Source organism: Punica granatum, chromosome 2, assembly GCF_007655135.1.
Source record: "Punica granatum isolate Tunisia-2019 chromosome 2, ASM765513v2, whole genome shotgun sequence".
Lineage (NCBI taxonomy): Eukaryota > Viridiplantae > Streptophyta > Magnoliopsida > Myrtales > Lythraceae > Punica > Punica granatum.
Genome location: NC_045128.1, coordinates 22,182,415 through 22,254,503, shown reverse-complemented (window position 1 = coordinate 22,254,503; position 72,089 = coordinate 22,182,415). Strand labels below are relative to the sequence as shown.

At 37.9% G+C, this 72,089-nt stretch overlaps 3 protein-coding genes and 1 long non-coding RNA gene across 6 annotated transcripts; 2 read left to right on the top strand and 2 right to left on the bottom strand.

Annotated features, from left to right (window-relative positions):
- Positions 1 to 6,847: 6,847 nt before the first annotated feature.
- On the bottom strand, positions 6,848 to 12,794 carry LOC116194692 (probable magnesium transporter NIPA2). Its single transcript, XM_031523569.1, has 9 exons — positions 12,599 to 12,794; positions 12,165 to 12,398; positions 11,607 to 11,663; positions 10,231 to 10,321; positions 9,970 to 10,130; positions 8,650 to 8,777; positions 8,424 to 8,561; positions 7,838 to 7,930; positions 6,848 to 7,409 (listed from the first exon to the last, which is right to left on the bottom strand). Exons 2-9 carry the CDS (start codon positions 12,289 to 12,291, stop codon positions 7,221 to 7,223), a joined length of 984 nt encoding a protein of 327 aa, XP_031379429.1. The 5' UTR covers positions 12,292 to 12,398; positions 12,599 to 12,794; the 3' UTR covers positions 6,848 to 7,220.
- Positions 12,795 to 20,512: 7,718 nt separating this feature from the next.
- LOC116194691 lies at positions 20,513 to 27,047 on the bottom strand. The gene is made up of 2 exons (XR_004154501.1): positions 26,671 to 27,047; positions 20,513 to 21,724 (listed from the first exon to the last, which is right to left on the bottom strand). It is a non-coding gene; the product is annotated as an uncharacterized LOC116194691 (long non-coding RNA).
- Positions 22,323 to 24,821, top strand: LOC116194688 (glycine-rich RNA-binding protein 2, mitochondrial-like). The gene is made up of 5 exons (XM_031523568.1): positions 22,323 to 22,487; positions 23,368 to 23,511; positions 23,611 to 23,679; positions 24,276 to 24,382; positions 24,503 to 24,821. The coding sequence occupies exons 2-5, from the start codon at positions 23,394 to 23,396 to the stop codon at positions 24,629 to 24,631; spliced, it is 423 nt and encodes a 140-aa protein (XP_031379428.1). The 5' UTR covers positions 22,323 to 22,487; positions 23,368 to 23,393; the 3' UTR covers positions 24,632 to 24,821.
- A 26,274-nt stretch (positions 27,048 to 53,321) lies between the features above and the next one.
- LOC116194687 (DNA repair protein RAD50) lies at positions 53,322 to 70,239 on the top strand. Of its 3 annotated transcripts, XM_031523565.1 has the most exons (27): positions 53,323 to 53,620; positions 54,035 to 54,121; positions 54,613 to 54,780; positions 55,771 to 55,946; positions 58,469 to 58,583; positions 59,080 to 59,308; positions 59,403 to 59,581; positions 59,684 to 59,854; positions 60,050 to 60,154; positions 60,241 to 60,348; positions 60,712 to 60,923; positions 61,095 to 61,187; positions 61,476 to 61,603; positions 62,336 to 62,450; positions 62,560 to 62,689; positions 63,537 to 63,746; positions 64,520 to 64,728; positions 65,268 to 65,469; positions 65,851 to 66,020; positions 66,102 to 66,426; positions 67,356 to 67,481; positions 67,570 to 67,622; positions 68,641 to 68,791; positions 68,874 to 68,936; positions 69,209 to 69,342; positions 69,605 to 69,733; positions 69,819 to 70,239. In XM_031523565.1, the coding sequence occupies exons 1-27, from the start codon at positions 53,498 to 53,500 to the stop codon at positions 69,856 to 69,858; spliced, it is 3,951 nt and encodes a 1,316-aa protein (XP_031379425.1). In that variant the 5' UTR covers positions 53,323 to 53,497; the 3' UTR covers positions 69,859 to 70,239. The 3 variants fall into 3 exon arrangements, with proteins under 3 accessions (XP_031379427.1, XP_031379425.1, XP_031379426.1); XM_031523566.1 differs by lacking the exon at positions 54,035 to 54,121; XM_031523567.1 differs by lacking the exons at positions 68,874 to 68,936; positions 69,209 to 69,342; positions 69,605 to 69,733; positions 69,819 to 70,239 and having other exon boundaries at positions 53,322 to 53,620; positions 68,621 to 68,678.
- Positions 70,240 to 72,089: the final 1,850 nt, after the last annotated feature.

Sequence of the window (72,089 nt, the reverse complement as noted above, 5' to 3'; positions counted from 1 at the left end):
TTACCTCCTTCCTCTCATTTGGCAAGTCAAATTTGACTTTCGACCTATGTAGTGAGGCTCCTTATACCCGCGTTTTTCTTTCCTTTAGGTGTGAAGACTATCTATTTTTCTTCTCACCTACTTCATTATTTTTGCCCTTGTTGGATCCAACATTCTTAAATATAGCGAAATATCAATTAATCAGATTTTAGACAGACTACCTACTTTCTTTCAGCCATTTCAGCGAACACATTATAAGCATAATTGGGAATTCATGTTATTACTCCAAGGAGAGATTGCTGATATTGCCAAAAAATTCAATCAAAGTTGAAAAATGCTAACTCAAATCCAAACAAAATTCAAGGAGGATCCAAGCAAACATGAATAGAAACAAATAAACATATACACAATAGACAAATTGGGAGATGATTTGAAGAGCAATTGGACATTAAACAGACCACCAAGCTTCTTTTAGACGTTTTAACAAACACATTATCAATATAACAAGGATTTCATGATACTACAAGGAGGATAACTGATATTGCCAGAAAAGCTTATCAATGTTTAAATATATTCACTCAAATCCAAATAAATTCAAGGAGGATCCGACCAAAGATGAAAACAAACAAACAAATACACAATAGACAAATTGGGAATGATGTGAAGATCAATTACCTGGCTGACTGCTTTGAAGAATGCAGAACTAAGAGAGAATATGAGAGCAGGGTGAAACTTTTTCACGCATGAGAACGTCAAAGAAAAGGGGTCATACAAACAATGAGAAACTGCTAAGGCTATGGCAGATGACAAGACGTTAGTCTAGAAGCCGTCATGCCGACGATAATTGTGCGGCCAGTGGCCGTCCAACAAATCGTTAGCGCCACCTTGTCCAACGATGGTTGGTCGGATTGTGTATTGAGTTCTAAATACGTAAATCGTCTGACTACTAAAACCAATTGGATCCCTAAACCAGATGATGCGAACCTCGACGAGCGTACCGTGAGACTCAGCAGCAATAGAATGAGGTCAAACCCGAGATCGTCCAATGAAGGTTTCAAAGATAGGGAATATTGACCCGATAACTATAAAGAGCCACAAACCAATATTATAAAAATGGAATATTGACCCGCTAGCTATAAAGAGCTATAAACCAATATTATAAATGTCAGGAATCAAAAGTCATCACACTTGCGATATCCGCGAAGTTGCTGAAGAACAGCTAAGAGAAAATCTCTCTCACAAAGTTGAATGAAAACTGATATATCTTTTTCTATGGAGGCCACATGCCTATTTATAAAGAGATACTAGCTGATAACCTAATGAACTAATGGACTTGGCCAAAATATATCCTAAGGGTAATGAGCCCAAAATGAAATAGGTCCAACTTATTGAAAGCAACTAATTAACTCTTAGAACAAATAACCAAAATTCAGCCATTTGAACTTGGATCATCTTCTAGATAGACTTCTAAAATATTAATGGTCATGACTTCTTGTTCTACATGCAGCTCGCCCAAGAGCTCGACTTCTTCTCCATGGACATGCAATAACAGCCTTTGCTTGACTTGTTGGATTCGCTTGGCTCGTGCTCTTGTACTTGGTCCAGCTGGCACACGCTTGTCCCAAAGCTCGCCTTCATGTTTGACCCTATCATTGTGGGTTACTTCCTCATGTCCATGCGAAGGGTCTTCTAGCGGGATCATATCATTCTCCCTCTCTTCAAGGATTCGTCCTCGAATATGCACCAACATCAAAAGGAGAAAGATTAGAAACGTTAAAAGCCAAACTCACTTGGTACTCACCTATGACAACCGACTTGATTAGTGACTGTTTTGGGGACATTTGCTCGAGAAAGACATTCTTGAATTCCTGCAAGAGAGATGTTGTAATATGGGGCAACGAAGAATCAAGATCAGTAGTAAAAAGATAGGCCTCTTTGTTAAAGAACAAGATCATTGGCATATTTTCCTTAAATGCACTCCTAATCTCTCTTTCTTTTGCATAGAAACTAATTTTTTTTCTCTTTTCTTTCAACTAATTCTTTCCTCTCATCTAAGACTGAGCTCTCTTTCTTTTCACTCTCCCAATTTTCTTAGTTTCTCTTCTTGCCATTTTCTTCTCTCATTTGCTCTCTCTCACTTTTTCTTTGTAACTCAGCATCTACCTCACTTTTCTCGCCAATGGACCGCTTGATTTGAAATTGCTCTTCATCCATTTGATTAGGTGGAAGCGGCACTAGTGTTGCGTTCCGACCATCGATGTCTAGGAATTGAGAAGCAATATGACCCGTCTCTTTGCCATTGGGTTGAAAGTTGGTTGTGCGTTTCTATTTTTTTTGCTTCAAGGCTATTTTCTCTTCCTTCTTCGACGAAGAACCCCACTTCAATTTATAAGAGGATGAACCAGAAGTTTCGTCATAGCCATCTAGCAATTGTTCAATCCGTTTATCTCGCATTTCCAACCAATCGTAAATCTCATCAAACATCACATTCATGCGCTCAAATTGTTGCTGCATGTCTCAGATCATCATGTTGTAATCAATTTCTCCATTATTCTGATCATTTCCACTGCTTTCTTGTGGCATGATGAAATTTGCAAGTGAAACTTTAGAAAATAGAAATGGACCTCACAACCACTCGCTCACGTGTTTGTCCTCAAATTAATATCACTCAACACTCGTGTTTCACTTAATTTTAGTCTTTTACCCTCTGATATACTCACCCACGCTTGCCTTTTTCCTCTCTAGATTTTCTCCTCAAAGTTCCTAAGAAACTAAGCAATTCAATCGCAAGAGTAAAATCACTTAAAGCACTTATAATCATTGATTTCATAAATTGAGTCAAACTTAGGATCCAAACCTAAAGAGAAATGAAATAATGTGGTAAATGAAGTTAATAAAACAAATCAGATGTACAGGGAAGATTTCTGGGAATAAGAAAATAAGAGATTTATGGAAAGTATCGAAATAGAAGGAATGGACGATTCTAAGATATAGGAAAGGAATGTGATAGGAAAATATTCAAATGAAAGGAGATAATATTATATTTCCCAATTGCACTTTATATGCTAATGGTCCACCAAAGTAAACAATACTATATAAAGGAAGGTAATTCAAGCATAATGGCAGATATGGAAGGAAACGAAAGGAAACTTTTGGAATCTCCAACTTTGCTTAAATAGCAATGATATCTAAGGAAGTTTCTTCCTCCCCAAAAGTCAAGATTTCGCTAACAATTGCTCTTTCATTTCTTTCTCTTTCTTTCTTTCCTTTTTTTTCTGTCCAAATCTTTTTTCCTTCTCTTTTCCTTTTTTTCTCTGTGTTTTTTTGAACGAATTTTTTTTTCAGACCTTTCCGAAGCAACAAGAAGTCGTTCAACGATTTGTTGAACCCTAGAACAAGAACAATAATAAGAACGAAATAGGATAGGTGAAACCTGGATTGGAGCCAAAGCTCTGATACTAAATGATGCGAACCTCGACGAACCTGCCACGAGACCCAACAACAATAGAAGGAGATCAAACCTGAGAACGTCCAATGAAGGTTTCAAGGATAAGGAATAACCCGATGACTATAAAGAGCCACAAACCAATATTATAAAATAGAATATTGACCCACTAGCTATAAGGAGCTTGAAACCAATATTATAAATGTCGAGAATCACAAGTCATCACACTTGCAATATCCGCGAAGTTGTTGAAGAACAGCTCAGAGAAAATCTTTCTCACAAAGTTGAATGAAAACTGATATATCTTTTTCTATGGAAGCCACATACCTATTTATAGAAAGATACTAACTGATAACCTAATGGGCTAATGGACTTGGCTAAAATATATCATAAGGGTAATGAACCCGAAATGAAATAGGCCCAACTTATTGAAAGCAACTAATTAACTCTTAGAACAAATAATCAAAATTCGGCCCTTTGAACTTGGATCATCTTCTAAATAGACTTTTAGAATATTAACGGTTGTGGTTTCTTATTCCACATGCAGCTCGCCCAAGAGCTCGACTTCTCCTCCATGAACATGCAATAACATCCTTTACATGGCTTGTTGGATTCGCTTGGCTCATACTCTTGTACTTGGTCCAGCTAGCACATGCTTGTCCCAAAGCTCGCCTTCATGCTCAACCATGTCCTTGTGGGTTCCTTCCTCATGCCCATGCGAAGGGTTCTCTAGCTGGATCATATCACAAGGACAGTAAAAAACCGTTGGGAGGACTAACGCGTGCCGTAATATAAATGGTCCACATAATCAAACCGAATTTCGGATGAAATCATAAATTGATGAAAAGTTTTTGGGGGCTAAAATCTAATTTTGAAAAAGGAAGGAACCCAAAATAAAATAATGTATGGTACAACCCAAATGGGGTGTTGCGCCACAGAATTTGCCACCACCCATTTAACCATTTCCGACTTACCTTCCCTTACTTCTCTATCCACCTCTCCTCTCTCCGTCCTTGTCATCCCACGTTCTCTCATTCTCTCTTTTCTCTCCATTATTTTTATTTTTATTTTTATTTAATTATATTATAAAAATTAAAAAGATAATTACATCGTATTGAGAATTTTCAACAAAAAGAAATTATGACAAACCGTGCATGGCACGACATGGTCTTGTTTGTATATACTACTATATAACCTGGTAGTTATTTTAGTATTGATTTTACTAAATTACCCTCAATAATTCTATTTATGTTAAAAAGATGAAAAATGATATAATAAATACTGGAATAAAAATGTAACTTCTCACAACTTTTTCTTTTCTCCACTCCTTGCGTCAAGTGTCCCACTTTCCCTTTTCCTCTCATATTCTCTTCCATTACCTCCCATTGTATTTATTTTTTTTTGGTTTCATTTTAATATAACTTTCTTATTTTCCCTGAAAGATTGTGATGTAATTTTGATTAATGTATCAGCCGCACGCAACTCTAGTGCAAACTCTAGTAACATATTTAAAACTTATACAAAACTCTTAACCGTGCCATGTAAAATGCAGGAGGCCTTATATTGAGTGACCATTCATATTTTAGCTACTTGATTAATAACTTAATATGACAATAATGACACATCGCAGTTCAGTAAACACATTAAAGTATATACTATGAAATTAGTCATAAGGTCTAAGCAATATTATAGGGACGACCTTTCAAATTTTTCTATTTACATAAACATTAACCGCATAAAATTTGTAATGAATATTTGAATTAAAATGTATATACGATATACAAAAATTTTAAAGAAATTTGAATAAAAATATATAAGAAGTATCTAATTATTATCTTCTTTTGTGTATAATTTTATCTCTATATATATATTACTCTCTCAAAAGAAGAAGAAATGATAAACAAGGAAGGAAAAAATCGAAATTAAATATTAACAAGCATTTATACCCCGGAGGAAATTCTTGGGATTTTGAAATCCTTTATATACATATAATGATCATTGGATAGGAATCGAGATTAAGTTTTGACTGGACATAATCATCAAGACATTAATCCAATTAAGGGTTGGCTTATCTCAGATTAAAAAAGGTTTTTAACATAATTTACGAAATTTGCCATTGAGATAAAGCATTGGGGAGAGGGCTATGCTTGCTCAACGCCCGACCATTGGCCTGGCGAGGTTGCCAATCGCTTTAGAAGTCATCAACGACCCTTGAGATCACCTATGATCTTGATGGGGGGCGGTGATGGCCAGAGTCAAGCCACCACTACTCCACCCCCTCTCTCTCTCTCTTCGAGGAGAGTGGAAAGATGATCTCAAGGTGGCGGCGGCCTAACACTTTCCACCAACACCAAGTCAAAGTCGTCAACGAACTTGTTGGGTTGGGGTCGCCGGCACCGGGCAGACCACCATCCCTTTCCCTCTTGCCCCGTCTTTGATCTAATTTTGTTTACCTTTTCTTATTTTAAGAAGTTATTGGACACACAAGTCATTCCTCTTATCCCAATCTCAAGCTATGGAATGTACCATACACCGAATTATAATATTGATTATTCATGTGATTTAGAATCCAACATCATCTCATCCCAATCCTTAAACATAGACGTCATAGAGAATCGAAGGATTCAAGCAGCCCAGAGGAGTTGTGCATTAATGTTCTCCCCGTTAGCCCTCTTATTTTTTATTATAATTTATCACTCGTTTTCTTGTTTTTGTGCTAAAGATACTTACAACCCTTATTATTGCTGAAAATGGAAGTTATAAGTAACTAAGCACCATATGGGTATATCACAGGTGTTACATTTCCTTAATATTTTATTGTAAAAAATTATAGAAATTGAAAATTAAAAAGAAAATCAAGGCAATGGTTATTCCAGTATTGGGGTTGGGTATCCTCCTCACTAGCTAACCCCCAATGGTGGGGTCGTCAAGCTCTCGTCTGAATGCTTAATTAAAATCACTCTTGGTGCGGGGGGCCGAGAACCCTCGCTGAGCATTACCTCCTCTGGCGATTGACGTGGTTGGCGGACTCACGGGTGGGGGTGTTTGCTGCGATGGTAGTCATCAAGAGATAGACTGCTTCTTTGGTTTTTTACGTTTTATTTCATTTTAATATATATATATATATATATATATATATATCTTAGTTTTTGGAAAAAATTTAAAAATGAATATGTGGTGCCAAGTAATTTACTACTTCGGTAAGAGTAAGCATACTAATTATCATATTTTAATAGTAGGAGATGTTATTATTCATCTTAGAAATACAAGGGGCGGCAATGGAATTTATCCTATTCATTAATAAAGTTTTTGGAAATATTTAACTGTCCACTTTCAAACCTGTTTGTTCATTCCTTAAGCAGCAACAATACTTCATTTTAAGAGTAAAATGGTAAAGAAGATCTATATACAAATATGTTGATATGCGAATGAAAACCTATTTTGTATGTATCTACTCTTTTATAAAGTCTGCAACAATTAGTCCAAAAAATCTCCTTGATCCAACAAATAACATGAACTTGTGGACACTATTCACAACCTCAAACTAAAAGGTTGTCCTCTTCAAGAAAATAGTGAAACAAATAAGCATGTGGAGTCCCTATTTGCATATTGTGTTCTAAAGCGAATTCCCCAAGATCACCATGCTTCCTAATTTTTGGCAGTGATAGACAAATATCCATCACCTTGTCGAAATAAGACATAAATCTTCTCTAGAAAGACAGGCAGCCCCGTGGTTCTCTTCAGATCATCATGGAACACGATTTTGAAGGGAATGAATCAGCAACTATATTTGGCGTTAGCTATTGGGACTTGGGGTCACTTTTGGGTTTGGACTTGGTGATTTTGAGAAAGAAAATACGCTGGCATCAATGGGTGATTCGTCTCCCATGTCCTTTGTCTTGTGCAGAAGAAATGTTCCCGATAAAATAGTGATGAAACCGCATAACTCGGTCACAATTTGAGAAGCATTTTGCGAATCCCAATCCTACATCCATTTCAAAAGAATAAGAATAAGACACAGTGATTAATGATGAATATAACTTTAACTAAATACTTATATTTAATAAATTACTATAAAAAAACATAATAGATTATACTATAAATTATCATTTAATTACACAAGAATGGATTTGTGACATTTGACATCCTAAGGAAAGGTAGAGCATGTTTCAGGGAAAGGTCCTTTAAGATGACAAATTTTCTTTACCAATACAACGTACATAAACTCATGTAGATTAACTTGAACATGAACGTTCAAGTGATTGATTTATTTGATCTTCTCCTGCTAATGTTATAAATTTCATAAGAATTTTATGCATCATATTTCGAAATGCAATTTGTATACATTCGTGGAACAAGGCATCAACTGGGACACGTCAAACAAAACTAAGTAAAAAATCATAAATTAGTTACCTTAAACATAATCATGCTAGCAAGGATAGTGAACGATGTAAACATCACGTAGTATACTGGAGATATGACAGCAGTATTAAAAGTGTCCAGAGCCTGCGAAAAGACAATAATCATATTTAGAGGAGTTAAATCATTTACTTGTCGAAAAGTTAAGAAAGTTATCAAATATGTTGTTATCTCATATGCACATATTTCCTCTTTTCTTTCCTATCATTAAAAAGAAAGATTGAATGGGATAGATGACATTGGGCTAATATTCTAAATTTTGTTATCTAAATATATATTTCCACATTAAATTATTGAAGATGTAAATTTATTTTGGCATGCTTCCTTTCTATTGATTCACCATTATTGAAAAAGAATTATTGTGATAATATAATAAGAAATGCATAAAAAAATATATTTCTGACAATATACATGATAAGGAACACGTGGTCACAAAATAAATGACATAGATTATACTAAAGTTAAACTTTAAGTATTACATTAACATTTGTGCACTTTCAAATTTAAAAAATAAATTTATAACATAATACTTATATTAATAAAAGAATGGTATCTTAGCAAGTAACGACTCATCGTTTACCTTGTTCAAGTAGTTTACTTGGGTAAGGCTAAATAGGACCACAATAACTGTAAAAATCCATGTTTGGAAATAGATAAATTGGTTCATTCCAGAAAATGTTAGCTTTAGAGCAATTCCCACTGCTTTGACACTCATCACCTGCAACCATATAACAATTGCATTAAAAACTGGGACGGATGTTCAAAACAATCAGTAAATACTAAAATAGATAGTTCATCAAACGAACCGTTAAAGAGCCCATAAGAGAGCAGATTCCAATGTACACCATCATATGACTGTGTCCATAGCGTGGCACATAGCGAAAAATTAGAATAAGAACCACTATAGCTACTACACAAGTGTATACGATGAAACCTGTTATGCCAAACAGAAGTATTAGTGGCAGGAGAATAAAAGAAAATTATTCATGAATTAATGGGTATCAAAGCATGAAATTATAATGATTTCAATTGGTACGATAATTTGATTCCCCAAATTTCTCTTCTTCTTTTTTTCCATATGAACTCTGATATCATGAAGCCTAATTGGGCTCCGACTAATCCAGTCGAGCCGGGTCGACCTACTAAGAGGTAAAACTCTTATAACGTGGATTTTTAACATTCACGAGGACTCGAACCCGAGACATTACTTAAACGAAACGAGCGCCAAACTGTTTGAACCAACTCAGTTGGTCGAAATTTCTCACTTCTACTCTCTTACTTCCTAATTCATTAAAAATGAGACTACTCTAAAAAATGAAGTTCCACTAAAGGAGGGGATTACTTATTTATACCTCATGTAAATTGCTAATTATAGAGCAACCTTTAACCTTTTTAATAAATAACAGACCACTACTTAGTTCTGCAGTCAAATTGCTGTAAGTTTCCTTGTAAAAATAGTTTTGCATTGAAACAACCTAATAATTGTTTATTATTTATAGAAATAAAAAAATGATGTGTCTATAAATAAATATTTTTAGTATAGAAGATAAGTTCTCTGTGATAAAATTACTTTACAATTTCATTACTTAATTCTTTAATATAACGATTAATATAGATTTATCAGTGACAATGGCAATAATAAACTATAACAGTTACAAATTTTCTGTTGAATTTAAATATAGCAATAAGAAATAACTGTAAATCTAACAATCGTTATGTTTTGCAGCCAAACTTAAAGTTACCACATCATTATTCACTAGAATCCACTAATTTGTGTAAAGTAATAATTTCAAGATTATTATATTTTATATGCAATATGATTTGAAATATATTAAAGTTGAATATGTGAAAGATAATACTACACTATACAACCAACTTGAGCTATCATATTAAGTCTTTTTTTATTTATTTTTATAATTATACTCATGTTAATAAGAGTGTGTTACTATACTCTTATACCTTTTTCATATTGATAATTAATTCAAATTTGAAATGAAATTCGGATAGTAAGTGAATACCTTGCTTCGACACCGATTTAATACTAACATTTTGCACCAACTTATTAAAAGTTGATACTTAAATATCAAGAAACCATTGACAAAATGTTATTTAATTTTGACATGCACCTGGTTGTGTAGCTAGGCGCCAAACTTGCTTGACTGATTCAATGTCTTTCTCTTTTGGTGCATGTAAGACAATACTCGTAGATCCCACCACACATAGGACACATCCAAGTGCTCCAAATACATGCAATTTCTCCTCGAGGATAAAATGTGCTAACACTGCACTGCATGGTTACATTGGTTTGATATAAACATGGGGTGAAAATTTTATTGCATTTCATATATGTAATACTTTTCATATATCTATGTACTTATGTTTTGTACCTGAAAATGATGCTAAGTGCTCCCAGAGGAGTTACAAGAATTGCCGGAGCATAGGCATAAGCTGCAAAATTTGCTATCTCCCCGACAATCACTGGAACAACATGGTATTAAACATTAGAAAAGGAACCATGTAAGGAACACTAAAGGTATCAAGATTCTTCGTGCTATCATATGGGACGGGTTCTCAATCATTCCTCGAGATGCAGTTCAGTACTAGCCTCATCTCGGAGACGTACTTCAATTACTTCACCAAATATACATCACATAAAAGTGCACATATTATCTTTGATTAATTATATTTCTTGGTGCTTTCATCCAACACTGACAACACTTAATAAATCGAAAGGCAACAAAGATTTTGTCAGCATGTTTTCTCCAAATTTGAATCAACACGGCAATATATAGCCTAAAAGTTTGTCCGGTGATGGCATAGATTATGATAAGCTTACCAAAACTTATGCACGACGTCTAATACAACAGAGTGTAAGCATGTTCCTCTCATTTTCCCTTCTTTTTTTGTTTTTGGGTTACATTTTGTTTGAATCGAGAGCATACGGAAAGGAAAAGGAAGAGAGGGGAAGTTTTATTTTTGGATCTCTGCCCTACCCTCCCCTCCTACGTATACAAAGTATTACAAAATCACATTTTTGTCATGATGAATTAGTCAGAAGCATAAAAAATAATTAGAACAAAACAAAATAAAGTAAAATCTAGAAACTGCTCAACGAATTGATATGCAATCAGGGACATCTTCAAAAAAGACACTAAATTTTCTTAGGATACAACCCACAAGAGCTAGGCTCAAGAATAATATCACACATAAAAGAACAATTACTAAGCAATTCATTAATTCTCCATATTGAATAGGAAGCGTTATATTAAGATTGATGATCCCATTGACTTTTTTTTTTGTTACAAGGAAGCTCATATACCTAGTATAATGAAATAGAAATCCTAAATATCTAACAAATGACACGGATATTTCCACCTGAATATTGAACCTAAGACCTCTTGGTCACCAGGCGAAGGCGTATACCGCTGCGCTACACCTTCTTTAATATCACATTGACTATTTTGGTTAAATGAAATTCAAAAGAAATAACTTGAAATGGAAATTCCATTGGCAAGTGGGAAAACACTCTGTAAAAAATGCACATGTGTTTACTTTGATCTTATAATTCAAATAATTCCTACTTTTGGGTCGTGTAGATACTATCCAAAAATGGAATTATCTGATTAAGTTTAGAGGATCAAAGTAAACATATCCAGTTAATTAATTATACCCATCTTATATTTAAAAAAAAGTACTGTATCAAGAAATCATACATCTAGCTATATTCAGAAGACCAATAAAAATAATATTAAAAAGGACATACTGGTTGTCATTCCGGCCCACCACCATGGTTCGTACAAATAAGAATACCCTCCTGAACCTGTCCATATATCATTGTAAACAGTAAAAAAAGAGATAAAAATGCATTATATTCTTTAAAAATATTAGGCTGCATGTTGTAACCAGACGGTTTCAACATGAGCCGAGCGTTTTTTTTTTTTTCCATTTCTCCATTTGGAAATTATTATTTTTTTCCCTTACTGGGTTTAAGGCAATATGCTGTTGCCCAGGTCTTCCCAAAAAAAGATGAAAAAGGTCAAAAATAATTTCAATTATATAAAAAAATTATGGTAAATATGCATATTGTAAAATCAGAAAACACGTAATCCAAAAAATAAAGAAAAAATACACAGAAATATCATGTTTGTGGTTGGATGAGGTTCCGTTGTTTGAATGTTGATTAAAGACTATATACATAGTTTTGAGGATTCATTGGCTCCTCGTATTACTAATGGAATAATCGCATGAAATTGACCATTAGAAAGGCATGTAATTATAATGTGTAACAAAAAGTAGATAAATCAAGGATTTGATCAAGAACCTGCTCTAGTTCCGGTTGCACCGGCTTTCTTTAATCCTTTCTTCTTGACAATGAAGCTCGAACCGATGAACACGCTTGAAGAAAGGGCCAAGACAAGTCCATGCACATTATCAGCTGACATACCCATTTGGAACTGGACCAATAAGCTCAAAAAGAACCAAACGTTTTTGTTCTTTTTTTCCTCCTTCCTTCTTTTGCAGGGCCAAGCTCAAGAAAAAATATGATCTGGATTCCCTATGACCATTTCAAATAAAAGTAAAAACAGAAGGAAAAGAACGCATGAAAGGATAATCGATACAGGAAGATTAATTCGACAAATGGGAATACGAGAAACACCAAACCGCAAAACCAGAGTTTGCGCCTCCATCGACAATTAAATGGAAATTCACACATGGAGGATATCATTTGAGCAAAGATCTTGAACATATTCTTACCTTTCCTGGCACACTGCAAATGGGAGGAGAGGATTCTAAACGAAACCCACCTCCATATGATTAAGACAATGATTTTCCCTTTCTTTTTTGTTGTTGGGTTTCGATTGAAAATAAAAGTCGGGGTTTCGCTCGATGGAGGTTTCTTTTTTTTATTCTCTTTTTTTTTTTTGCCCTTTTGTTCAAGTGGAGGGGGGAGAGAGAGAGAACGATGGTCAGCCCGCTACAATAGGAAAGGACGGTACAATCTGGAATATATATATATATATATATATATATATAACAAACAGAAAAAAGTGGCACAATTTAAGATTGCCTTCCAATGATGGGTTGTTCTTTTCTACTTGCCACCCATTAATCTCTCTAGCTAGTCCCTTCGTAATTTTTTTCCTTTTTTTAATGAAAAATTACTCGTTTCTCTTAAAAATGCCAAACAAATATACGATGTATCCCCTAAGTCTTCTTCTATGGTCCATTAAAGGACCCAAGAAGTGTACGAATATCTTTCCGTGTTGATCAAATTTAGAAATTGTTGTTTCTGAATTCTTTCAATTTGAAGCAAATAATCTTGACTTCCAAGCACATGTGCAAGTTTCCCAATCTAATCTTTCCCAAAGAAATACATGAGCGTGTCATGTGGCCAAATCCATTTTTCCGTGGTTAGGTACTCATGGCCAACTAGCGTGTATCTCGACTATATGCCCTCATTGGACAAGTCACATCCACGCTTAATTTAGTGAATTCATAGAGTGAACATTAAGCCTACGTTTTTTGCTTTTTAGATGAATGCCCTTAAGCCTACATTTGGTCATTTGGTTATGGATAGAAATGGTGTGAGATGGGATAAAATTTCAAATGTCAAGGACATAAAATATTATAATCAAGTGTTTGGGATATATACCAAAATTTATGATTACTATATGCAAATTTGCACGTTGCGCGGAAGTATAAAAAAATCAATTTATTAAACATATTCAATTCAACGTGAAAGAGTGTGTGTTTGTTTTTTTTGTTAATACTTTTTAGAAAACTTTTAGCATTGATTCGCGAACAAGTCGTCTTCCAACTTATATATATATATTATGATTGATAATTGATTTATTTGATCAAGATTCTAATGACTGCAAAAATGAATATATAGTATTATACTAACCAAAATATTATGTATAAATGAATATCATGTAATTGTATTACCGGCCTGACCAAGATGTCCCATCAACATGAGTATTCGGATGTGTCTATGTTCTCAAAACTTATCACAAAAGGTAATTGACAATTCCCATTCAATATAATTCATTCTATCAAATTTAAATTGGACTGACAGCCAACAAATTCGCTGCTTAACAAACATAAGGAAACAAAGAAGCACGCAGAGGGATGGAAAGAGGAACCTTGGTCTCACCTATTTGCTTGCTCTGTCGTTCTCTGTTCTCTCTCTAACAAAAAGAATCAAAGCCTTGTAATTAAAATTCTTATAGACAAATATAATCAAAAAAAATTATGTAACCGAAAAAAAAAAGAATCTGATAGACAAAATTATTCCAGAAAAAGAAAATATTTAGGCAACTAACTGAAGTATCATTATCCAATGAAAAAAATTCAGCACTTGAATAAAGCGTCCGTAATTTGCTGCTCCTGTGAGAGATATTATCTCTCACACCACCTTCGAGAAACTCCTTGGCTGCTTCCGCGAGCAGAATCTTGGGATGAGCCGCAGTTAGTGCTACCTCCCTGTCACAGAGCTCGAAAAATGTCATGCAAATTCTCTATGGCTTCTTATTAGTTTTTGAGGATTAACTGCAGAGACATAAAACCCATGCCTGAGGATTCTGGCGAAAAACAATTAAATAAGTGAAAATGATCTTATTTGGATGCATATATTGTCCTATTTGTTTTACGCATGGAAAAATTCAATGTCTTTAAAATTTTGAAGTTTAGCTGTGACTCTTTGGCTAAAGAATAAAAGTATGAATACGTTACAACGATTGTACGATGTATCAATGATGGAAATGCGCAAATCCATGAATTCCCGTGATGTATACATGAAGATGTATAAATGGCGGCTAACCATGAATTGAGGGTTCTGTCCATGTATACATCTCTTATAACTATGAGATGTATACATCGCAAATGCAAAGAAAAAAGAAAGTATGGGTTGCGTAAGAGACAATACATGAATAGATGCACATCTCTCCGACCACAAATTAAATTGACCGAGAAATCCAAAAGATATTTAACCAAGAGCTCAGAGTTCAAAAAAGTGGACCCTTGGGGATTTCTTATAAGTGCCCCCGACTTTTATATATATACTAGGAAAAATGCCCGCGACAATGCTGTAGGTCAAAAAAAGGACAATGGGTGAATTATCAGGTTATGAAAATTCCTATGGCAATGAGTTGGGAAAAAAAACGTTTTTTTATGAGTAGAAAAAAGTCGTTTCAAGAATATAAGAAATGTCAATTTTAATCACTATTTTCATAAATATGTTAGATCCTAAAACAATGTGATATATTAGTGGATTTAAAGGATTATTCAACAAATATATTTTGATTTAAAACATGATCTTCAGTGATGAGGTCCTACACATATGATTTGCATATATTCAAATAATTTATTTTAAATTTATGGTATATATTGAAATTTATTCTCTTAATTATATCATAGTCGTATTTAAAACAAAAAATGTAAGAAAAAAGAAAACACATACTTTTATCTTTTTATGCTGCACTTGCACTACTTATTCGTCTTTTCCATTTCTAGCTCCCTCATTTTTCATTCCTTCAATAGTCTTTTTTGTGTTAATCCTAATTTGATTTTTAAAAGAAGAAATGCCCATGAAATTATTTATTTAATATCAGATTTTGAAACTGTATTTTAGGTTATATCATTTAGATAATATTTATATTTTATTTGAGACACGCACTTAATTTCTATTTAGTTTAAAAGTCAGATGATATGCTATACTTATTTGATTAGGATCAATCACATATCGATCAGATGTAGATTAAAATCCAAAAATTGTACGCAATATATATATATATATATATATATATCATAAATTGACTAAACTTGGGTTGATGTGAAATAAAATCCCTTCTATTGCCATCATAGGAATTGGAATTTATATAGAATAATTAATTTATATACAATGTTTTGTTACGAAGAACATATGCATGACTGTACTATTTATAAATATTACTTTGAAAATAATATATAATGTAAAGATTCACATTTTCTCAAGCTATATTGTTTGGGTTTTTGTTGATTAATTTTATCAAGTCATATCAGACCCAATTACTCAATTTCATCAATGCTCTTCATATTTTCACGCATTCTTCACAAGTTTATTAGTATAAATTTTAGAGTTTTTTCTTTAAAAATTAAAAAGTTTAAAAAGAAATATAAAGAAAAATATAAGTAGAGATTTGGGGCTTTTTTTTATAAATTTATTTGTATAAATTGTAGAATTTTTTCTTTAAAAATTTAAAAGTTTAAAAAGAAGTAAACAGAAAAATAAAAGTACAGACTTGGGGCAATAGAGCTCCGAACCTGAGCATACTAGGCAAAGCAAACAGCACAATACCAGCTCACCAGGCTCTCTTGTATGTGTGGTCTCCCATCAATAATATATCGGAAAGAAAATAAAAGCTAGAAAATAATGGAATAGTGTGGCCACGAGATTCGAACCTGGACACATGAGCGAAGCAAACTGTATACTACCACCGCAGCCAAATTGCTCTGTTCACGTGGCAGATTATTATTCACACGAACTCCTTTTTATTGTTTACTATAATAATGTATTGATTTAAATATAAAAATGGAATATGCTATACAGTAAAAAAAGGGATGAAGATATACCCAAAAATAATTATTTAAAATTTATTAAAATTAAACAAAAAAAGTAATTCTGAATTTGAAAGAAAAAGGAAAGGAAAGGAAAGAGGAAGGAGACCTTCCTCCTGGGATTGATCATGGGGAGGGGTGGCTGGGGCCCTAGTGCAGGCCACCACAGACTTGACGAGGTCGCTAGCGAGCCCTCTCGCTTAGGGCGGTGGTACTCGGCATCAGGCCCCCACTGCCCCACAATCGAAATCAGGCAACTTGCCCCTTTCCTTCTTCAATATTCTCATGGGGCAGGTTTGATAAATTTAAAATAAGATTAATACATTGTAGTCTTTTAATCTAAAATGTAATTCCAATTCACCATCAAACCCATGCCTAGTCGGGATTAACTCCTTAACAAGTATATCTTGGTAGATCCTTTACTCAATTTCTATCCCTTTTTATTTCCAAACATGGATTTGGAATTTCAAAAGTTCCCTCCTGCTCTTTATCCGGCCTATCAAACATGACCTAAATGTCATTCAGTTAAGGTGGCTTCACCATGAATAGTTGAGCATTTAATTACCCGCCCACAAACCCTCTAGGTACTATGTCACCCAGTGTTCTTAGAATCGAACCGAACCGAACGGTTTGACCGGTCGAACCGGAAATCGAACCTGCGTCCGGTCCGGTTAGCTAAAAAACTAAAAATGCATAAACAGATCGGTGAACCTAAAAAATCGGTTGGTTTTTAGATAAACCCATCAAACCCATTCGAACCCGCCGGTTGCATCGGTTCAGAAATTTTAAAGAAAATCCCCCTACCTGAACCGAAAATGGGCACTAGAGAATGAAATCAAAATCGATTGACGATCTGAAACCCTAGTCTTCTTCATCTTCACTCTTCAGTTCAAGCATCCTTCATCATCAGTGACTTCTGCAACTCTGCTGGAGGCCGAGCTTCCTCTTCTCCTTCGAGCATCACAAGATTGCAACAGGTTGGAGCTTCCTCTTCTCTTTCTATCTCTTCTCGGCTTCTCCTCGTCCAGATGCAGCAGAGCGACGACTCGGGAGCGGATTCCTCACCGGCAAGGGGTATGAGACGGCCATCTCGAGCCACAGCCATCGGAGCGCTTTTGGCGTGATTACCCGCTTTGTGCGCCGCCAGGGGTTCACAAAACCCCGAGGATTAGTCGGGCGAAGCCTTTAGCAAAAAAAAAATATATATGCCCTAGAGTCAGTTTATGTATTTGGACAATTCCTTTTATGACAATGAAGTCTATTCTATTATTCATATATTGTCTATGTTTATTATAATAAAGTTCTTAAGATATTTTGAATATTTCATTCTTAAAGAATTAAGAATATGAGTGACGGAGTATTTCCGTAAGAATATCTTTAAACTGTTCGCGATCGTAAGAGACTTGACATGACATTATCTCTCCGGATAGATCGTTACCTCTATTTGTATCCATGATTGGTATATAAATACTAATGAAGATGGAGCAGTGAATCTGATGCTATTTAACAATTGTTATCATAACAAACATGTGGACTTTTCTATGATAAGTAGTCGAACGTGACATTCATATAATATTGCTGAGGTAATTTACTAATGTCAATTAATATTATCTACATCGTATTAGTACATATAGTCCTTAGGCGTAAGATGTAACAATATCTCATGTATGGGTAATTAGGATTTGCTACTACTAATATATTTGTGCTTAGCATGAGTATTCGATAAATGGTGGTCCTAGTTAGTTATACTTGAAGATATGTGTCTGATCAAGACGAAATTCATTAACTCGAGTAAACAGGGAAAATGTCCTATGGATATGAGTTTTATTCTGAATTGAGAAATCCTCAGCCGGAGTAGATAGACTAAAATAACAAAAGGGTTTCTATTTAAGTTCTATAGATCTAAGAATGAAACCAGAAAATCCATATGATTGGCTAAAGGGTTTGACATTTACTATAGCCCTGACTAAATCAAGATCTTGTAGTGAAGAAATTCAGCACATGATATATGAGAGCTATAAATGGTTCATTAGAATGTTTAATTATACATTTGTCGTCATTTTGATTGTCATGATATGTTGTTAGGCATCACTCATGAACTTTAGAAGCCGACAGCATTTTCGAAATTATGCTTTTGGTTACGAAAAGAGTTTCTGATAATGTCAAATAAGTTGACATTATAATCTCATTGCCATTTGGTGATAAACCTAGTTAGTCACACACATTAAGTGTGTTTAAGCCGAGAAAAGAATTAATTTTAATTAAGGAAGTTAATTAGGAATTAATTATCGGATGAGGCTTGCGATTTGGTTGTAAGGGTGCTAGCACATCCCGAAACCGAATTTAACATCAAGGTTAAATCTAATTAAGGAAATATGAGAGTTTCCTTATTTGGAGAGTTTCTATAAGTATATTGTCTATTCATGAAATCTTGTGTCAATGACAAAAATGATCTTTCTTTCTTACTTGGAGTGCAAGTCATTAGATGGCTTCAAGTGCAAGGACTAATTTGTGATTAATTAATTAAGATAGATTAATTAATAATTGCAATTAGATCCCTAGGGTAAATCTAAGAATCTATATATAGATATAGTATCTTACGATTAACTCTGAGTGTGTCATTTGTTCTCAAGACCGAAAAGTGAGAAAGAGAGAATAAGAGGTTTGGTCGAGAGCCCCTAGCTCAGCTGCGCCTCTGCCCACGACGATCGGAAGCCATATCGGCCTTGGTTCGGTGAATTGGTGTTGTCAAGACATCCTTGAAGCGATCTTCTCCTTTCCTGGCCATTCCGTTCGAGTTTGGTTACCCAGATCAAAGTGGACGGATCGAGAGGAGGTTATCCCCTGCGGTAACACGTTCGTGTGGACGAGCTAGAGATCGGAAAATTGGACGGTTCCATCCATCCATCAATCAAAACAAATCGAACACTGCAAGAGTAAGTATAAAGGTAGTGACTTTCTTGTGGATTCATTATATCTTGTTATTTCTTAGTTAGAAGGTGATTTTATATGTCAAGATTTGATTTTGAGGTTTTGATTAAAAACGAGCATGCGATAAAAAAATAGATTTTTACCGATTTTAAAGTTTCCGCTGCGGACGTGCTCTGTTTTCTAATATATTGAGCCCATATCAGTGCTATTCCTAAGTTTCGAATATGGTGGAAGATATCAAAGAAACATCCCTCATGTCAAACAATTGATGCTAAAAATTATATTAATTCTAGACTGAATTAATATGATTACACGATGGATACACGTGAAGAAATCTCCTCACATTACTCTTTTCCTCACTCTTTTTCTTTTTTGTGTCCTGATGAGCTTACGAAATTCCTCTTTTATAGTATTGGGAGGCATAGGTCTCTAGGCCCTCAATATGCAGTCTTTTTTACTTTTGGGTTCCTTCTACAACATTATTTTCATTTGTCAGGCAAGTCGTTGCCACATTTTATTATCCTAACATTGTCTCCCCTCTCAATACCTTAGTAGTCAACAAACCTTCACTGCTCTTTTAGTTCCAATTTAACTACAAAGGTATTAGAATAATTTTTCATGGAAAATTGAATAATTCAATTCGGACAATGACATAGTTCTTCGCAGTGGAGAAGAAGAAGAAGTGTGAGCAACTTATAACCACTGAAACTAGTGAAATCTACTCCATGTTAACATGGAAAGCCCTAATTTTTTGACGGGAAGCAAAGAAATAGAGAAGGTGAGGGAAAAGGGAAAGAGAAATGCTTCTCTGCGTAGGAATGAGGAGGGAATGGCAAGAAACAGCCAGAAATGGCCAGAATGAAAGAGGATGGCCACGGCCTAATCCATAAAATTATAAGAGTCGTTATCTCATTAATCCAGGCTCATCTGACTCTCCATCCATTTTTAAAGGAAAGAGCCATGACAGTGGATGGGCCAGATTTGCAACGAAACTAAAATGTTAGCTATTTTCAAATTTCTTATAATTTTTTCAATGTGCATTCTGTTATTCAGAAGCCCAATAGACCCCGATTAATTCAGTTTGATTGGGTCGACCCATTAAGAGATAAATATCTCATAACGTAAGAATAAAAAATTGGGATATATAGTGTGATTATCTCTTAAATTTTTAATAGTAGACTAACCCAAAAAGATCTCCAAATTATTGTATTTTCCAGCTTTGAAGGACAAGATGTTTTCTTGACGGGTGAAACATGAATGCATATAGAGAATTGAGTCAGGAGTGATTTTGGTCCCTAAAAGATCCCGTAGCCATGAGTTTGGTCCCTCAAAAATTTTTGCCATTGTTTTCGTCCCTCAATCTCCATTCCGTCTGATGTTTTAGTCCTGTCGTCATCTTGTGCGTGCCAACCGTGACGGAAATTTCACGTGACGGATGAGTTGGACATAACTCCATTAACCAACCCCCAAATTGTGAGCTGAACTGAGGCGGCAGTTCCACCGATCCTAGGCAACTTTCAGGCCATGCCCTGCAATCCTCTTCTGGATGACTCGATCAACATCACCACCCACTTCTATGTGCCGCGTGCTACTCCTCCTTCCTCATGCCACCCATCAGAGATCACCATATCCAGCTCCAACTCCCCTATAACACGGATTCCCGATCATCTCGATCCCTCTTCTTCCTCTGCGCGTGGCCCTTCTTTCGTCCCTGTGACGGCCATTGTGATGCTTTAAAGCTTCTCCTAACTTCTGCGGTAGCCAACTCCATGGTCTCTCTCTCTCTCTCTCTCTCTCTCCCGCTGGCTCTCTCCATCTCTCCCTCTCTGAACACTTGCAGACACGCCATCACCAGCTCACCGTCATCACAACCACCTTGCTTTTCTTCTAGCTGGTTCACCAATTCACGGACATGATCATCTCAGACTCCCTTTCTCCTTCCAGCCACCTTTCCCATCCAGATCTTGAGCTGGAAATCTCACAATTTGATTTCGGTTTGTTGAAATTGGGTAGAGAAGATCTGTTAATCGCACATTGAAGAGGCGAAAATTTCAATGTGGCAGCAGTATACTCGATCGAAGCAATTTGGGGGTGAGGGGAAGAATGGATGAGCTTCCCACTATATGTTTGTTACTACCCAAACCAGAAAAAGAGAACGAGAGAGAAAGAGAGAGATGATACAGAGATCTGAAGAAGAAGATGGTGCCAAGTGATTAATGGATGGTGATCTGTTCTCAAATGATATCGCTGTTGCGTGTTGAATATGAGGTTGAGGAAGATGCCGCAGATTCAGGGTATGGGCGTGAGCTTCGGTTGCATGGTGGCTGCAGAGTACGGGTGCCCAGTAGAGACCTCCTGCAGAAGAAGGAGCCGAGAAGAAAATAAATAGAAAAGAAAGGTAGGAAGCTGAGCAAAGCTGGTTGCAGGAAGGAAGCAGAGAAAACAGGTTGCAAGCTGCAGAAAATCCTAGAAGTTAAGTCGAGCAGAAGAAAGAAAAGAAAGAAGGAAAGCTGGTCAACTCGAGGAGGAAAGCTGGTCAACTTGGTCTCAATTAAAAAATTCACATTTTAATGGCGTTACGTTCAACTCATCTGTCACGTGAGATTTTCGTTACGGTTCACACACATAAAATGACGGTAGGACTAAAACATCAGAAGAAATGAAAATTGAGGGACGAAAACAATGGCAAAAAATTTTGAGGAACCAAACCCATAACTCCGGGATATTTCAGAGACCAAAACCCCTCATGACTCTAGAGGATTCCTACCCCCCCGCCCGGCGGAGGACAATGGTGGAAAGCAAATCCACTGTTCTCACTCTTTCGTCCCCGTACAAATTTGGACCTCAGAGAATCGTCCAGATGTTGGAAAAAGTCGATCAAATCATCGTAGATCAAACCCCACCTCAAGTTTCACGGTGAACACGATACAGGGAATCAAAACTCGCTTAAACCCCTCCGCGAGGTCTGCCCTAACCAACCTATAAGAAGTAGAGATATTTTTGCAGAGGTTACCTTCCGACTCTGTTCAGAGCTCATTTCTCCAGCAGCCGCTCTTAAACCCTAATCTCCTCTCCTCTCATATCTTTTCTCTCGTTCTCTTCCTCCTCCTCTGCGCAGGTAAACTCCTAACGTCGTGTCTCTACTTTGCCCGCGCATTCACAGACTGTTTTGTGCTTGCTGAGAACTGTGTTTGCGAGGTTTTCTTATTCAATTTATAGCAGTCGGAGTCTTCTGTGAGATTCTTCCTTGTTCATGCCTTCTGTTGAGTGAAACTTCGTTTCCTCAATGTTTCTTGTTTTCTGAGTACTGAGAAGGTTCCCTGTCCGTTCCCAAGAAATGAAACTCTCGGCGGTTCATTATGGTGGTATCGCGTGTTTCGCTGCATGGATGTTGATCTGCCATGAGGTGTTTGGTTTTATTCTGCTCCTCGTTCTTTGCCGAGAAGCTTGACATCAATTTCGGCAAGTAAATTGCTTTTTTGATTTCCCGTGGAAGTAGACCAAATGATTGCTGTAACGGCTTGTTGCTGATTTCCTTGTCCATAATCAGTAGCATATATATGCCAGAGCTTGCTTTCATCTGATCAAAGTTGGGAAAGAAGTTTGAGTCTTTGCCTTGTTAGGAACTGGTTCTGGTGTTGAGGATTATATTTGGCTACCATTGTCTTTTTTTTTTTCTGACATATTTTGTAACACGACGAAACCAAAGAAGCAGAAGTAGTAAACATTCTACTGGCAGACCAGATGAAATCTTGAACAGGGTTTATTGAATTTATAGTTTATAGTTAATTTTCTGTATATGGGAATGAGAGTAGAGGATTCTTCTGCAACCTGTTTCCTCTGTGTTTCTCATCTGCCCCCCCCCCCCCCCCCCCCCCCCCCCCCCCCCCCCATCTTTTTATAGGTCAGATAGATTAGGTGCTGTTTTTCTTGAAGACGCAGTCATTAACACAAGTCGTTTTACTGTTGTTATTTCACCCTTGATTTGATACTTGAAGCTTCTTGGATATCCAACAAGATCAGCATGGCATTGTACAATAAGTTTGGAAGCATCTTGAAGCAGAGCCTTTCTGCAAATGGGCAAGGTTCCATGCTTAACTCTATCCGCAGCATGGCATCATCAACGAAGCTTTTTATTGGAGGTATTGTTGAATGCGGTTCAAATGGCTTTGATGTTATTATTTTCAGTAATGAAAGTAAAACCAAATAGCGCTGATATTATATTAAAAAATGCGTTTCAGGTCTCTCTTATGGAACTGATGACCACTCTCTGAAGGATGCATTTTCTAGCTATGGCGAGGTGGTTGAAGGTAAATTATCCAGTTTATGCTACTGCTATTGTTATATGTGTATATCTCTCTGCTGCTTGTTCACTTTTGTATTGAGAATGATAATATATTCCCTACCGCTCCAAATGAATTTCGCTTGCACTATGTTTATGAGCTTTAGCTATTTTAACTTTACAGAACCTGACAAGGTTTAGACAGTATGTCTCATCATGGTTTGACATGCAATTGACTATGCAGTGTGACATTCGCCTCCCAGTGGGCAGAGTGCATGTAAAAACGAATTTGATTAACTCTTTAGTCTGGTATCTTAACACTGTCAGCAGGGTGAAATTCACCCTGCAGTAGATGGAGGTTGTACCTAAAAGGATTTCAGGTAATTCTTCAGTGCCTGCTATTGGATGCTGCCAAGTCAATTCATTAGAGCTGGTTAATGTTTTTGGGCTGATGTTTTACATTCATGATTCGTTGATCATGATACTGTGTTTGCTTGTACTTGCTTCTGCAATCCAACCTTTGAATATATTGGTTTCTTTGTGCTGAATATGGGGTTTTCTCCTAATTATCGAGGTACTTAATGAATGGCTACTAAGATTTTTATTTGATACTGTGATATGCAGCTAGAGTGATCCTAGATCGGGATACTGGAAGATCTAGGGGATTTGGATTTGTTGACTTTTCCAGCGATGAATCTGCCAGCTCAGCATTGCAGGCCATGGATGGTCAGGTAAGTCCAAAATGCTTCTGAAAACTGTGAAATTCGTAGAATGTCGCATAAGCTTTTACTGATCTGCTTCTCGTACGAGTGCTAAATTCTTCCTGGCATATTTGCCTTCTAACTCGACAGGAGCTTCAAGGGCGAAATATTCGTGTGAGTTATGCAAATGAGAGACAACCTAGAAGTGGTGGTGCTTTTGGCTCTGGCGGATTTGGTGGGGGTTATAGTGGCAGAGCTGCCGGGGGGGAGAGTTTCTGAGCAGTCTTTGCTTTTAGTTATGGCCTTTCAGGTCACTCTGTTTTGGAGGTTTTTTGTGCTTTCTTTGATTGCCTTCTTTCTGGAAATTGTTGGAAGTGTTGGATTTCTACTGGCCTTGTGATCAACGCATATCGTATATATTGCAGGCCAAGTTTCTAATATGAATTGGTGTTCTTCTCTAGGCTAATCAGTATTTGATTCTACTAATCTGTCATTGGGATTTTCCGCTGTCATGCTTCTGTTGCCACCGAAGTTTCTGGGTAACTCCTTTTACCCTTTCAAGAGAGTTGCTAATCACTCTGGGATTCGTTTTGCATTGGCCCTTTAGGTTAATGTGGCTTTCTAATTCCCGGATGTAGATTAGTTTCATGAATAAGTAAAGAATGTTTCGTCATCATGAAACGTAAAATAAAGGCAAGTAATAAAATACAAAAAGTTCAGATTATCAGTGCTAAGCTCACCACTGGATCCCTTTTTAATCACCATTTAATGGGAGTAAGGCGATGGTCTAGTGCTTTCAATTTTATTTTCAAGTGATTTGGTAACTTGGAGATCTCAAGTTTAAATTACCTTTATGTATCTGTATCAAAATATTTGTTAGAAGCCTAGAACTATGTTCTTTGGCTTGGGCTTGGGAACACCGACTTTTGTGACTATAATAGGCATTTGGTGATGCTATTAGTGCTTGTGTTGATTGTTCAGTTTGTCTGATATATTTAAGGTTGAACACGAGAATTCGAATATTGTGTTATGGGGGCAATAAAGTTGTCGCAACTGCTGCCTATTTTTTGACTCAAAGAAAAGGAAAAACTAACCAGAGTAAGGATATAGACTGAACCTGGACGGTGATTCTTAGGTCCAGTCAATGGATATTTCAGTCAAGGCCTTTATGCAATTTTATTTTTTGAAACTAGCCCCTAACTTTCAATCAAGTCCTCCAATCTTTTGCTCATTTCTGCAGCTGACTGCACTTGTTACCAAGTCAACTGTCTGTAGACTGCGTGAAAGAACTGTCTTCTAGGTTCTCATGCCAAATCCAAAGACGCGAAAAACAAGAACAAGAAACTTGATGAAATTATGTTCAGATGCTCTTATACCAATTTTATAGAAACATGGAGTTTATAGTTCATAAGCAAAGGTATTGATCATTGTAGCGAACAATTCTCAAAACCGTATTTTGTTTTCAAACAATTCTATATCCATCAAATCTTGTATGTTACCTTGCCCTAACTCGAGTTGCATGTTATTTTGTGTAAATTGTTCTAACTCAAGTGTGAGACTGTTTTTCATGGACAATATTTCATTTTTTCAGTTCAATTATGATTCTTAAGTTGCTGTAATAAAACTCATTTAAAGAATCTATCACGTTTTCAACACTGAAATTCATAGACCCAAACATTATTCAATGAGCTATGAATCTCGTTGAGATTGTGTTTTCTTTTCTTCCTTGCCTTATCTTTCTTACCTTTTCAAATTCGTTTGAGTAGAAGGATGAGGCCACAAATCCCAGATTGGATTTGCCTTTGAGGAAGAATTCTTCAAATTCACTCTGTTTCAGAGTCAATTCCTCTAAATTCAAAGGGAGACGGTATACCTTTTTAGATAGCTTATCTACCTTAGCGATTAAAGAAATTAATCGATCTGATATAGAATTAAGAAATCCTATAATTGGATCCATGCCTTCTCCATGGTCTAGGTGTAGACACTTAGGATTAGGACAGTATTCTGACATAACCCGTCAAAATTTCTTCTTCTGAATTTTCAAAGTACCGTGCCCAAGCACCAACTCTTTCGAGTTTTTTGAACCTAATTGGCTCAAGAGATAATTGAAACAGGAATAATCCTCGATTATTCAAATGTTCCGCTCTTCTGATAAAATCTTTAAGTTCAACTTCTGCTCAACAAAATTTTTATATATTTTTGGCCACACTGTGCTAAGATACCACTCAAATCCTCTCTAAAACTTATCTCAAGAGAAATTCCCTTCAGCCAGTTACGGTTAGAAGGCATAAACGATGTAGTCGTTTATAATCATATACCTTGGTTTGAAGCTTCAAGGTGCACTAAGCTTCTGCTTCTTCCTCAAGCTTGTCACCGGCATTGGAGGTTCTTCTATGCCACAATTGCCTCAAAAGGACTTACTAGCATTCATCACAATATCAAACCGTTTTGAGATAAGAAAGGTACATGGGAGACGAGAGGATTTTTGAACACTAATGTTATTAAAGCTCTTGCAATCTCGCTCTGCCTCCCTGAACTAAGAAGAAAGAACATACATTTATACATCGCTGGTGCCCTTTGCACTGTTTTCCAGCTCATTCTTAATTATCATAACACGACACGCCTTACAATCTACTGATTACATTGTGACAAAAGAAAAAGGCACGCTAGTACAATTATGAAGCGCACTAGAGCATTGGATTCTCTTTTGCTTATTATAGAGCACACACTTAGCTATTATTGCCCGACAGGGCTTCATTATTGTTGCCGTCCACTATCAGGCAATATAGTCCCTCTTTTACTGCACGTTATTCGATGATATCATGGCTGACGTTTCTTCGAGCCATCAAGGCTTGGGCCTTGGGCCTGGATCCTATCGAAATGTTTGTCTTGGGCTTTTCTGATTTGCTTCCATATCTTGAAAGTATTGGGCCTGATTTTCAATTTTGAGCTTCAATCCCATAATTTTAGGAGCAAATCTTCTACGTTGTTCTAGTGGGTTTTGGCCACTCTCTCATCTGAGTATGCCATTGATTTGGTGGGAATTGAGACTATAATACGTTCGTCACAGAAAACTAAGTACTCTTGTTGTTTGAAGAGCAGGTCTTCTAAGACAGTCTTTAGATACTCCATTCGCATTGCTTTCTGTTTGAGCTTGTGGACTTGATAGGAATTCCAGTATGTGTCCTCCATGACTTCTGAATCTGGATGGAGTTGTTGTATGAACAATTCTATACCTTGCATGGGATTGATATCCTAGTATTGATAGGAATCATAAATTTGTCCTTCTGCTTTTTCTTTGTTGTTGTTGTTGCAGATTGGAGCCGCACATACCTTGGGGCGTATCCCAAGCAACACAATACACTCCTGATTGGAGTAGGCAACTGTGCATGCAGTTCATAGTCTGACCTATCGATTTGAACTATGTATGCCGGGCCTTCCTCTGTGAAAGGGATACCCTAATTCACCGAGAGGCTACCGAACCTTAATCTTGACCATTCCCTTACCTCTTCCTAGGTAATCACCAGCTCCTGGAAGAGAGTTTCTTGAATTTTAAATCCACAGAATCCACTTCTTTTTCTTGATCTAACCATTGGATTTTCGGGGGAACAAGATGTTTAACTTCTTGTAGGATGCATTGCCTCTGAGAATATTTCTTAAGCAACCCTTCCTTATCCAATTCACGGATATGAAGGCGCCATTCCAGTAGTCTAATCCTGCAAAATGCTTCATTCATAAAGTATTCAATTTAATTGAAGTCTTTTTTAATTATCCCTCTTTCTAATCCAGAAAAAATCAGTGTTTAATCTTTAGAAACTCCGAATTTTCTAAGGTCAGGATTGGGGTCTAAATAATACCCTTTATAATCTCTTGGAATTTCTTCTTCTTCATGGCCTTGGCCATCAACCCTCTAGGCTCTTCATGGCTTTCATCATCAACCATTTTTGGTTTTTCAGGGCTTTCACCCTCATATCCCCATTATGTTGAAACTATGGGTTCATTCATGTAGAAACTAGGAGGAGCGTAATATTTGACTTTGTAGTCAAACTTTCCATATAGTTCTCCCAGCAAAGCCCGGTTTTCCTCAACCTTGGGCATCATAGGGTGAGCCACTAGCTCATCAAGGAGACTAAACTCCTTTTCAGGAATTTCTTCCTCAATCTCCTCTTTCAAAGGATTAACCTGATGACTAGAGGTGCGGTCATCGTTTTTCCTAATGATATTGGCACAGGTCTCTCGTTCATGTCCCTGAGGACACCAAGGATTTTCTCCTTTTGAAGGTTCAGGAATTGGAATTTACTTGACTATGTCCTTCCTAGCCCTTTTGGCTTCTTTGTCTTGGACAACCTTCTTGTTTCTTCCAACATGGTTCTTTCTCCTTGGGTGATATGCTGTGTAATGTCCTAGCTTAAGGCATTTCTAGCACATTACTCCAAGCGTCCCTTCCTAAGGACCAGGGCCCTCAGAGTCCTCGATTCTTTTCTCTTCTTAGGACATTCTAGGTGGGAGAGTCTCACCTTCTTGCACTCCCAACAAGCTTTTTCTCGGGTTGGTTTTGGGATCCATCTGCAAGGTAAGATAATTCACGAGAGAGAGAATCAACTATTACATTTTTCTCACAAGGGATATATTCAATACCAAATTTGCAATAGCTAAACCATTCCTGCAATCTTAAAACCCTAGTTCGTATGGCTTCTTTTAGATTCAGGTTCATGAATCTTTTGACATATAACGAGTCAGTTCTTACCTCGAACTTCTTAGGGGCAAGGAATATAAAGAAAGCTTTTATGCCATTTTTCAAAGCTAGCTCTTCCTTTTCATGGATTGGATAATTTAACTCGTACCCTTTAGAAGTTCCAGCCCAATATACTTACAAACAAGTTCGGGATTTCTCTGTTTTATTTTTAAGACCGTAACCGAAAACTCGTTTGAAGCATCGACCTCCAGGACTAACTCATCAATATTTGAGGGTAAAGCTAAATGCGGTAGGTTTTTCACCTTTTCTTTTACCTTTTTTATTGAGTATCATCATCTTTCCAAAACCAACTTACCTTGCTAGACGTCTTTTTAGACAATCTAGTGGGATCTTCAGAAAGATTTTTCATGAACTTTCTAGCACAGTTAGCAGTTCCACAAAATCGTTGAACCTGCTTCATATTCTGAAGTTCATCGGGAAAGTTTATAATACTTTCAGCAATATGGCTCTGTAGACAAAATTTTCTTTTCTCTACTTCCATACCAAGAAAGTTCACCATTTTTCCTTAAACCATTATATCTTTCTCTCAGATAGAATCATGCCTTCATTTTTTAATACATCAATCACCTATTCTAAGTGACTCATGTGCTATTCTCCGCTATAATTGAAGACTAATTGACTCAGCGTACATGCACAGAACCTGTCACAGAACCGTTGATTTCGCAGAATACTGGAACTACGACCTTCAATCCCTATTAATTCTTCGAATTCCTAGGAAATTGACATCCAACTCGAATCAAATTCAAAAATTGGACAAAGAGCACGAAAGCTCCAATTTTTATTAATTGATAAAAAAAAACTATCTTTAGCCCTAGGGCTTATAAAACTTAAATAGGGTTTAAAAAAACCTAAATTGCACAAAAAGAAATAAACTTTTAAAATTGCAAAAACACCCAAATAACAATAAAATGCCCGTTTGAGACCCTAAACGATGAAATTCGCCTTAAATCTCGTCATTTCACAGCCAAAGGCAATGAGTTGTGCTCCTGAGGCCGTTTCCCTCGAAACAGGGTCGTGAGAACATATTTTCCTCTAGGTACCGATTTGCCATGTCTTTTGCTGCATCACTAACACATCGTCTATGTAGACCACGCAAAACTTCTTGAGATGTTTGAACGCATCATCCATCTTGCGCTGGAAAATACTCGGAGCATTCTTCAATCGAATGGCTAGATCATTCATTCATACCTTCCTTGTGGTGTGTTGAACGTTGTTAATGTGATAGACTCTTCTTCCATTTTAACATGCCAATAACCACTCTTTAAATCAAATTTAGAGAAAATGGAAGGTTGTTTGAACTTATCCTATCAACGAGATCTCCCGTAGTTGGAATCTTATAGCCATCGTCCTTGGTTGCTTTGTTGAGCTGACAATAGTCTATAACCATTCGAGCTTTTCCTCTGACATGCTCTGCATGGTTTATCACCATAAAGGTTGGACTTGAATAAGGACTGAAGTTATCCCTTATCAAGCCTTTCGAGAACAATTTAGGAATTTGAAACAAATTCCTCGACCATCTCCTCTGTGTAGTTGATATTTCTTGATCTAATTATGGTTCCTGGATCTTTCTACTCGAGTCTGGCTTTAAGATGGTTCAGACTCCATAACTTCAGTGGATCCTCACTAAAGTTTCTGCCGGTTTTACAAGAAACTTATCCTATCTAGTTCTTGGGAAGTTGACATTCCTTATGATAGAAACAGGTTTGACCAAATCATCATACCATAAGGTATCATTTGGAGATTTTTCAAGTAAATTTTTCTCTCCAAATAAATGGTTTTCCCATATTTCACCACACTGAGCTCCCACTCTATAAGCTTGTTCACATGGAGAATCACCAAAAAACTAAGAAACCTTCATTGGGTAATACCCAAATTCGAGTCTTATTTGGGGATTTTCTACAGTTTGTATACTGGTGTGTGGACCTGAATTTCATCTCGTGGGGACCTACATGCGTGCGCACGATCGCACGGCGTGAGAGTATCCACTTTTCCTAGGGACACATGACGGACATGCGTGAGAAGGAGTCGTAACTACCTGTTTACGACCAAGGGTCTAAGGGTAAGAAATACACCTAGTTTGCTAAGGTATATGATCTCACAGAATCATAAGTTCCGAGTTCAGAGGGTTCTGTTACGTACGGGCCTATATCATGCATGCGCTGTCAGTACTATAGTTTGTCTAGGGTTTGCCATTTTTAGTTTCTTTACCACTTGAATTAGGTTTATCTCATCTCGGTCGGTTTGACATCGTAAATTCGTTGAGAAGCTATCAATTCAGACTAAGAGCTCGAAGGAGGGGTAAACCCTTGTATCGAGGGTTCGACCCATCGTCCTCGCGTCTTGGTTCGCCAGGCCATGATGACCGGTTCCTCATGCGGACCGAAACCAAGAAACGTAAAGCTTACTCATCCCTAGAGGACATAGACCAGCTCAATTGGTTCAGTACTCGAACCGTTTGCTCACCGATTAGGATTATTACATGAATAAATATGCAAATAAATTCCTCACAATATATTCTCAATAAATATAAATTACATTAATTGGATCCCAACCGGTTCACGTTCAGCCAATATTCCGGTCGTGCTCACTGTGAGTTTAGAAGACCGAAACTGAAATTAATACAACACGGGCTCGTGAGAGTCGGGGGTCAGGTCTGACTGAACCAGCAGGTCCCGAGAGGATTGAATAGTCCTCGAGATGTCCACGGGATCGGTCGAGCTCCCGGGTGGTTGTCTAACCTCGTTTCGAACATCCGACCCAAGTCATCCTTCGCTTAGATACTACTCGAGTTGAACGGTGACTTAGACTAGACCCCATACCGCTCTCGAGTCGCGCACACTTGGTGTGTCCGGATCCTGTGATCGATGGCTGGAGCGTTGGATCCCATGTTGATCATGCCCTAAGGGTTTGGGCCCGAACCGCAAGAAAACAGACAATGATCGATAGGAAACATATAAAAATAGAAGAAAGAGACAATGTCTGAATTAGTCGGTGTGTTTACATGATTATTAGTTTATTGATCCAGGGTTGCTTAACAGACATATTTCTATCATAAACAGACAAAAACAGAATGGTCACACGTGATGAAAACTGGCCATAGGCCACCCTGAAAGACATGTAGCATTCGACTTTACTTAGATAGGATGCGACAAACATAACGTCTGTCGTCAAGCCCTGGGTGTGTGAGTTCATTTTAAGTTTACTTGTTTTATGATACTGACATATTAATAGATTATGATTGAGATTATTTTACTGGTATCCTAAAACCTAGGGTTTTGTCCCACCCGTTTTCCCGTGTTTGATTACGTCGCATTCGAGATTAATCAGTTTTAGTGTTTTAACCCGATCTAAATATAAACTAAGAAAGGTGGGAATGCAAAACACCACGAGCGTGCCAAGACCCTTGCTTTGGATCTCGAAGGAACTGGGCAGCCTTTCATGGGCCTTCCTCGCTCGCATCTCTAGTCCACTTTCCTAAGCGTCCGAATCTATGTTAGAATGATAGAAACACTTTTGTCAGATAAAAAGGGCTATGCAGATAAGACCTGCGCCTGCACGGGCAGGCGCTGCTCGTCTTTACCCATGGCTCGGAGTGTTTCAATTACTCTAACCCTAGAGTTGTCGGTAAATCGTAAATTGATAGTCGTGCCCTTGAGTTGAAAAAATGTGTTTGTGTAAAGAGAAAGCTAAGACTGTGTGATACGGACCGTCGAGGTTAGTAGCCGTGTCAACTGATCTCTCGAGCCCATTGGAGTCATGTGGACCCCGAAGGAGTTGAGAGATAGGTTGTTCCACCCGAAAACAGTCCAAGAAAAGCTCCCACGTTCCGACTCGAGCCGCCTCAAGTCGGGTCCGAATTCAAGTTAGGAAGCACTCGTCCTTCCTAGATATTCATGCTATGCGTACCACGTGTCTCAATGATCTATTAAAAATTTTGGGTTTTGAAAAGAGCATGATTACCGATTCGTGATTTATCAACTCGATTACAAATTAGTGGTTGATTTGTGCAACTTATTTAAGAGTCCAATGAATTATTTAGTCGAGTGGTTCATCCAGTATCTAAGCGTGTGGAATTAAATAATTTTGGTGAATTTACCGAATGCTCTTGATTTTATGGATTTTGACTCGTCGAATCGTTCATTGAAGAACCATTTGAATGGAATTTTAATCTCTGATCGTCTCCTTTTCGAAAACGACTCGCGACACGAAACTGTAACAGGTCCTCACGGGCCAAGGAGGCTCGGTCCAGGATGGCCGAGAGCCCCTTGGGCCCAGTGGGCCCACGATGGTCTTCATGACCCGAATCCATGCAAATTCTATATGTAATGTGTTACAATAAGCAATTAATCATTAAAATGGTGTTGGCACGGAAATGAGATTACATAAAAAATCGAGAAACGAGGCCTAATCGAGGAGGGGAGCTTGCCACTTGACCCGAGATAGGCCAAGAGGCTCTCGGCCACAACTCCAAGCATATGACCGAGAGGCCCCATGGCCTGACTCGAGCTGAAAATGGTTTCCTTGTCCCAATTCGATTTGTTTCCCGCATGTACCACCCATCAAACACAATATTAAATAAATATACAAGAGACTGGTACCGCCATGATAAATGAGGAACGCACCAAAACATGCAACAAAACCGAAACAAAATCGAAGGTAACGTTATGGACTCGAATCAGGTGGAAGAGGTCTCGATCACTCCCTCATGGGTATGGCTGAGACCTCTCCTACCTATATCGGGTCCGAGACGGTCTCCTTGACTTGTTTCGCATACCACATACACATAAATACATGGATAACACGATATTAAACGGGAATTGATAAAACGATACTAGCACAAAAAACGATGTAAGTCGTAAATACAATAAACATGAAATAGAGTCGGATTGGGGTCAAGGGGTTTGTCTTGAACTTGAGTCGGGTCAGGAGAATGCTGGATAGAACCCATTTGGGTTGGGGCAAGACCCCTCTTGACTCAAATCAGGTTTGAATGAACTCTTTGATATGATCTAGCTAGGGAACCCTTTGCACGAGCATGAGGAAGGATCCTAGGATAACGGGGTGTGGCATGAAGTCGAGCATTGGGACATGCATGTGCTAGCTAGACCAAGTACAAGAGTTCGAGTCAAGCGAATCGAACAAGTCATTCAGAATATTGCACGTCCTTGGAGGAGAAGTCGACCTCTTGGGCGAGATACATGTAGAACATGAAGTCATGACCATTAATATCCTAGAAGTCTATCCAAAAGATGATCTAAGTTCAAAGAGCTGAATTTGGGCTATTTTTGTAAGACATAATTAGTTGCTTTCAATAAGTTGGACCTTTTTCATTTTGGGCTTGTTAAACTCATGATTTATTTTAGCCAAGACCATTAGCCTATTTAGGTTAGTAGCTAGTATCTCTCTATAAATAGGCATGTGGCCTCCATAGAGAAAGATAGATTAGTTTTCATTCAACTTTGTAAGAGAGATTTTCTCTGAGCTGTTCTTCAGCAACTTTGAGGATATTGCAAGTGTGATGACTTGTGATTCCCGACATTTATAATATTGGTTTCTAGCTCTTTATAGCTAGCGGGTCAATATTCCGTTTATAATATTGGTTTGTGACTCTTTATAGTCATCAGGTCAATATTCGCTATCATCGAAACCTTTCATCAAACGATCTCGGGTTTGATCTCATTTTATTTGCTGGGTCTCGCAGCAGGTTCGTTGAGGTTTACATCACTTCTCGAGTCCGATCTCCATCTTATCTCTCCATAAGTATGATGAACTTAAAAGTCCTAGCTCCTCTAAGGGTCGTGAGTATAATGCCTACACCTCGGGGTATGAGAGGAGGCTCGATGGTTCAATAGAGGTCCAAGGAAGCCGCGGGTAACTCGGTCTAGCCGAGAGGGGGACCTGGCTGGACGAGAAGGAGGGCATAGTTGTGATGGCTGTGCTCAGTGCCTCATGGGAGCTGGGAAGACCGTCGCGAAGGCTGGAGGTGGGGCACAAGTAGCTGGTCCTTGGGCTGACCCAAGAAGAAAAAGAAAACCGGAAGAGAAAGAGAGACCTGAGAAGAGGAGGGAAGCACAAGCGGCGGCTGAGCTAGGTGGAAGGCTCTTGGACCATGACCTCATTCTCAAGGGGGAGAGAGAGAGAGGGTTGTGGATGGCCTGTCCAAGGATGTAGGCATGACTCGCCATAGTGGAGGAAGGAAGCTCATTGGAAAAGGAAGGAAGCATGGAATGTCGAGGATGGTCAGTGCTGGTTCACTGTCTTGGAGGCTTCAAATGGAGAAAATAATGTCACCAATAGACTCGGGAGGTCGAATACATATGGGATATGAAGTTCGCTTTGAATCTGAGTCGAGTTAAGAGGCGGTCACTGGAAAACCGGGTTGTTTCCCAGTAAAGCAAAACTGGTTCTTGGAGGATGGCTGCCGAATTCTTGGGGTTGAGAGGGAGAAAAAGAACTTGAGAGGATCTTGGAGAGTTTGAGGCATAGAGAGATAGTGAATTCTAGAGAGTGACAAGTGTTCTTCTTGCCTTTTTCCTTTTATCTATCTTTCAAGAAGCAAAGAAAGATCAAGTGAAGAGAGGGGGGATGGAGTGTCTACTGAATCCTTGGAGAAGAAAGGGGAGGCAAGATCCACTTCTCATGGAAAAGGAGAATGAGAGATAGATGGGATGGTGTCCTAGGTGCTCTTGATATGAGACAAGGCTCCATGAATTGAGGAAAAGAAAAAGAAGAGAAGGGGAAGGAAGGTCGGCCATTCCTTGGAGTCGTGAGTCCCACGGTGGTCATGGGGAGTCGAGGGAAGTTTAGGTCTCGGTCGGTTGCGCGTTCGATTTTTTTTACTAGAATGGACGGCGCATTATCGACGTAAGCGAAGAGAGGATTCCGCTAAGTCCAATGTCGATGTGCTTTGCTTATCCTGATAAACCGGAGCTTCGAAGGCCCAGGAGTCACTCTTGATCTATTTAGATGATCTAAGCGAAGTTAACTGTTTTTGTCGACTCCCTGCGTGTCAGCCCTCTCTGCCGGTCGTTTTGATATGTTTTGTTGTCGGGCAGAATAGTTGACTCCGCGACCTCTGCTACAAATGGCAATTTGAAGACGACCATGGAACATGCAATCAGACTTCTCTGACTATTTCCTAAGTGTCTCGAGGTGTCCGCAATTCATTGTATTCTCCATTTGTTGAAATCTGATCCCGAAAGTTTGTCAGGGCAGCATTTGGGACCCTTTCGGAGCTACTCGGGAAGTCTAAATGATTTATGCAATCTGATCTAAAATGTCCTCCCTAGTCTTTGGGGTCACTAAGACCAGCTGGGCCTGACCTCAGATGTCAACATTCAACCTGATGAGCCAACGGCTAAGGAACCTCATTGGAAAGGCCCATTTTCCCATTCATGAGTTTCTCATGAGGTGGAGATGATATCCAGAGAGCAGTCTGAAGAGTGTTCCATGGTCCTGAGAACCCCTGGGTCTGGTTGGACCTGACCTCGGGCGTTCACGATTCGCCTAACTAGTCGGTGACATGGGAGCATCATTGGAAACCGTCTACCATTACTCAAGACTGCTTCGTCTCAAGTAGATGATTTGCAAAATTTTGCTTGGAGGTGCTCTTCATCAGTTTGGTACTATGAGAGATTTTTAGAGTCCCATATTAGATACATTTTGATAGCCCGATGAGCTGGCAGTGAATAGTGCTGTTGGAAGCCGTCTACGAGCCCGAGATCACACGTCGTTCGGACTCTCCGGTTGCTTTCTGGGATTTGTGGGGAATTCATGAGACTCTCTGCATGGTTGCGCTCTAGTGTCATCTGGTTGACCTTGTTGACCCGGCTATGAATAATGATTCGAGACTTGCCAGGCCAATTTCTGATAGAGTACCGGAAGGTTGCGGCTGGTTAGTATGTTGGTTGCTCTCAAGTGCTAGTGGACCAAAACGGGGTACTAACAACTAGCACCTGTAATTTTGGTATAAGTGTCGCATTGTTCAAAAGGAAGATTTTCCCTTTATCCTTTGAGAAGCTCATTGCCAAGAATTAGATCAGATTCTAATATAAGGAATGTCAGAAGCTTTTTAATGACAAATTTTTCTTTGTCAATAAAAACTAGAACATCAGTGGCCTCATGGGTTACAATGTTAGCTTCTCCTCTAGCCATTGTGATGACAATCGGCTTGGGCAATGATTTCCACCATTCATCAGGTAGTGCACTTGGTCTTGAACTACTGATCGTTAACCTAGTGTCAGCTAATGCATCTAGAGCGTGTGGATAATATTAGGGAAATTTGAACTCCATTGGCACATATGTACTTACTCCAACTACCCAAGTACTATATATAGTTGGTTTAGATGCCATCTGAGGTGGTTCCACTAACTCCCAAATTTCGTCAATAGGTATCGAGCTTTTCTTTGCAATCTCTTCAATCACCTTTATCGCCTTAGCAATATGTCTAAGCATAAGGATTTGCTCAGCTTTGCTTCTTTATCTTCTTCTGCATATACAGGTAAACTTAACTGTATGTAACCAATGATCGTTCTGTTTGTGGCTCGTGAGTTCATAGAGTGTCTAGCTGACTCTTCTCCAGGATCATTGCTAGATATTGGTGAAGTGTCTTCTGAGTTGTACCCTCTGTGTAGGCTTGCAACTCTATGCATACTGGCACACAGTTGATTAGAATTTCTCAAATTTCTTAAAGAAGAGATTGGATCTAACCTAGGGCCCTAACCTAGGTTGAGCGTAATCCTTCCCCCATTTTGGTGAATTTGAGATGTAGTGATTGCACAAGAGGAAACGCTAGGCCCTATCATTACCTAGTTTCTCGGCCATGTCAACTCTAGTGGATTTACCTCCTTCCTATGGAACTGTTTGTAGTTATTGGAACCTTTTTCAAACAACTATGTCATCTTCGTGATGTGCTTCACACCTGGATTAGTTATATTAACCAATCTATAGATAATCCGAGTGTGATAAGCCAGAAACTTAACTTGGGAATTCATCCTGTCCATCTTTAAGGATTTAATCCTTAAGGTTAAAGAATTTCCCAAACAATTGTCGCTCAAGGTCATCAAATAATTTGGATGGGCTTGAAACCATACAAAACCACGAGCTAGATTGGCCTGTATTCTTGATATCAGCTGGTTTTTCAAATCATTTCATCTTTTATCTAAAGCAGTTGCTATCACAGGACTGTCTGCTGGTAGGTGAAATAACGGAAAGGCACTAGTCCTACCTAGATTAACCCAATATGGATTTAGCTAAATACTCCTTTTGTTTTTCTCATAGTTTTTTATTTTTATTTTAGCCATATTAATCAAAGGTACATCCAGTGTTTCTAGTTCAGTACTGAAAACCTGCGAAGATGCTTCCAATTGTGAGATATCCACTACAGACTTAAAGTGAAACCTCGAACTCTTATAGACAAATTTGATATCTATATCTGGCAACTCCCATTCCAATATAGATTCAGATGGATCTTTGTATTGGAATGATTCCTCCATTACTAGAGTAGAGTTGATTGGAACCAACTCTTCATCTGTGTGCATCATAAACATTGATGCATTTCACAAATTTGAATCTTTCTCGGAGTCAGTCCCGTATTCAGAGACTACTTCATAGATAGATTCAACTTCAGAATCTAGGTCATAGATCTCGTCTTTTTCAACGGGTTCATAGACTAGATCCTGATCTCGAAGAAAGATTCTGCGAAGATTTTTTTCAGCTCTGATTCCTTTAAGGATAGGTATCAGCTTTGTGGGCTTTTGATCCACAAATCCAGCAGCAAAAATAGCTACTCAATGTTTTTTTTTTCTTGGGACATTTTGGTTCTCTTCCATGCTTCTTCTTGAATGCTTCGATATACTCTTTGTCCTTTAGGTTGGTCTTTTTTCTTATAAACCTCGAGGGTTTATCAGACTTGTATGACCTTTCCCTTTTGGGTTAAAACGTCTTCCTCCTGTTATATCATACGAACCTTCTTTTGGTCCTACGAGGACGATGTTCAGACTTCCTAGATATGTTATGAGTGTCGCAACAGTACCTTCTTGGAACGTATTCATTATGGGAACAACAACCTTTGTTCAAGTAGGAGAGTTTCTTGACAGCTTCTTTCACCTGCAATTCTGTGTATGCTTTACGCATAGAGTATTTGATCGCTTGAATTCTTCCCCCAAGGCCATCAACTATCTTGTCCTCGTTGAGGAGATGATCAAAGGCCTTTTTTGCTACTTCTGGTCATGGTCCTGGTAGCTTAGCAAAAAATAGTTTAGAGATGAACCTTTGTGATGCTACATCCAGATTGTAGTAGTACGACTGAAATTCACATGCATAGTTGTCAAACCAACACATATAACATATTTGTATTTGCTAGTTTCACAGGGCCAACGGAAGCGTAAGAGCACAAATTCAAAATTTTGTTATCCGTGAAACTAATCCCAAGACCTACTAGAAGAATAAGAGTAAATAAAGAGTACCTGTAATTTTAAAATTGTTGATCGAGCGCCCCACGCGTGATGCCTCTACAAGTATCCACACTGACTTTGTCGACGAGTCTTCGAGATCGGCAGTGCTAGTTGCCAACACTCGAAGGAAACACTGGTGCGACACCCGAAATTATTAGACTAATGGACCTAATTTGAGTTCGAACAATTCAACCCAAATTATATATATACTTATATGCATACACATATGCATACACATGTCCATCCACGTAAAAGCCATGTGTTACCATATGCATCATGTATCAATGCGGTCCATTTAATCTAATAAATCGGATCTAATTAATCGATAAATTTAATCTCATTAAATATCCGATTAATCGGTCGCACTATAAATCATCTAATCTCAATTACACGATTTTATTGTTTCTAAATATCTCGTCAATTTAGTCGTAGTATGTGACCCTGTAAGTTCCTAATTACGTTAACAGTAATATCGAAATCTCTATTTCAATATTACAAACAGTGAGCGGCATCTAGAAATGCATCACTGTTACTCAAGTAATCGGAAAGTCAATTTCTTGACGAACCTTGTGTCCTATGTTACTGTGCAGTATAATCCATTTGTCCTCTATATCTCAATTGAGCCCAAGGCATGGTCGATGACATATTGTATGGCTCAATCTCTCTTTCTTGGTTTACCGGTAAGTCTATTAGAACAAATGAGCTCGATATCCCCATATTGACTCATTTGGGTATGCATACACTTTTAGACTCTTCCCACCAAGCGGCTAGGAGATATCGCTCATATTACATAGGAGGGACAAATTCTATCTTATTCACTCACATTCCTCTCCATGCTCTGTGGCAATACCCAATAATTGTCTTTATAACCAGCATGTTACGGTGGTGTTTGATAGCATCAAAGTATACAACATTACATGTAGGAATCCATGATGACCTCAAGTTAAAGGACCACTGCACCATAGTCACTATGAGATCTGCTAATGACAATCACGTAACAATCCATGTAACAGTCTCATGATAGGTCAGTCCAGTATACATTAGGAGATGTATACCTATAGTGTAACTTGATGTCTTCACATCCATGACCTGTAAGACTTGGTCATCAGTCAACACCCGCACTAGTCTAACCGCATTATCGTTGTCCTAATTAATGATAATGCTCTAACTAAGGACGTTTAAGAATAGTGTTCAGTAATTATAGGATCTCACAATCAAGTCACACTTGATGCCTATTGAACCTACTATTCCAAGAACGTTATTGTGTAAATTTAATATTTAGCGCAATCCATACAATAACAGAAATACCTCGTATTATAATTGCCTCTAGGGCATACACCAATTCCCAATAATCTCCCATTTGCACTAGAGCCAATTTGGCATCTCCCTAATGCCTAAGGATCTAGTGTGAGCCTCGTGCTTGCGTTGCACAAGAGGCTTTGTAAGTGGATCTGCGAGATTCTCATCTATTGGTATTCTGCATATCTTCACATCTCATCTGTCGATAATCTCGCGAATGAGATGGAAGCGCCTGAATATATGTTTAGATCGTTGGTGAGACCTAGGTTCCTTAGCTTGTGCAATGGCTCCATTGTTGTCATAATAGAGATCCAATAGGTTCGCGATGCTAGGAACCACAGCAAGTTCTGTTACGAACTTCTTGATCCAAACTGCCTCTTTTGCAGCATTAGAGGTAGCGATATACTCGGCCTCTGTGGTAGAGTCAGCTACTGTCTCCTGCTTGGAACTCTTCCAACTCACAGCACCTTCATTCAAGCAAAACACATACCCTGACTGCAATCTACTATCGTCCTTATCGGACTAGAAGCTAGCATCGGTGTAACCTCTTACAACGAGCTCTTCTTCGCTTCCATATACCAAGAACATCTTCTTAGTCCTTCATAAGTACTTAAGGATATTATTTACTGCGATCCAGTGTCTTTCACCTAGATCTGACTAGTACCGACTCGTCATGCTCAAAGTATACGAGACATTGGGTTGAGTGCATAACATGGCATACATAATGGATCCAATAGCTGATGCATATGGAATCCTACTCATACGATCCCTCTCCTCCTGAGTAGAGGGACTCTGAGCTTTTGAAAGGCTTATGCCATGTAACATAGGCAGCGATCCTATTTTAGAATTCCGCATGCTAAAGCGCCGAAGCACTTTATCTATGTATGCACTCTGACTTAGGCCAAACAATCTCTTGGATCTATCTATATAGACCCTGATACCCAACACGTCGGTAGCTTTGCCCAAGTCCTTCATGGAGAAACACCTTCCCAACTAGGTCTTCACAGACTGTAGAGAAGGAATATCATTCCCGACCAGAAGTATGTCGTCTACATACAATACCAGGAAGATCACTGCGCTCCCACTAACCTTTTTGTAAACACATGGTTCATCTTCATTCTTAATGAAGCCAAACTCTTTGACTGCATCATCAAAATGAAGATTTCAGCTCCTAGAAGCTTGCTTTAGTCCATAAATAGACCGTTACAGCTTACAAACCTTTCTGGCACTTTGTGGATCAACAAAACCCTCAGGTTGTGTCATGTATACATCCTCGATGAGCTTTCCATTCAGGAAAGCAGTTTTAACATCCATTTGTCAGATCTCATAATCATAATAAGCTACAATTGCAAGCAAGATCCTAATGGATTTAAGTATAGCCACCGGGGAAAAAGTTTCGTCATAGTTAACACCATGAACTTGTCTGAAACATTTTGCCACAAGTCCGCCCTTAAAGGTAATCACATTACCGTCCATGTCAGTCTTCTTCTTGAAGACCCACTTACACCCAATGGGCTTTACCCCTTCAGGTGGATCAACCAAAGTCCATGCTTGGTTAGTATACATGGACTCCATCTCAGATTTCATGGCCTCCAGCCATTTCTCGGAGTCTAGGCCTATCACGGCTTTCGCACAGGTTGTAGGCTCATCATTATCGACAAGCAATATGTCATTATCTTGAGTCACAAGAAATCCATATCTCTTGGGCTCATGATGATCCTACCAGACCTACGAGGCTCATGTGTCACTTGTGCAGAAGATTGTGCCACAACACCTTGTGATACTTGTTCTGCAACTTCACCCATCGATTAGTCAATGTCATTTTGTGGTAGAACTTCCCCAAGTTCTAATTTCCTCCTACTAGTTCCTTTGAAGAGAAACACTTTCTCAAGGAATACTGTAATTCGAGCGACAAACACTTTGCCATCAATGGAATTATAGAAATAGTATCCTCGAGTCTCCTTAGGATACCCCACAAAATAACATTTGTCCGACTTAGGGCCAAGTTTATTCGAAGACAATCTCTTCACATAAGCTTCGCAACCCCATATCTTTAGAAAAGACATATTGGGACGCTTCCCATACCATATCTCATATGGTGTCTTTTCAACTGATTTCGATGAAGCATTGTTTAATATGAGAGCGACTGTCTGTAGAGCATATCCCCAGAATGAGTCAGGTAAGTCCGCATGACTCATCAAAGATCGAACCATATCTGATAAAGTTTGATTCCTCCTCTCAGCTGCACCATTCCACTGTGGTGTTCCGGGCGGAGTCAGTTGAGATAAAATCTCACACTATCTAAGATAGTCAGCAAACTCATAGCTCAAATACTCACCTCCTCGATCTGATCGAAGAACTTTAATGCCTTACCCAACTGATTCTCCACTTCATTTTTAAATTCTTTGAACTTTTCAAAGGATTCGAATTTGTGTTTCATCAAATACACATATCCAAATCTACTGAAATCATCAGTAAATGTAATGAAGTATAAATACCCACCCCTAGCAAGCTTGTTTATTGGTCCACATACATCAGTATGTATGAGAGCCATAAAATCACTAGCTCGCTCACCCTTTTCAATAAAGGGGGCCTTAGTCATTTTCTCCATTAAATAAGGTTCACATGTCTCAATTGATTCTAAATCAAACGAGTTCAGTAATCCATCCTTATGGAATCTAGAAATGCGACTCTTGCTAATATAGCCTAAACGGGCGTATCTAGATCAAGAACATACAGACCATTACTTAAATGTGCACGGCCATAATATACATCATTCATGTACATAGAACAACACTTGTTCTTGATAGTGAAACAAAATCCCTTCTTGTTCAAACAAGAAACAAATATTATGTTTCTTCTTATAGCAGGTATATAATAACAATTGTTAAGATCTAGTACAAGCCCAGCAGACAAAGACAGGTGATAAGTCCCCACAGTTAATGCAGCAACCCTTGCTCCATTTCTAACTCATAGGTCCACCTCACCCTTTGCCAACGATCTATTGCCCCTTAGATCCTGCATATTTCCACAAATATGAGCACCACAACCGGTATCTAATACCCAAGATGTAGAAGTAGTAGATACATTGATCTCTATAACATGGATACCTAAAGTGAAAGTCTCACTTCCCTTCTTCTTCCTCAATTCCTTTAAGTATACCTTACAATTCCGCTTCCAATGTCCAGTGTTGCCACAGTGGAAGCAGTAGTCATCCTTTGCCACCTTGGCTTTGGGCTTCATTGCACCCAAGTCATACTTAGATGCGCCTTTAGCCTTCTTGCCTTAACTCTTGCCCTTGCCCTTTTTTCTTGGTCCCCTAGACCATCAGAACAAGCATCCCTTTGCTGATATCCTGCTCAGTTGTTCTCAACATGTTAAGCAGTTCAGGCAGTGGTTTGTTGTGCTCGCTCATGTTATAGTTCATGACGAACTGACTGTAACAGCTGGACAACGACTGTAAAACTAAATTTGTGGCCAACATTTGACCCAGAGGAAATCTCAATCGTCCTAGAGTCTCGATGTACCCAATCATCTTGAGTACATGAGGACCTATCGAGCTACCATCAGTCAACCTTGCCTGAAAAAGTGCTTTAGAGATTTCGAATCTCTCATGTCGGGCCTACTCTTGATAGAGCTGCCTGAGATGCACGATCATATCGTACGCCTCTATGTTCACATGTTGCTTCTGAAGCTCCGAATCCATGGTGACTAACATGAGACATCCGACGTTCACGGCATTATCATGATGCCTACTATAAGCATCTTTCTCTGCTTGGGGGCATCGTCAGGTGGTGGTGTAGGAAAAGGTTGTTCCAAGACATATAACTTTTTCTTCTGAGTAAGAACAATTCTCAAGTTCCGATACTAACCCAGGAAATTATTCCTTGACAGTTTGTCATTCTCAAGGACTGATCGCAAACAGAAAGTACTAGAAGTGTTCGTCGCCATGGTAACTACCACAGAAATATGCAAAATAAGTATTATGACACAACAATATTTAATGAGGACTTTATTACATATTGCTCCCACTATTTTTATCAAATCAATGACCCTCGCTACTAATTCAGAGAATCTCATTCTCATAGTGGTTTAAGATTCATATCTCATCAAGTTCTGAGTTAGCAAGGGCTGATTCATACAGAACTGGCTATTTAGGTAGGGAACTCACTTTCTCAATTGCATCACCTGCAACTCTTGACTAGTTGGGTGAATAACTCTTTATTCAAATCTATCTTGTAGATCGATGCCCAACTCTATGCTTCTGAACTCCTAATCCTATTAGGCTTTCTCAGTTAAGTCCGACCCACCGGTAAACACCATGTCTTACTAGGATAGATGAGGGCAAGGCCTACACATTCATCGATCTTGGTCTTGACGAGTGTTACTCGGTGGAAGGCTATGGACTTAATATTTTGAGGGATTTTATCAACATTTAATCGATCCCACCATACACTATTATGTAACAATTACATAATAGTTCATACGTATAACTATTATACTAACACAACTAGGACCTTGTCCATGTCTAATAGTCATGTACCGGAAATACCAAGCATAATCGTACAAGTACCAAGTATAAAATCATATTTCATGCTTTTATCTACTCAGATTCTAACTAGCTAGGCTCTGATACCAATTGCTAGTTTCACGAGACCAATGGAAGCGTAAAAGGAGGATAAATTCAAAATTTTGTTCTCCGTGAAACTAATCCCAAGACCTACTAGAAGAATAAGAGTAAATAAAGCGTACCTATAATTTTAAAATTGTTGATCGAGCGCCTCATGCGTGACACCTCTACAAGTATCCACACTGACTTTGTCGACGAGTCTTCGAGATCAACAGTGCTAGTCGCCAATACTCGAATGAAACACCGGTGCGACACCCGAAATTATTAGACTAATGAACCTAATTTGGGTTTGAACAATTCAATCCAAATTATATATATACTTATATGCATACACATGCATACGCATGTATATATATATATATTAGCATATATATGCAGCACACATATATGTTTCTGCTGATATATATATATATATATATATATAAGCAAATCCTTAGCCTTATTTATAGGCATTTGGGGAATGCATTTGCTAATCCATAACCGGCGTGGGATTAAGGGAATTAAAGGTCCCAAATGACATGTGTCCGTACACATGTCCATCCACATAAAAGCTATGTGTCACCATATGCATCGTGTATCAATGTGGTCCATTTAATCTAATAAATCGGATCTAATTAATCGATAAATTTAATCTCATTAAATATCTGATTAATCGGTCGCACTATAAATCATCTAATCTCAATTAGACGATTTTATTGTTTCAAAATATCTCGTCAATTTAGTCATAGTGTGTGACCTTGTAGGTTCCTAATTACGTTGACAGTAATATCAAAATCTCTATTTCAATATTACAAACAGTGAGCGGCATCTAGCAATGCATCAATTTCTCGACGAACCTTGTGACCTATGTTACTGTGCAATATAATCCCCTTGTCCTCTATATCTCAATTGAGCCCAAGGCATGGTCGATGACATCTTGTATGGCTCAATCTCTCTTTCTTGGTTTACCGGTAAGTCTATCAGAACAAATGAGCTCAATATCCCTATATCGACTCATTTGGGTATGCACACACTTTTAGACTCTTCCCACCAAGCGGCCGGGAGATATCGCTCATGTTACATAGGAGGGACAAATCCTATCTTGGTCACTCACATTCCTCTCCATGCTCTATGGCAATACCCAATAATTGTCTTTATAACCAGCCTGTTACGATGGTGTTTGACAGCATCAAAGTATATGACATTACATGTAGGAATCCATGATGACCTCAAGTTAAAGGACCACTGCACCATAGTCACTATGAGATCTGCTAATGACAATCACGTAACAATCCATGTAACAGTCTCATGACAGGTCAGTCCAGTATACGTTACTCCTAATGTATACATATAGTGTGACTTGATGTCTTCACATCCATGACCTGTAAGACTTGGTCATCAGTCAACACCCACACTAGTCTAACCGCATTATCGTTGTCCTAATTAACGATAATACTCTGACTAAGGACGTTTAAGAATAGTGTTAAGTAATTATAGGATCTCACAATCAAGTCACACTTGATGTCTATTAAACCTACTATTCCAAGAACGTTATTGTGTAAATTTAATATTTAACGCGATCCATACAATAACAGAAATGTCTCGTATTATAATAAAATACATGTCATATCACAGAACTGATGACTGATTGCCTCTAAGGCATACACCAATTCCTAACAGTATCTTCATCAAAGCATTCAAGAATTGCTCTACTTCTACCATTACAATAGAAAGAGAGAATCCCCAGAACTCTCTTTTCAAGGCATCAGCTATAATAGCCATAACTCCATCGAAAGTGAGTTCTCAACCAATGTGCTCCTTTATCTCGGTATGCTCCAACAAGCTTTTCTAAAATTTTTGAGCATTACCGACTAAAGTCGCCCCACACAGCTCATAAGTAGCGACTATTTGATAGACATCTACCTTGGCTATCATCAGAATTAGAGTGAGCCACTCATTGATCCTTTCGGATGCGTGCTTTTCACATGAACCAATTAGGCTAGCAACCTAACCTAATCCACAGAAGAATCATTATATATCCATGAAAACTCAATGTTGACTTTTAATTGTACCATCAGCATTCCTGGTTCCTGCACAATGTTGGAGAAAGCAAGTAAAAGTCAACTCTAGATAGCACCACAAATATGTTGCAATTTTTTTTTGTAGAGAAAGCCCGTGATTCTAGTACATTTGTTGGAAGCAATTTCAGTCTTAAAAAGGAGTATAAATATAGTCTTGCCTATTATCCCTCATTTACAAAACAAGAACATGATCTACGCAGCATGTGGAATTAAATATATTTTATGATTGGGAAAATGACATCAAATATCATAGGTTTTTCTCTATTTTCATCGCCTAACACTATTTTACAATTTAGCATGCTTTAAGACAAATCGCGATTTCTTGGTCAAATCTAACACATCATTGGGCTCAAAATCGATGTTATAACATGCTCTAACACGTATTAGACGGTGAAAATAGAGAAAAACTTATGTTATATAGTGCAATTTTCCCTTTATAGTTATAAAACGATCGAATATTCAGTGTTGTTTTATGTAAATTATTTTGCAGCTTTTGAGATTTATATTGAAGATATAAATTTATATTTTCTAATGATATATATATATATATATATATATTAATTTAGTAAGTTAAAAACGTGAACCCAGACCATGATTTATGGTTTTAATTTTTTTTGATGTCAAGGTTGTAGGTCCACTTTGACGGATATTGTCGAGGTCGGACACAGTTTCCTCTCCTCATAATTCAGTGGACCAACATGTGTCGGGAAAATACTTTATGGGGCAAATGCAATTTTTCTGTTATAGTTTAGGGGGTGGAAAAGAAGTTTTTTCATTAATTAATTTCTAAATCATAATCGGAATATTGTTAGTTTATTAAAAAAAACCATCTGAAATTTCATAAATTCATAAATTAATAAGTTAAATCATAATACCCGGTTTGGTCCGAACGTTGGAATGGCTGATGGTGGTTGGGATTCCAAGACAATGCCTCATACATTTGTCATAACAAATCAGTGCGCGACACTTGAAGGCATCTGGAAAGCACTTCAACTTGCGAGTCATCCTGCACCACCAAGTAGGGGTGATCGGTTCCGAGTACCCTGTTTTTTTCACGATACCCGTACCCTACCCTGTAAGGGACAGGTTTCAAGATTTTGGACCCGGACCCTACCCTGTTGAACCATGAAACCGGAACCTACCCGGAACCTGTATTATACCACAGGTTCCGGGTACCCGGTGGAACCTGTAATTTTTTTTTTTGGTTCCAAGTACCTAATGCTTGCTGGTCGGTCTACAGAGCCAAGAAATGTCATTGTAGCTATAACATGTAATTTTGCACTCTGTCAATTAAGCAGAGTCGGAATGGTAATTTTTTAGTCATTGAAGAGTTGATATCCCAGTGTTTTTAGCGTCGAAGTTAGCTACTTTATGTCTTATGAGTGTGTTTGTGGTTGAGCTCAGTGTGTGGCTTCAGATGCTTCTACAATGATGTTGAATTGCTCTTTGTTGGGAGACTAAGCAGAAAAGCTTGCAGAAGACTTTGTGATGTTCTGAAATCTTGTTTTCCTCTTTGAACTAGAATGATGAATGCTTGGGTTGATTATCACTGGTCAGTTCGGAATACTGGATGAAATGTGCCCTGCTTTGAGGAATCTGTTCCAACATTCTATCTTTTCCCTTGAACATTGTTTTTGGGGTCAAAAGTTTGAAGCTTTGGAATCCAATCACCTTCAAAATCTATGATACATATAATTGTATCAAGTAGAGAACCTTATTATGTATGTGGGGTGGCATCTTTTTGAGCATCTATTGAGGGTAGACCTTCACTTCTCTTTCAAACATGTAGGCAAATGCGGCCTCGTGGATGGCAATACAAGATGACTGCAAGCTGAAGTTTTTAGAACTGAAAGCAAAAAAAACTTACAGGTTCATAGTATATAAGATTGAGGAGAAGCATAAGCAAGTCGTGGTGGAAAAGTTGGGAGAACCTCAACAAAATTCGACCAAAACAGAGCCATTTTACCAATGAAACAAAACGGCAACCGACATCGACAGCCAACCAGCTCAACCTAACAGTCACAGACTAACCAATTCCAATACGTCGAAGGTAAGAAAAGATCGGACTTGATACAAAAGGAGAAGCAGAAGAGCGCGTACCTGATCTGAGATGGAGAGATCGCGGAGACCGTCGACGAGCAGGTGGTCTCCGTTGGAGTAAGGGACAGTAGCAGCCATGGGGATTGACGGATGGTAGGTTAGATGAAGTTAGGGTTATGTACAATCACCGTGAAAATGGAAAAAGAGAAGAGATCGATGACCTAATCTACAGATAGAAGAAGGAGAAGAAGAAGGAGGAGAAGAAGATGATGATCGGAGGATAGCGTGGATGGTTGAGATCGTGATCGGAGTTCCTCTGGAGACGGAGCATGTGGGGGAAAGAAGAGAGGAGGAAGGGAAAAACGAAGAGGAGGGCAGGAGGTGGGAGCAGCTCAGTAACTTTACCTCTCTCTCTCTCTCTCTTTTTTTTAAGTTAATAACTGTTAATAGGATCCGGAAACCGGTTCTGGGTACCCTATATGTAGGAACCGGAACTGATTTTTACCGATTCTTGATTTTAGTACCCGGACCCTACCCTATTTTCAATACGAGTTACCCGGACCCTACCCTAAAGGGTAGGTTCCGACCGGTTCCGGATATACCCGGTATCCGTGCACACCCCTACCATCAAGTCTTGGCCGCTGAATTGGGCCGTGCATCATCACCATAAACTCTTGGATAGGACGCTACGAGGATTAACATGAATATGGCCATAAATCTTAGGTTGAAAGCTTCCATATCTTCACTTGATCACTTATATCCTAACTATATCCTCAATTAATTTGATGGAATCGAGAAGCAAGGTTGTGTAGGGTGGTAATGTTATATATACTCCCTCGAGACCGTGTATTTCATGAGTATCGAAAGAAAAAATTAATTACTAAAATGATTATGCACACCCCTTGGACCAATTTGCATCTTGGCATATATAGGGAAAAAAATAATACATTTAATATAGTTGCAGTTAATACATTTGGAAATGTATATATTTCGGCATATATAGAGAAGAAATTAATACATTTAATATGCACCCGATGGAGCTTACCAAATTTAAACAGCTCAAACCTATTATTATATATAACTAGTTGTCCATGTACTTTTTTTCAGTGTAAACTCTAATATGTGGAAGTCCAATTGGGGCCCAACTAATCCAATCGAGTCAGGTCGGTCACTAAGGGGTAAAACTCTCTCAGCGTGAATTTTCTGCATTCACAAGGATTCGAACTTGAGACACTGCTTAAGCGGAACAAGCATCAAACAACTTGAACCAAGCCACGTTAGTTAAGAAAATTTCGGGCTTTTTACTGTTAATTTTTTCACTTATCGTCAAGTCACATGCACAATGCGAATTAATGTGGACCAGGTCTAAGACAGGTCTAAAGCTCAATATTCTACAAGCAATATGCACCCTTGGACCATATTTGCATCCCGGCATATACAGAGAAAAATTAATACATTTAATGTAGTTGTAGTTAATACATTTTGGAAATGTATATATTTCGGCATATATAGAGAAAATTTTAATACATTTAATATTCACCCTATGGAGCTTACCAAATTCGAATGGCTCAAACCTATTATTATATATAACTAGTTGTCCAGCTCCTTCGTTGCGCAGGCGTGTACTTTTTTTCGGTGTTAATATGGAAATCCTAGTGGAGCCCGACTAATCCAATTGAGCCGGGCCCACGAAGGGGTAAAGCTCTCCCATCGTGGATTTTCTGCATTTACAAGGACTCGAATCCAAGACCTTGGTTAAGCGGAACAAACGTTGAACCGCTTGAATCAAACCACGTTAGTTTAAAAAAGCAAATATCAATTTCGGGCTTTTTACTGTTAATTTTTTCATTTATCGTCAAGTCACATGCACAGTGCAATTTGATGTGGACCGGGTCTAAGACAGGTCTAAAGCTCAATATTCTAGAAGCATCGGTCCAGCTCGTTAAGGACTTGAGAGACCACAGAAAAGCCCTAGCTGACTGAATATAAATGAGGCGTTTTCCCAATTTTTCATAACTGGGGACAAAACCGCACCAAATCCCTCTATCTCTTGGCTTCCCTGATACGGTTCTTTCCATTTCTTTATCTCCACTTCCGATCACCGGATAATTTGTCTCTCCAAGCATTAACCACCCCAACCACCTCTATGTTCGCTGTATCAGGGCTTAGGCACCATCACAAATGACTATATGAATTTTTATGTAATCATTAAATCACGATGCTCTCCATTTATTTTTTATGTTCTCCACTCCTCATGAGGGTTCGAAGATTTTGCAATCTAAAATTTTCAATGCTTCAATGAACAATGAAGGAGAGGAGTAGTCTATAGGGGCTGGCGTGCCTAGAGAATATGTAATTCTAATGTCTTGAACTCTCTTCCCTTTGAAGTGATTTCTCTATATGAGAAAAAGTAGTTTGATGAGCGAGAACTTTAATGTAAGAGATTCGATAAGTGGCCCTCCCAGTGGATAAAAATTGATATTCTACTTGCGTAAATATTCGGTGAGTATTACTTAGTTGAGTGGCTCTGTAACATCAAATAAAACGCATGTAATTGGTAAACATGGCACACAGTAGTCCCACAATGGTCTCACTTGCATATATTTTGATTGGTTGTTACCCATCCACTCAAGATGAGTAACACTCATTGAATATATAGTCGTTCTGCTTATTTAGGGTAAATGGTTTTCAGGCAGATAAATCATTCATCAGAAGAGTATTTTTCAAAAAATTAATTTATAAATTCATGATGGGAGAGTTTTACCACTTAGTGGCCCGACTCGGCTCGACTAGATTAATCGAAATCCAATTGGACTTCCGGATACCAAGGTTCACACCGAAAAAAAAGTAACTTATTTTCGAGCGTTTGTAATGATATTAGGAAAAGGATTTTTTTTCTCTCTCTCTCTTTGGCCATGCAACCGAGAACGAACTCTCGGACCATTAGTTGCAAAAAGGAAAAAAAAAGAAAAAAGAAAAAAAGAGCCACTCACAAAAATAAATAAATAAAACGAAGAGGAGATCATTAGGGTTGGGGTGATATCACCAGTTAGAACCCATGGCCTCCAGGTCGTCAGCAAACTCCAACTAGTAGGGAATATAGTGTGTTTGGTTTCAGAGTTCAGTTAAGTTGAATTTTGATTTTAATTGATTTGTAATGATTGTGATGTTGATGAGAAAAAATAACGAATAGTTGAGAGAATTTATTATTAAAAATTGAATTGAATGGTTAAAAAAATTGACGAAAAATGAAAAAGTAATAATTGTATTGTTGACTTTTATTGTGTAGTAAGTAGAGTTAAAGTTAGAGTTAAAATAAGACTTGGGGTGTCATGTTCAATGGCCACCAACCCCCTCCGGGTCGCCAGAGGCCACTGTCGACCCGGAGGGGGTGGATGGCCACCGAAGATGGCGCTACGAGCCCCTAGTTAACCAGGACTTTTGTCTAATTTCTTCAATAATTGTTTGGGTATTCTCACAAAGTCTCGCAGCGAAGTGCGGGCTTCGCCTCTAGTGCATGCTATTTTTTTTTTCAAACCTTCGAAAATGAAATCGAAATCTAATCCAAATATTTCAAAAATAAAAATATAAAATCATTTTTTTGGGTTTTTGGTATTTCGCACTGGTTTCAATTCGATTTTTTTTTTTGATAGAAGGCAAAATCCATGGGGTCAAAATATGAAAAAAGCAAAATTTTCTCTGAAATCCCAAAATTATATATTTTATGTACCCGCGTTTTCCCCCTTTGCCTCCCATTTCCCTCGTCGGAGTCGGCTTCTCTCTCTTCGTCGTCTTCATCGTAGTCTTGGCTCCCAGCTTCACTGACATAGACCCACACATAGCTTCATGCTTTCATGAGCTAAGGACTGTAGTGTAAAGGGGGAAAGCACAGAGGGAAAAGCAAAGATGAGTACAGTGGACAAGATGCTGATAAAGGGGATCCGGAGCTTCGACCCCGAGAACAAGAACGTCATCACTTTCTTCAAGCCCTTGACCCTCATCGTCGGCCCCAACGGCGCCGGGAAAACAGTACCCACCCACTATTCGTCCTCTTAATAATCTTCTGCCCCTTTCGCCTTCATATGCCACTCTAGAGAAATTTGGGCAAATTTTTTTTTTTTTTTTGTGGGGGAAGAAAATAATCGTCGGGCATCAACCGATCAGTTCCTTCTCATTTTTCATAATCCATTGCGGTAGCGGATGGATAACTGGAATGCTGACACGCGGGACATTGCTTTTGAAATCTTTTAGCAGAGGCTAAGGTTGTAAGAAATAAGAAGTTTCGCTTGGGAATTTCAGTGAACACTTGTTGATCATCCGTGATAATTTGCTCTCTTCTAGATTTTTTGGTGGATTTTAACTTATTTTATCTTGTAATATGCGTCAATTAATCGTATAATGTGTTCTTATTTTCGAAGAGGGTAATTGTATCCGACCTTGCAGACAATAATTGAGTGTTTGAAGCTCTCTTGCACCGGGGAGTTGCCCCCCAATGCGAGGTCTGGTCATAGTTTCATTCATGATCCGAAGGTCTGTTCTCTTTACCTTGTTCTAGTTTTGTCCGGAGTTATGCTCCATTTTTATTGTCAAAAAATCTTTCTTAGTTTAGTGTATGCCGTCTGGGACCTACATAGCCAAATAATCAAAACCACATGTCCTGAGTTCAAATCTAAGTCCAAGACTTTTGCCCTGTTGCCGACCCCACGGACCAAGCTTCTGCTTAAATTCAAATTTTGGGTAGCCCCGCTCTTCGATATTATTGATAACGAGCGGTACCAGCTAGATATGGATAAGCAGGCATGGAATGCATATGTTTAGCTATAACAGTGGTTAAAGAGCCTAACACTGAGCATGCTGAACACTTTCTCTTTTGGTGGTTTACTTTTAATAGTCATTGGTAGTTGGTATGAACTTGATGCAGCTGGAAAAAACTCTTCAGTTATTTGATCTCTTATTTGCTTGCAACCCTGGTGGAGCTTTTTGACTATGTTTCTAATAGTGTTCGTTTTTTGTGCCTGAAGGTAGCTGGGGAGACGGAGACAAAGGGACAAATTAAACTACGGTTCAAGACAGCTGCCTGTAAGGATGTGGTTTGCATTAGGTCCTTTCAGTTGACTCAGAAGGCATCGAAGATGGAGTTCAAGGCAATTGAAAGTGTACTTCAAACAATTAATCCTCATACGGGAGAGGTAAAATTGATTTTTTCCTTTTCTCTAATAGCATGGGTTAGGCAGGATTGTTTGTCCTGTTAAAATTCCAGTATAAATGACTGTACTCGAATATTTTCTGTCTGTTACTTCTTTATTATTACTCCATCTATTGTGATGCACTGTCTTTTTTCAGTTCATTTATTTAAGCTAAAGTTGGAATATCTACATAAAAACTTCTCCTAGGATGTTACCAATTTGTCAGCTATAGAATAATAAGAGAGCTTTGTTTCTTTTGTCCAGAGATTTCTGTTGTTTGAGCATTTGATGCAATTTGTAACTGCTTCTGTCCAATCCTCTTTGGCCCATGCCTTATTTGGTTGTTTGGGATTTCAACTTGTTGAGGGTGGTATGTTGTCATTTATGTCCATTTCGTTATAGTTTGAGTGAGGTGGTGACCTAGTTTACCCTTCTAAGTGCATTTCTCTTCTTGGAGAACGGTACCTGCCATGCTTGGTAACTGTCTTGGATAGTTCCGAGACTCTGTTACAGCTTTTATGGAGACAACTATTATTTAGATTAAACAACTATGTCATACCCGAGACATGGTTTGAAACCTTTAGGAAAAATCTCACTTTATGAGTCTTCATCAGTATGTGATTATTGATGAAGCAAAAGTTCTGCGTCAATTGTATCGTTGGACTCATACAGTATAGTAGGGCTTGGTTGCTTTGCTTGTGTTGTAAAATCTTTTCAACCAACCTTCTTGTTGTGCATGAACAAATTATTTGTGCTATTAGAATAACTTATAATCCTGGAATTTTTGTTTGTTTAGGCGCAACTATGTTTATAGGAGCTCTTTGTTACTGTATCTGCAACGTCAGTGCCAGTTATAATTTTATTGTAAATTGGACTTTAGTCTCAGTGAGGGAGCTATTTGTCTGTGAAAACAAGAGGCTTGTCTGGGAGTTTCACAAGTGAGGTTTGGTGTCTCCTTGTTTGATCTTTTATACTTCAATTCTTTTGTTACAGAAAGTTTGCCTTAGCTATCGTTGTGCTGACATGGACCGGGAAATTCCAGCTTTAATGGGCGTTTCAAAGGCTATTCTGGAAAATGTTATATTTGTCCATCAAGATGAAGCTAACTGGCCATTGCAGGATCCTTCTACATTGAAGAAGAAATTTGATGATATCTTCTCTGCAACTAGGTATATTCATGGACAGCTTCAGCCTTTTTTTTTAAATATATATATATATATTTATTGATTTATTATTATTTTTATAACTACGTTTACAGATTGAATTGTGTTTTTATAGGCAGTAGAATGTGCTGCCATCAATTTTATAAATGGATTTCTATTATTGGCATGAATTGGCGAATAAAGAGACAGTTTATTCCACATTCTTCTTTTTACTTATCATTATCATATTAATGTCAAGATTACGTGTATCTGCATATGTTTGTGGATTTGGAAATCATGAGGCATAACCCATTTTTTCCCCAGTGTGAACCTCGAATCAGACTTTGGATTTCTGATAGAGCTCTGAAAAGTTTGCTAATAATTTATGCTTGTTTCCCTTTCCTACCTCTAGTGCTCAACATTTCAACTATGAATATGTAATTTTTTTCTCAATCACGAATAATATCAATGAAAGAGGAAGATATAGGACTCTTTTGCTTATTCAGTGATTTTCTAATTTGTCCTGTTGAATTTATCTTTCTGTTATTTTATTATTCATGAAATTCAGCACTGTAGTTTTTCCATCTATAATCTTCTTCTTGTCGAGGGGTTGTATTGCTATAGTTCACACTTCATAGCACTATTCGACTTAAAGGATGTTTTCCATTTTTTGATCTATAAGATCCTCAAGGTAAATAGCACATCCAAGATTGATCCTGGAGGAGACTAATATTACCACTAAATTCTTAATTCACGAGTGTTAGTTTGCGCAGCTGTAATATAAGTCCGGAACTTGTTGGAACCTAGTCATCTTGTTCCTTTGGAGGGTGGGTCAGTTCTAGTTCCAAAGCCAGAAACTGATAACTTCCAGTTCAGGTCCTGAATCACATGCTCTGCGATTTCTTGCTATGTTTATTCACTATATACTATAACCATGGTATACTCTGTTTTCTTATCCTTCAATTCGGAACTTTAAGGTTTGTTTATGATTTCCTTTTGGTGTTTATTTACTTTTCCTTCCAATGCTTTTTTATTTTATTTTAAATGCATGCGTTATGAGAAAAGGGGAAGATGCGACATATGGATTCATTGAGGTGCAGTCTTTCTTCTCAATTGAGCTCAATATGCATTTTGGTTTCTTGTTTCTATTTGAGGTTGGATCTTTTATTGTTGGTCATGAAAGGAATAATTAACTTTCAGGTTCCAAATTAGTACCCTTAACCTATTATCTGGTACTGTTCTATAGAAGGTGAAATCTCAACGCTCTCTGTGGGTGATTACAAGGATAATTTTTTTATTTTTAAAGAAGCAACTAATGTTTGAATTATTGTAATTCCTATAGGCATATAAAATCCTGTCTTAACATATATCATCTGGAAATATATAGAAAATGCACATTCCTCTGAATAGGAAGCACCTCCATCTTTGCAGCAAAAAGAAAAAGTAGAGGACCTTCATCTATATGTGATAATATAAATTTTCTGTGAAGATACTTGCGCGATAATATAATGGATATCAAATACACTACCATACTATATCTATAAAAATATCGAGACATTCCATGAACTATATACAGTGTATAATAATAGATTATATTCACAATTAAATCATATACTTGCCTACTTAAATATTAACAATCTTATGAGGAACTTTTCACTAGTAGATTATTTAAGATGTCGTGTAAAATATACTGCATATATTATTAGTGGAAAGCTTTATTTTAATGGGAAACTATATATTGAAAGTATATAATACAAAACAAAATTCTAAAAAATCTTTTCATATAACATGTTGATGTGGCATGAGAGGCCTTAGAATTCCGATGAGATGGAAGCGTGAGATAAGACAGTTTTATTTTTGATAAGGTGGTGGCGTGAGACACTAGCTCAAAAGTTTGTTATTGTATATATAGATAGATAGATAGATAGATAGATAGATAGATAGATATAGATTCTATTATTATGCGATAGGGTAACTTTAGGTTTTTGAAATTATATAATAGAAAGCCACACCTTTGTTTGACAATCTTAAACATTTAGATCATCTGGTTGTGGTTCTTAAAAAATTTCACATGTTATTAGGTCTCAATTTGAGTCCCATGCTTGTGCATTTCCCTCCAGTGCTAACAATTTTTCAAGGTGGGGACATTATCATTATTCTGGCCCCAAGTTGGCTGTGGTTCCAGAATTTTAAAAGATACTAGAATCCTGTGAGTCTGTGACCAGTTTTCTACTGGGTCAAATCTGAATACTGTTCTCTGGAACTCCTAATCTTGAAAGAATGAATTAATTTTCTTTTTCCCTTTTTTTGCTGCACTCCTTAAATTTCAGTTGCTCACTCGCTTTACCCTCTGCCCTGGACTTTGGTCCTCCTATTCCAGAACCGGATTTAGTCCCTCCAGCAACCTTCTGGATGATTAATATATATGCATGTTATAATTTTCTTCCTCAGCAGCACTCCATGTTACATGTTTCATGCAACAGAGATTTTTATTGAACACTTACAATGGTTGGATCTACTATCTGTAATTGCTTATTGACTGCCAACAGATACACAAAAGCCTTGGAAGCCATAAAGAAATTACACAAAGATCAGGCTCAAGAGATAAAGACCTACAAGTTGAAGTTAGAGAACCTTCAGACACTTAAAGATGCTGCCTATAAGGTTGTCTCTTCTTTGGCATTCTGGTAGTTATGAAGATTCCCTTTTCTAATGGTATTGTTTGTTGAATAATTTATCAATGGCAGAGAAGCTCATACAGGTGATAGCATGGTAGTTTCAAGGATAATAGATATTGTGAGAAGTGGTGATCATGGTGTGGGATATGTCATGCAAAGAAAAATGTCATGCAAATCTATTTTTCTTTTCTTAGGAGGCCGTAAGGTTCTGTATCTTCTAGCACATATACCATTGTTTATTTCTCTTTGGTCATTGATGACATGAATCATCTTTGTTTGTCAACTGATTAGGATCTTTAGTACATGTGTTATCGTAAATCATGGGATTGTGTTCCTCAGCAATGCTTGCAGTTTGTGTCTTTTTTTAATTCCTGTTTGAAGTACGGACATACACAAAGCATTTGTATGCTGCTTTTGGTTATTATACTTACCACTTTAACTGCTTCTTTGCTATTATTATTGAGACATTTGGGGTTCTGCAGCTGCGAGAGAGCATTTCTCAGGACCAGGAAAAAACAGAATCTCTGAAGAGTCAATTGCAAGAGCTGGAAGCAAGTATCCAAAATGTCGATACCAGAATCCATCATACTGAAGTGACTCTTAAAGACTTGAGGAAAATGCAAGAGCAGATTGCAACTAAGACTGCTGAAAGAGGAACTTTATTTAAGGAGCAGCAGAAACAATATGCAGCTCTTGCGGAGGAGAATGAGGGTTTGTACATGCAAGAGATGTTCTTCATTATTTTATTTTGCTGGATGTATATTGACATCAGCTTAAAGTCACTATTGCTTTTCTCGATGATTAGATACTGATGAGGAACTGATGGAATGGAAGAGTAAGTTTGATCAGAAAATCGCTCTCTTAGAATCAAAGATTAGCAAGTTGGAGAGGGAGATGAATGACACAGAGACCAAGAGTTCTTTCCTTAAGCGGTCCATAAATGAATATATATGGGAAATAAGCAGGCTACAAACTGAAGCTGAAGTAATGCCTTATTGCCCTATATATGTTGCAAGTTTTCGGTTTCTTGCACTGCTGAAGTGGGAAGAACTTTTTCTTACTGTTTTTCTGAAATTTCTACTCCAGGCTCATAACTCTTTGAAGAATGAAAGGGATGCTATGATTCAGAAGCTCTTTTCTCGGCATAATTTGGGTTCACTTCCGGCTGCTCCCTTCAGCAATGAGGTTGTATTGAGCCTTACAAATCGAGTAAAGTCACGGTTGTTGGATATTGAGCAGGATTTGCAAGATAAAAAGGTAATCTCCTGGTTTATTCGTTGACCTGTTGAATTTGTAGATTTCAATAGAGAAACTGCTTGTAGTTGAAAAAAAGAAATACATAGAACAGCATTCTTTTACATTTTATGGAATTTATACTTTTCAGATATTTGTACATTTGTGTGTATAATATATATGTATCTTAAAGAGCTCTGATTAGGAAAACTGTTTCAGAGGTCAAATGAAGTAGAGCACAAGACTGCATGGGATCAGTATATGGATTTGAATGATCTTTGGAAAAATATGGATGCACAAAGGCAGGCCAAAGCAGAGATCAAGGTCTGTCAACAAGCATCATAGCATCTGTACTTTCAAAACTTTTGGCAATTTTGGAGTTCTTTCAAAAATCCATTTCTCTCCTGTAGGTTGGCATATTGAGGCGCATTCAAGAGAAGGAAATTGAACGCGATACCTTTGAGCTCCAAATTTCTAACGTTGATCTCTCCCACATTGATGAAAGGGAAAAGAGCATGGTAAGATCATTCCATTCAGGTTCTATTTTGCCCTTTTCTTTTTGGTTTCTGCATATTGAGTTCTGCAGATCAGAAGCATATTCTATTTTGGGTTGGATATCACCTCATTGCATGTATATGTATCCATCAAATGTTATTTGAAGGATCAATAAGCCAACATAAAGAAACAGATTTCTCTTGAAGGTTTGAGGGGCTGAGTACTCAAATTCCCATAAAAAGAGACATTTTCTGGTTATTATTTAAAAAAAAAGAGCTACTTATCCAATAAAAGAAAATTAGAAACTGTCAGGTGCTTACGAGTTTTGCCTGTAGTTTCGGCAAAGAATGTTCATATAACTACATTAACTCCTGCTGTCCTATCAGCGAATTGAGGTTGAGAGGAAGACGAACCAGCTTGCTGAAAGAGAATTTGAATCTGTCATACGACAAAAGCAAAGCGAGCTATACAGCCTCGAGCAAAATATTAAGGCTCTCAATCGAGAGAAAGACATCATGGCAGGTGATTCTGAGGACAGAGTAAAGCTGGCTATTAAGAAGGCAGAGCTAGAAAATCACAAGAAGAAGCATAGAAAGATGTTAGTAACATTCTTCTAGAACTTCTTTGCATGTTGTAACTAATCAGTCCTAAATGCTTAATGTTTTCTAAGTTTCTTAATTGTGGGTAATGTGTCTTTTTGTGTTTGAATATCTGTCTAACTTGATTTTGGTTTCCCTTGGATCCTTACTGTATTTTCTTCATTTCTCAGAATTGATGACTTCAAGGACAAAATCAGAAAAGTGCTGAAAGGGAGGCTTCCTTTTGACAAGGATATGAAAAAGGAAATTACTCAGGCGTTGAGGTTGGCCCTTTGGATTTGTTTTTCACAGATGATATTAGATAGTGGAAATTATTGATGTTGACGCATTATCGTGCAATTGCCTGATGACATCAGCATATCTAGACATCATGTCCATTATCTCTTCTGCCAAGAGATACTTGAGATATAGAGGTCAAAATGTTGTTTAGAATAAATTAAGTTTGAATGGTGAAATTCTTTACAATTGTTTCGCATAATTAATGTATTGATGCTGAATGCTCATTTAAAGTTGGATGATTTATTCTAATTTTGAGAATATTCTTGCCATAGGGCTCTTAATCAAGAATTTGATGATTTGAGCTCAAAATCTCGTGAAGCTGAGAAGGAAGTGAATGTGTTGCAGATGAAAATTCAGGAAGTTACTGATAACTTGTCCAAACATCGGAAGGATTTGGAATGTACATCTTTTCATCCTTCTATATATTCCCGCTTAATCATAGCAATTGGCGCTTTCACTGCTTCTGTGTGTTTGTCTTAATTACTGAAAACCTGCTCCTACGATAATGATGTGCTGTTACTTTTATGAACCTGTTATGTCTGGAAGAGCTCAGCTCACCTAAATGGGTAGGGTAAAGAGAGCAACCGGCTTCCATTGTATTATTCTTAATTGAGAATGTCCCTGCTTCTGGTATGGACATTTTATGTTTGGCATCCTAGATTTTTATAGAACTGTTTGAAGGATTAAGTTCCTTATAGCACTCTTTCTCATCCCATTGATCTTTTGCCCATTCTATTTTTCTTTCTCCCATACTTCTATATGAGTTAACACATTCTTGTTGATTTCTCTACTCCAGTTAAAACCATGTAATGATAAAATGAAATCCTTTTTTCTCATATGGAAGAAATATATTTTGATACTTAAGACCAATTATTCTATGAAGTTCCAAGGATGTCTCACTTTCTAGAGAATGTACCTATTTTCAATGATGTGCCATGGTATCTTGAAGAATAGCCTTTTCCCATCTCTATTGATTTTCTTGAGGCCCAAACTGTTATGGATTCATACATACTTTTTCATCTGACTGCCTTCTTTCTAAGGCTTATCGACCGTTTCTTCTTGTACCATGTTTTAGATTCATTTCTTGCTAAGTGCCTCATATCTCATTTACCTTGTTAATTTTTACATGCAGCAAAAAAGAGGTACATTGAATCCAAACTCCAAGTCCTGGAGCTGCAGTCTTCCACCATTGACACTTATCATCAAGCAGTAGAGAATGCTAAGCAAAAAAGGGATGTCCAGAAAAGGTTATTCATTTACAAATAAAGTTTATTCATGGACATCAATTAAGCAGCATGACTAGTGAACTAGTTTAGGGTTGCTGCAGCACTAACAACGGTATCTCAATGTTTGCAGTAAATATAACATCGCAGATGGAATGCGCCAAATGTTTGATCCGTTTGAACGAGTAGCCCGCGCTAATCATATTTGTCCCTGCTGTGAGCGTCCTTTCTCATCTGAGGAGGAAGATGCATTCGTTAAGAAGGTGGGAATTCTTGGTTGGATTGATGTCATTAACTTGTCTGTGCATAGCTTGTCCATCCCCCTATATTTGCGTTCAGTTTGTGGCATCTGAGATTCTTGTAGAAGTTACTTTCATGGGAAGTGATTCCCCGAGAAAGGAGAAAGTGATTCCTGAGGAAGTATCTTTTGATGTTGATTGTGGACATCCCTTGGAATCTGTCTTTGCCATATTTCGAATATTCATGGTTATCCACAACTTATTTGCGTAAAATACACAACATACACATAAACTTTTATTTAAAAGAATTTTTTTTACAATCACTTAAGCTTCAAAATGCAAGATAAGTTTACAAATGAAAATTTTCAAACTATCAACGCAGAATGTGTAGAAAGTATGATTATGGAGTTATTGTTTTTTGCCAGTGTTAGAAATGTGAAGCAAGCAGGCTTGGGTTTTAAGAATTGTTAATATTCTTTCGAGTGTGTTAATTTCTACCACTGGTTGGGGGGGGGGTGGTGGGAGGAGCTTTAATTTTACTTGGGAAGGTAAATCGTTGGTGTGTTATGTCCCTGGTCTTTTTAGACTCCTAAGAGACAGGAAACTAATTGTTTGACTTGGAACTTCATGATGAGATTCCACCCTAATGAGGGTATTTGAGATTCTGGGAGAGCCAGACTCTTGGAACCTGAAACATTTATCAAACCATAAGAAATACTCTAAGCAATCTGAGTCCCTAGGCCTTTGAAATTTTTAGATACCTGAAACCAAGCATTACCTGAGTTTTTTATGAATGCCTCTTTTTTTGGGTGCCTTTGCTTTCCCTGTTGTCTTGGAATTTGTAAACTTGATAAGTGTTTGTGAATTACAGCAAAGAGTGAAGGCTGCTAGTTCTGCTGAACGCATGAAAATGTTGGCAGTGGAATCCTCGGAGGCAGAATCTCAATTTCACCAGTTAGATAAGCTTCGTACTACATACGATGAATGTGTGAAGATAGAGAAGGAGACGATTCCTCATGCTGAAAGAAGCTTACGTGATCTTAAGGAAGAGCTGGATCAGAAATCTGCGGCTCTTGATGATGTAATCATCTGCATCTGTAGAATTTGGCTCATTTACAATGTTGTTTACTATGTTGTGAACTTGTTCTGTTTTCTGATCGATTTTGTGACTTGTTCTGTAGATCCTTTTCCATGCTATTCTCTCTATTTGTCTTTCGTTTTTTTTTTCCCTGATAATTGTTACTGCTGCTACTACTGCTACTATTCTTGTGCTGAGCTGCTGAAATGTCCTTCCTTGACTGGGAGGGAGACACTTTTGTATGTATGTCTATTCCCATAATGCCTTTTTATCTGGATCTTCTGGTGAAAATTATGCACATATCTTTGAGCTTGCTATGAATGACAATCAGCATTGATGCTTGTGGATGATTAATGCAATTCTGAAGTCTAGTCCCATTCTTATGAATTTAGTGACATTTACCTGAAAAACTTTAATCCTAAAGAGAGAGAAAGCGAGTGGAAAGGAAAGTGTCTGGAGTAATGGATTTCTTTGAGAATTTCAGCATTTATTTCATGCATGCTATTTGCATGTTTATTTATTTGTAATCAGTTCTTAACTGTAACTTTCCATGCAGATTCTGAGCAGACCAAACCCTAATCTAGATGTTCATGATAATCAGTGCCCTTTTAGTCCTAGGAACACCTGTTTACCTGAAATAGCGAAAGTTCAATGAAATTGTTTGTTTCTTGTCATCTTTATGCTTGTGTAAAACTGCTTGACTTACTGTGCCAATTTTCATCGTTGTTTCCTCTTTGTTTCACTGACAAACAATGTAGACAATGCTTCTTTTGTAGGTATTGGTTATTCTTGCTGAGATACAGACCCAAAAAGACTCGGTTGAGGCATTGGTACAACCTGTTGATACTGCAGACAGACTTTTCCAAGAAACTCAGACTTTGCAGAAGCAAGTTGATGATTTGGAGTACAAGCTTGATTTTCGTGGGCAAGGTGTCAGAACTATGGAAGAAATTCAATCTGAGCTGAATACCTTGCAGGGCGTAAAGTAAAACATATTCGACTTATCATCTTCTTATCCTAACGGTTTTACCAGAGAAAATCTTTAGTTGGTATGGCTGCACATGAAGGACAACCTGGGATATTTGTGCAATTAATGTTCCACATCACGTGTAGATGCGTCCAAAACAAGACTAGAATGGTATAGCATAGAAATAGACTGAACCAATAGCATAGAGGAGGGGCTGCCCAACATGTTGGATCAAAATCCTGTACTCTTAACACCGCAATAAGTAACTAGCACTTCAGAATTTTATTCTGGTTCAGTATAATGCGCTAATAGCAATATCAACCACACTTTGACAGTTTTATTTTTATTGCTGTTTTCCTTTATTCAGCTACACTAACTATAGCCACAAATTTAAGGAATTATAGGTGATAATAATTAATCTGGGATTTCGATTTGATAGATATGATTATTCTGATCAAATTCATGGATATATATAAATCCTTCTCAGTCCTGTCAGTGATACAGTTTTGAGCAAGCTCATTTTCCTATAACTTACGTCTGTCTCTCTGCTTGTGCAGGGACAGTTTGCACAATGAATTGGAGAAACTGAGGGAAGAGCAAAGGTACATGGAGAATGATTTATCAAACATTCAAATTCGCTGGCACACGCTACGGGAGGAAAAGGTAAAAGCAGCTAATACACTGCGGGATGTCAAAAAGGTGGAGGAAGAGCTGGATCGTTTAGCTGAGGAGAAGAGTCAGCTTGATCTCGATGAGAAGGTGTTTCACTGTTCTCGTAGTCTTTAACTCTGCTTTACTACTGCAGTCAATTAATTGATTTTAACTTGATCTGGTGAAAATGGTTCTCTGGTCCAGGAAAGTGTTCTCTAGCTGTCTAGGCTTATAAGAAGAATGATGATAGGGAATTAGAACATGCACAAATGGATGTATCTCTGGAAAAGGAAATTAAGATTAAGCCAACTGCATTGAATAACCTATCCCTTATATTCTTTGTGCTGTTTGCATCGCAGTGTACTAGTATTTACTCCCAGCAAAAGGAAAAAGAAATATATCAGGCCCAGCATACTAGTGATCCTCAGCTAGGGTGGCGTTTTTGACTCATATTTCTTCTTTGTGCCTTGTTTTTTATGATACTTTCAGCACTTGACAGAGGATATTGGCCATTTAGTCAAAGAGAAGGATAGACTACTGGGCGTATACAATGATTTAAAGGCCAAACTTGACCATGAGTATGAAGAACAGATGGAGCAGAAAAGAAACTACCAGCAGGAAGTTGATGCAGTACACAAAATAAATTCCAAAATTAAGGAGTATGTTCTTGTTAATGGTAATGACTGCTCTGAAACTCTTACTCTGCCATAGTTGTGCTCATCAGTTTGGGTTCCTTTCAGGTACCATGATCTAAAGAAAGGAGAGAGGCTGAAAGAATTACAAGAAAAACAATCCACATCAGAGTCTCAACTTCAGAGCTGTGATACGAGGAAGCAGGAGATTTTGGAGGAACTAAACAAGAGTAAGGACCTTATGAGGAATCAAGATCAACTGAGACGAAATATTGAGGACAATTTGAACTACAGGAAGACAAAAGCTGAAGTAGATGAGCTCACCTTTGAAATAGAATCCTTGGAGGACAGAATACTCAAGACTGGTGGAATTTCTACCTTTGAAGCAGAACTTGCGAAACTTTTACAGGAAAGAGAGAGGCTTCTCTCTGAGGTGAGTAAAGCTTTTCAATGGAGGGCACACACCTGAAATGACACATTCTATGTGGGTTTGAACTGATAGTATATTCTTGAAGGACTTATGGGCATAGTTATTAGTACCCCATTGGACATTGCAGTAATCAAGCCATAGGCTCTCGGATCCGTTTTATTGGTCAACAAATTGAAAGTTTTTTATCAGAGATAACAGGTTGGTTCATGCTCAGTCCATGAGACAACCAGGCAGATCTCTATGTACTAGTGCATATGAATTGAGGTTGAAGAGCTGGACTGGCTACATTTCTAGTCCCTGTCGACCTATCAGTTTAGTTCAAGTAATCATCCTAGCGAGTCTTCAATAGCACAAGGATTGAATCCGAGATGCAGCTTGCCAGTTAGTTTGCACATTATATTTTGCATCTTTATTGGCATTATGTTTGTTTAGCCGCAGCTTCATTCATATTTGTGGACAATTGAGCCCGGACTTCTGAAATTTGTATTGCTGCTGGAATAAAAAGACATAAGATACTGGAATTTAACTCTGCAGTGCCATAATGTGATAAGAGTTAAGATTTTTTTTAGTAAACAAGCAATTTCCAAGGATGGGCCCGAAAGTTGAGCCATTCTTCAAATTGATCCGTTTTAATGATTAATTAATCGATCATTCTAGAGAATCAAACTGAACTTTACATATTAAGGTGTACTGAATGCATTAAGGGAAAAAGGGAACACTTCCAAAACTCTTGCTGTTCATGTAATGAATTTATTGATCTGTAATTTTCTTTTTGGGTGGGGACTAAGTACAGGCTTTTTATTACATGATGGTAATTGCCTTAAAACTGTTTATAACCTCTTAGGTTTGTTATTAGTGTTGAATTTGGAAGTTGTCGGGTCATGTTCGGCAATATTAATTCCTGTTTTATTTCCGAACTTTCTTTATCATAGGTTAACAGGTCTCATGGAACAATGTCTGTCTATCAAAGCAACATTTCGAAGAACAAATTAGATCTCAAGCAGGCTCAATATAAGGATATCGACAAGCGGTATTTTGACCAGCTAATCCAACTTAAGGTATGTATGATGTCATTTCTGTTAATTGAACATATTCGACATCATCCACACCCTTCTTCAGAATACGTAATGGCATATTTTCTGGCAGACCACTGAGATGGCAAATAAGGACTTGGACAGATACTACAATGCACTAGACAAGTAAGCTTTTCACTTATTTTTGTTATAGGAAGTGTTTTAATAGGCCAATTGCCAACAGAGTTAATTTCGATCTGTGTTTGAACATAATGTATAGATTTCCAGCTTTTAAACCTCCTTTTAGTCTCTCTTCCTTTTGAATCTAATGTCTGAGTAAAATTTTGTACTAGGGATTCTAAGAGTGTGAGATACTACTCTATAATCCTTCCAATGGCCTAAGCTTTTAAGTTTCAAACTAAAGTTTGGGCCATTACAAAGAGGGTTTGCATTGTTGCTTTAGGAATCCATCATTCTTCATTTACCTTTCAGATTCTTCTTATATGATGGTTTAACATTATTTCCAACCCCCCAACTCCTATCTTCTTAGTCTATTTGCTGAAATGATGTTTAGCTGCCTCGTCATGCTTTTTTCATTTAACCTTCAAAAGCCCTCAATCTGTGAAATAAGTCAATTTCATTGACACCCCCTCCAGTTTGTTCAGGAGATACCTTCACCCCAAGTACCCCCATTTTTTTCAGATGTGGCGTTTCTTTTATAGTTGACTAGGTGTTAAATTAGTTATCATTGTTGCACCATCAGATTAAGTTATTAAATGACACGAAAAATTCAAGGATAATTGCTCTTCGTAATGGGATTTCTTTTATCCCAAAACTAGAAGAATAAAACCCAGGAGAGAAACTTCCCATGTGCAATGGCAGTCATTTGTTTCACAATCCAGTGGCTGGACGTGGCAATGTTGGCACCTCATGGCGGTCCCGATCTGGTTGCCATATCCAGTGACACCACCTTAATCTCCAGTGACTACTCAGCGGTCTTAAATTTTCTCTGGCCTCCCTCTCTTGATAGAACAAGCTATGTAGAAAATATTTTGTACATCACATATTTAGTTGTAAACGAAGAGAATAATTTTTCCGTAAGTTTTGATATCATATAACATTGTTCACACCTATTGGCTCAACATGTAATAATTGATATTATAATCTCTTCGAACTTAAAAGAGCTAAGAGTACTTCTCTTTAGGGCGCTCATGCGCTTCCACACGATGAAGATGGAAGAAATCAATAAAATCATAAGAGAGCTGTGGCAGCAAACTTATAGAGGACAAGACATAGACTACATCAGAATCCATTCAGACTCTGAAGGTGCTGGGACTCGTTCATACAGTTACAAGGTATAGTAACGGTTTTTTTTCTTACTTTCCTCTTTCTGCGAGGTATGATATTTGATAGAGAACTGTTTTCAAATTTGTACAGGTTCTCATGCAGACTGGTGATACAGAGCTAGAAATGAGAGGACGGTGTAGTGCCGGTCAGAAGGTATGCTGCTATAATCCTGTGTTTCTCAAACTTTGTCTCTGTTTTGGTTTCACTCATTTTCCAGTCTGGCATGTTGATTCTTTTTGGAACACAAGGGCAACTATTTCCGAACTGTCTATTATATATATATATATATATATATATAATTTTTGAAGTTACCATGCTTCTGGTGAAATTTTTTTTTTTTTTGATATAACCATCTAGGGGAAAATATGCCTTTTCAGTTTTAAAATTTGAAGAGAAAATTGAATGTTGATGCTCTTGGGTTCCAGGTTCTAGCTTCTCTTATTATACGCTTGGCTTTGGCCGAGACCTTTTGCCTTAATTGTGGAATACTAGCGCTGGATGAACCAACGACAAACTTGGATGGTCCCAATGCTGAAAGTCTTGCTGGAGCTCTTCTGAGGTACAAAAATCTCGGGATTCATCTCCATTTTGCATTTACAGTTCCTATTATTGCTTAAATAAATCTTATCTACCTTTTCTTCTAGTAGAGGAACATGAACTTTGTACACATCACCCGAAATAATGTACTTCTGAGACTGTATATCGTAGGAAAGTATTTGTGATAAAAATGTTTACCAAACTGAAGACAGCTTTTGCTAAGCATATGGGAACATTCATGCTTCCCATTGTCTCATCTTTTTCAACTTTCTTGACTTCGTCAGAATTATGGAGGACAGAAAAGGACAGGAGAATTTTCAGCTGATAGTCATAACTCACGATGAGCGTTTTGCTCAACTTATCGGTCAGAGACAGCACGCAGAAAAATATTATCGGGTCTCCAAGGATGATCAGTGAGTCTCTCCATTCTGAATTAAGCAAATCGTACTACCACCATGTTTTTGAAGTGCTTTAGCTTAAATGCAATTTCTGTTTCAGTCAGCATAGCATAATCGAAGCGCAGGAGATATTCGACTGAGGTTTCCGGGATCAGGAGGAGAAAAGCCCAGGGTTTTTGTATGGGATTGGCAGAGTTTCCGTAGGTCAGTATAACCTGTTGTATGTAAGGGATGCGTATGTAACTCGCAGAATTAAACAAATATCTATAAATATATTTCGGTTAGTGCGAGTTAGCTTTATTAAAACTTCAAAATTGTTCACAGTTAAATGTAAATATAAAGTCCAAAAGCAAAATGGAGTTTGGAAGACCAGTCACCGATGGTTAAATCCATCTATAAAACCGAAGGGGACATCAAACAGGCTGAGGTATAGGCTCCTAGGTGTGATGGTACATATGTGATTAAGCGACTCTAGTTCCTACGGATTGAGCATTGATATAAAATGAGCAGACTATGTGTCCTATGGGAGAGCTACTGATTCAAATGCGATAAATACACTTTCCTTTTTTGTTCGAATAGCTAAACTAACCAGTTCTAACATGAAATGTATCTTTGGCTTGAGCAAAAGTTGAACCGAATTTAAAAAAAAAAAAAAAAAAGGGCAAGCATTTAAAGACCCTTAACATTCTCCTATTTTGAAGATTGTACCTCCTTCGAGCTAGTGTCAAAGGGAAACGCGGGAAAACCAAGTTAAGACCCGGCCTAAGGAAAAAAGGAATCACGGGCAACCTCCAACGTCCTCGAACCACCTTCTTGGTGCCAGAAAAGGGAGGACCAGCAGTTGAACGGGGCTGATAAAGGTTGGTCCGAACCCTCAAGGAGCCCTCTAGGGAGTGGAGGAACCTACAAATGAAAAACAAAGAGACACCGAACGGGAAAAGGCCTGCGAGAGCCTCTCAGGTCGTCGTCTGTATCGGTCAACCGCCGGCAAGACTGGTCGAAGAGAGAGAGTGATGAGATTCAAGGTGGTGGAGGCCCTCATCCCAATCACCACCGGCTTAGACGAGGTCATTAGTTTTCTCAGGAGTCTCCAGCGACCTCGTTTGGGTCTACGATGGCTGGGATCAAATCACCCACCACCCAAAATCTCTTCCCTCTCTCTCTTCAGGGAAGCAACCTTGTCTGGGAAAACAGTGGCTGGAGTTGAAGCCTCCACAGCCCCTCCATCTCCGATTTATCGGGACAATGCTTTCCCTTTTTTATTCTAGTTTATTTTTTATTAATTCTTTTATTTTTAAAAAATTAATAAAATTATTAGAAGATTGTGTCAAAAGTGAAAAGAAAACGAAAAATATTGGGTTATCAAATAATATATATCAAAGAATTTCAAATTTTTAGCACTTATTCACCAAACAAGATTAACTTAATTAAATAAGCATTTATTTCATTTAGAACATAAATTATTAACTTTAATTTTCAACAATTGATTTTAAGTTGGGACAAGGACCACCTAAACTTAAGTGGAGACAAGCACCGCCTAAATCTCCCTTAGTTCATAGGACGTTCGATTTCGGAATTTTATCCCTAATAAAATAGAGGATCCCCGGCGTAACTTGAACACTGAAAAACATTCATTATCTGCTAGCATTAGAAAGATATTTAGACTCATTTTAAATTTTCGATGAAATTGCAAAAGTATTCTTCACTTATTGGCTGAAATTAAATCATGATTGAGTGTCGACTTGACCTTATCCACAAGATACTTTAATGAATTTCAAATTCCTACATTATAGGTTAAGTCCAACAACTGATAACTCAGTTTATTATTGGGTCACTTTCTTGTAATTGTTTTTAGACTCATTTTACGCTAAATCATTTTTCTTGTTTTATTATTTATCATTTATTGTGGCAAATACTAGTAAATTAACTGTTGCATCTTGATTTTTTCGTTAACCAGTCATAAGCCCGCATTTTGCTACAACCATTTTCATCGTGCTCAAATTTTCACTTGGAAAGGAAATGCTTCAGTTGAAAACCAACCATTCCTCAGCTTAACAACTATTTCTCCAATCTGTTAGCTAGCTTGAATAAGATCAGAAATATATGAGCGTATTTTGACAATCGACCTTCAAATTAATAATGCTTTTTGTTCGGGGACGGTCTAATGGGCCTGAGTTAGGAAAACCCATTAACACTTTTGACAGGTTAGGTCCAAGACGTAGGCCCTGGTGAAGCCCAGCTAGTTTTAGCGAAGCTGAGAGAGGTGCATGGGGCCCAGAAGGTTTGTGACGCGGTCCAGCCCACTGCTGACCGGATGTCGGGCTAGATTTGTTTCCCAATTCACCGATACACGCAATATCCTAAGAATCTC

Excerpts from the sequence above, each read along its gene's own strand:
- LOC116194692 (XM_031523569.1), bottom strand. The coding sequence starts at position 12,291 with ATGGGTATGTCAGCTGATAATGTGCATGGACTTGTCTTGGCCCTTTCT. Across the intron at positions 8,778-9,969 it reads GCGCCTAGCTACACAACCAG|GTTTCATCGTATACACTTGT; the intron begins GTGCATGTCAAA and ends TTGGCATAACAG. Across the intron at positions 7,410-7,837 it reads CTAGCATGATTATGTTTAAG|GATTGGGATTCGCAAAATGC; the intron begins GTAACTAATTTA and ends AAATGGATGTAG.
- LOC116194688 (XM_031523568.1), top strand. The coding sequence starts at position 23,394 with ATGGCATTGTACAATAAGTTTGGAAGCATCTTGAAGCAGAGCCTTTCT. Across the intron at positions 23,512-23,610 it reads AACGAAGCTTTTTATTGGAG|GTCTCTCTTATGGAACTGAT; the intron begins GTATTGTTGAAT and ends AATGCGTTTCAG. Across the intron at positions 23,680-24,275 it reads CTATGGCGAGGTGGTTGAAG|CTAGAGTGATCCTAGATCGG; the intron begins GTAAATTATCCA and ends TGTGATATGCAG.
- LOC116194687 (XM_031523565.1), top strand. The coding sequence starts at position 53,498 with ATGAGTACAGTGGACAAGATGCTGATAAAGGGGATCCGGAGCTTCGAC. Across the intron at positions 60,155-60,240 it reads AGGCCAAAGCAGAGATCAAG|GTTGGCATATTGAGGCGCAT; the intron begins GTCTGTCAACAA and ends TCTCTCCTGTAG. Across the intron at positions 66,021-66,101 it reads ATAAATTCCAAAATTAAGGA|GTACCATGATCTAAAGAAAG; the intron begins GTATGTTCTTGT and ends GGTTCCTTTCAG.